The 64,112-nt window shown below is 41.4% G+C and overlaps 1 protein-coding gene and 1 pseudogene across 3 annotated transcripts; one reads left to right on the plus strand and one right to left on the minus strand.

Annotated features, from left to right (window-relative positions):
* The first annotated feature begins 2,432 nt into the window (after positions 1 to 2,432).
* LOC143653624 (transmembrane protein 254-like) lies at positions 2,433 to 22,853 on the plus strand. 3 transcript variants are annotated; one of them, XM_077124771.1, is made up of 4 exons: positions 2,433 to 2,698; positions 4,357 to 4,484; positions 4,660 to 4,719; positions 22,187 to 22,853. In XM_077124771.1, exons 1-4 carry the CDS (start codon positions 2,549 to 2,551, stop codon positions 22,305 to 22,307), a joined length of 459 nt encoding a protein of 152 aa, XP_076980886.1. In that variant the 5' UTR covers positions 2,433 to 2,548; the 3' UTR covers positions 22,308 to 22,853. The 3 variants fall into 3 exon arrangements, 1 of the variants encoding a protein (XP_076980886.1); XR_013161404.1 differs by lacking the exons at positions 2,433 to 2,698; positions 4,357 to 4,484 and adding an exon at positions 2,920 to 3,079; XR_013161405.1 differs by lacking the exons at positions 2,433 to 2,698; positions 4,660 to 4,719; positions 22,187 to 22,853 and adding an exon at positions 2,923 to 3,079 and having other exon boundaries at positions 4,357 to 4,457.
* LOC143653622 (cAMP-responsive element-binding protein-like 2 pseudogene) lies at positions 9,550 to 10,495 on the minus strand (annotated as a pseudogene).
* Positions 22,854 to 64,112: the final 41,259 nt, after the last annotated feature.

Here is a 64,112-nt window from a genome sequence, read left to right on the forward strand (position 1 = left end):
GGTAGAACATGTTTCATGATTCCTGGTCATTCAAGTTTTCTCTTTTGAGGATGTGCAATACATACGTTTTACTCATTCGTCTATTATATATGTTGAAAATTCCTTCTTCCAGGTCTTCCAACTTTATTTCTGGCATCTTTCAAAAGAATGATGTTTTTAATTTAGATGCAATTAAATTTTCAATCTTTCCCCTCTATGGCTTTTAATTTTGCCTCAAAGGTTGTTAAAATTATTTTCCCAGTTTCTTCATTGTTTTCCATGTTTGGGTCATTAAAGTATCCAGACAGCAGAAAAAGAGTATGTCTAAGAGTGAGAGATTTCTCTGCCAATCCAGAGAGGATGGCAATGTCTGGCAGATCATGAAGTTGGCCATCCTCTCACACACGCAGGGAGTGAGTTGGATAGAAGAGAGGGCCCCTCCTGAATCTCCAACTGACTGGGCTTGTTGTTGATGACATAAACTATTCACATCTGAGTTAAGATATTCTGGTACATTCTTCTGGATTCCTCATGGATGTGTGGCAGGCTCACGTTAAGACCCTTTGATTATGGGCCGCAGCACTCCACACCTCAAATAGGTCTCGTGGAGCTGGGCAGTCACAGGACAGTAGGCAACTTGCTAGGCTCAGAGATGATCATAGGAGATACGACACTAGAGCCCAGGTCCCCAGAGTCGGAATCCTGAGTCCTTTGACTTAAGCCATTTTGCCTCTCCAAGCTATGTTATTCCGACATGAAATATTTCTCAACTCTCTCTCACATTTAACAACTGAAGTGAAATACTGAAAAACAATAGCCTAAAGTTAGGGAAATTCTTGAAAAGTTTTGGTAGGACAAATAATCAAAACTATTTTCTTCAAGACTTGAATTGTGGGGCAAACTCAATAAAGGAACTGCATGTGGGTTTTCCAAGTGGAAAGTTCTTGTGGCGCTTCTGGCAGAGAATAAACAACCATGGTTTAATTCAGAAGGGTGAAATATCATTGCACCCAATCAATAGTACTCTTGGCAGGCGACTAGATATGGGAAAAGTCAAAGCTGGGGGTCTGGGCACTTGGAACAAAAGCGCTATTAACATAAATAGGGGATCCTCGGTGAGGATTGACTATGGAAAACTATAGAGGACTCTCTCTTTCGGGTGCGACTTGATACCTGGTAGAGGTGCCAGTAGACAACTGAGACAGTCCACACTGGAGAGATAGGCTGGAGAGATAATGTAAAAAATGTGGAAACTGAACCATGGCTGGCTTCCATGCCAAGTGAAGACATACTGAGAGTATTCCACACCCTATATTAAGGAATAGCATATTCCTTAAGAGTGCCAGCTCTGGAGTTGGACCACTCTCCTACCACTTGGCTTTCAATTTCTCTTACCCACTTATGCATTAAGAGCTTGGGTAGTTGATTTAACTATTGCATACAGTTGTTTCGGAAAGTAAATGTGCTAATCCTTGTATAGTGCTTAGAACAATGCCTTCAACGTACTAAGTGCTTAATAAACCCAGCTATTGGTTTTATTGTTGTTGTTGTTTTTACCCATTTTTAAGGCCCACGTGAAATTTTACTTTCCTCATGAACCCTAGTAAGAAGCCATTTGCACTGGACCTATGCCTCTCCTAAAATAGCACCAGCATTGACCGTGCAGCACTAAACAGAGCCAGGGACATACACTAAACGGTCAATCGGTAATATTAATAACGAAACCACTATGTGCCAGACACTTTCTAAGTACTTTACAGGTTTTAACTCATCTAATCTATCCCAAAAGCCCTGAGACAGGAACTGATATGTCCCCATTTCACAAACAGGAAAACTGAGGCAAAGACAAGTCTATGTTTATTATACAAACAGTGGCCGAGCAAGCATTTAAACCCAGGCACTCTGTTCCAGTCCCGTAAGCATGCATTGCTCTATGGTTCCATACGTCTTAACTTATTCGTTAGGAAGAAAGTTATTCTCCACGTTGTACAGCAAAGAGCTGTGCTATTAGAGTTGGGGAGTACTATCTAATCTAATATTTTCCCAGCCCACTAAGCCAACGTTTCAGTGCCAGATTCCAAGGTCCGTTCACCAGCGCTGGGAGAGGCGGTGACTCGCTCTAGCCACAGGAGTTTCTACCTCCCTCTTTGCAAGGAGCTAGCGGGGAGCGTCAGCCAAGACCCCGCTCCAGCTTTGCCTTCCGCTCAGTCCGGAACGGCGAGGGGCTGCTCAGTCCAGAAGAAGCTACCGCAATGAGGGCAGTTTCGAGTGAAGCGGCTTACTTCCAGAGGGTCAGTCTTTTCTGGCTGACGGTCGGAACCCTCATCCTGGGCTACTACACGGTAAGAGGCACCGCGCCGCGAGAGCAGCAGGCACTCCCTTCAGCGCAGGGTCCCCTACTAGGCGAGGAGGGATCGCGCAGGCGCACTCCCGGCTCCCAAGCGCTCAGTACGGGGAGGGACAATACCAGACCCGGAGGGTGACGCGGACGCACTTGTCCTCCCGGGCCATTAGCAGGTGCTCCACGCCCTGAAGTACCGGTTAGTCAGGCTTTCCCTACTTGAGGGCGATGACCGCTCCCCACCCAGCGACTCAGGTTTCTAGGTCTTTCAAGATGGTGGTGATGAAGTCGGAAGCTGGCCGGGCTACTACCACCTACTTCCGTTTGGCCAGACCCTTGCCCTCGCTGGTCACGGCCTTGGCACTGGGTTACTGCGCGGTGAGGCGTGAGGCGGCGCGACGCGTGTGTTTTGGTCTTCCAAGCCCCTCGTAGGTCGGGTGGCCGGGACGCAGTGGGAGAGGTCTCTGCGCCTGCGCTCCGGGCGGTTGCCGTGGCTACCAGTGTACTGCAGATGTTGGAGGGGCTCAAAAAACGGTTTCTGCTTTAGAGTAGGCGTAGCTTGGCCGCTGCTTAACTAAGCCTGAGCAGAGCTCACAGAGGGAAAAGGCAAAGGGCCACAGCCTTCAACAATCAACTACCCTGTTCAGTCAGCAGCCGTCAGTACTGAGGCAGGACCCTCCACCGGCAAAATGAATATGACTCGCGAAAGGCTCAGTTGATGGTTAGCATTTTTTAACAACAAAGTATTTTTTAATTAAGGTATGTACATTTCTTTTAGACATGATGCTATTGCACACTTAATAGACTACAGTCTAGAGTAAACATTGTAGTGTAAAAGCAATATTCACTTTATTGCAGTGGTCTGGAACTCAACCTGAAATAGGTCTGAGAGATGCCTCTAATTGGTAAGAGAGGCTAGAGAGGCCTGTTATGGTATAGGTGTGGAAGCAAGAAGACAGGGGATCTCTACTGAGAGAAAAAGCAAGGACTGCCAGGCTGACAAAAATTTGCTTAAATGATAATGGGAATGACGCGTTGGGGCAAAATTGGGTTAATTTTGAAGGAAGGCAAGGAATTTGGATATTGCGGAGGAGACCCTGGAGATTTGGGCTTAGATATGTTTTTGTCATGCCCACGGCATTATGTTTGTTGGTGTCGAATCTGACCACCTCCTTTGTGGTTTCCCCATGTGTAAAATGGAGGTGTTGAACTGAAAAATTAAAAAGGTACATTTCTATTGTATAATTCTATGTCTGTGACTAGTTAGAATGTAGATGGAGAAAAACTTTGAGGGACTTCAGATTGGAACATTGTGGACCTAGCAGATGCTGCCCTTGTCATGTCCCATTGATTGGGAGAATTCAGTGATATTTTGTCTTTATATAATTTTGAATGTGAAACAACAGCGAAAGAGAGACAGTAGTGCTCTAGTTTGAGATGTGAATGGAATACTGCATTTCATTATTCTCATAGAAGCCCAAGCTGCAAAGGTGACAACACAGAGACACAGAAAGGGTTAAGATTACAAAAATCTGTGTAATTAAGCAGTTTCTATTAACATTTCACAAACCTGATGTCACTTATTTCCCAATTCTGCACAGTGAATCATTCCTGGTTTTAGAGATAGAAAAACAAAGAAGAGAAAGGGGTTCTAAATTAAACAGGGGTTTGGCTCAAACTAGAGTTTCACCAGTAAAGAAGCTACCTGAGCATAGAAGTTACAACTTGTTTTGGTGGAATTCATCAAGAATAGGCATCATCCACCATGGGCACTGAGTCATAAAACCACATAATTTCCTAAGCATATAGCTCCCACTTGGGTAGCTTTTAGGAAATAGAAGTTGAGAGCCACACCCCAGATGATTTTATTCAGAGTGTTGTTTTGTTTGTTTGTTTGCTTTTGGTCTGCATTTGTTTACCAAATTGAATGTGTGTGGTCTTGTAGAATCAGAGTTATTTCGTAGCCTCTCTCAAATGCAAAATTTTGCTCATCTAAGTGACCTAATAAGTATTTTGTGCCTTTGGTTCTCTTTCAGTGGGTTGTGTTCTGGCCTCAGAGTATCCCCTATCAAAGCCTTGGACCCCTGGGCCCCTTTACTCAGTATTTGGTGGACCCATCACACCGTCCTGCACGCTGTGGTAAGGAGAACTGTAGAAACAGCATGTGGACACAGGAGCTGCAGTCTCTGGAGACCTTGAAGGCCTGTAGTTGCCTTTAGATATCTAAGTGTTATGCTAGTTCGCATTTAGGTGCCTTTCTCTTTGAGGTTTCTGGGTTAGAGTTCATGAGCAGATAAACATCAACTGAAACTAGATTGACGGTTTTTTTTTTGTTTCAGGTTTTGGCTTATCTGGCTGATTCACCTGGGAGAGTCCTTTTGTGCCATGGTATTGTGCAAGTAAGTCTTTGTAACAGGACTCCATCACCTTTCTCTGGATATCTCATATAAGTTGGGAGTAGCCACACTTAAGTAATTCATGCAGTTGCAGGATGAGAGTTGAATCCCCACACCTAATACTGAACCTGGCCCTGAGGAGCACTCAGTAAATATTTGATAAGTGAAGTATTTTCATTTGTGTTAATCAGTTATTTAGGTATTTAATTTAGATGATTTTTGTCATTAAAAAAAAAATCTGTATAGCCGCAACTAAAATAAAGATTAGGAATCTGCCTTTTAATTTGAATAAGGGCTAAGTTATTGACCTAGGTAGATGATTCTCAGTCCTGCCTGGTTTCACGACTGAATCACTTGAAGAGCTTTCTCAAAGTGTCCATGTCCAGTTTCCAGGTCCAGAGATACTCTTCAGTAGGTCTGAGTTCAAACGTCGAAATCCTTTATTTTTCCAGGCTGTACAGATAATTCTGGGGTGTAACACAAGTTAAAAATCACCAAACCAGACCTTACCCAGCACACACCAGTGTAGGTTAACACTTCATGAGAGTCCCAGAAAAAATTCTTTACACTTGTACTTTAACATATACAGAAAGTATAGGGGAATGAAAAGGATGGTTATAGTAACATCAAATTGCTTTGGAATTAATATTTTTTCCAGTTAAGATTAACTATCACCTTTATTGTTGTGCATTACTTCTGAAAGTGGAAAACACAATATTATGATGCCAAACCTGCTAAGTGCTTTAAAAAGATCATGTTACTCTCTCTTCTGATTTACTTAACAAGCTGAACTTTCTAGGATAGGGGCAAAAAGAAACTTTGTTCTTTCTCAACCCTCTCCAAGTGTACCTCACCCTGTAACTTGTTCTCTGCCTCCCACCCCAGCCCTGGATGAAACTGCAGGCTGATCATTGGTTTTCTAGTCACTCTCTGATATTATTGAGTTCCATTCTACTTATTTAAACTGTAAATTATCATCAACTTCAAAATGCCTGCTTTCCTTATATAGTATGACTGTGTGATTGTGAAAACCTTGTGTCTGGTGCTCCTTTTATCTAGAATATGGACAGATGAGTAAAAAATTTGGATAAAAAATAAACAAATAATAGGGGGACAAATGGTAAAATGCATAGGGTAGGTGAAAATACTAGTGGTCAATGAGAAGGAGGGGTAAGGGGGTATGGTATGTATGAGTTTTTTCTTTTTCTGGAGTGATGAAAATGTAAAAAAAAAAAAAATGAGCATGGTGAAGAATATACAACTATGTGATGATATTGTGAGCCATTGATTGTACACCATATGAAATGTTTGTATGTTAAGAATGTTTGTATGAAATTTATATTTTGACTAGTGCATTTCCTAATAGAACTTATATGGACAGTTTAATTGAACACCATGAGTACATGGAACCTTGAATAGGGCATGAGATTTTGTAGGTTTGTCCAGAGGGATATCCCAAGAAATCCCAGAGTGATTTGAACAGTGAATAAAAAAGTATTTGCAAAGTCCCCTTGCAGGAATGGTGAGAAGGGGGAAAATTCAACTTCCCCATTTGGAGAACTGCTGATATTCTTGCAAGCAGTGGGGACAACCAAATCAATAGGCCAGGCCCTCAATCTTGAGGTTATTCCTTTGAAATTTATCCCTGCAAAGGATAGACTAAGCCTACTCAAAATTAGGCCTTAGAGTCAACCCCACAGAACCTCTTTTGTTGCTCAGATGTGACCTATCTCTCTCTCTCAGCCAATACAGTAGGCAATCTCACTGCCCTCCCCCTCCATATGTGGGACATGACTCCCAGGGGTGTAAACCTCCCTGGCAATGTGGGACAGAAATCCTAGAATGAGCTGGAACTCAGCATCAAGGGATTGAGAAAACCTCAACTGAAAGGGGGAAGAGAGAAATGGGAAAAAAAATAAAGTGTCAGTGGCTAAGAGATTTTAAACAGAGTTGAGAGGTTATCCTGGAGGTTATTCTTACACATTATATAGATATCCCTTTTTTAGATTAAGAGGTACTAGGCTGGAGGGAAGTGCCTGAAACTGTACAGCTGTGTTCCAGTAGCCATGTTTCTTGATGATGATTGTGAAAACCTTGTGTCTGATGCTCCTTTTATCTATGGTGGGGTCAGATGAGTAAAACATATGGATTAAAAATAAATAAATATAGGGAAATGAATGTTAAAATTAAAAAATATATATAGTGGATTAGATGGAAATACTAGGGGTCAGTGAGAGGGAGGGGCAAGGGGGTATGGCATGTATGAGTTTTTTCTTTTTTTTAGATATATATTTTATTTTTTATAAAAATATAATTGTACCGGGCTCTTCAGAGAAAGAAAAATGCCTCCAATGCCCCAAACACCATGTGGTTTAACAATAATCTTCGTCCCCGTTAAAATTAAATATGTAATTGGTTATATGCAAATGATTTCTTGTGAAATATGGCATTTATGTTTTAAATTTTCCTTGGCTTTGTATCAACCAAAGGAAAGTCCAGTTTAAACTTGTGCTTTTTGCAGTAAGCCAAATCAGGTCGCTCATAATTCAAAGATGATAATATACAATGCTAAATGGTGCTGCTGATAAATATTGTCAGTTAGCTGGTAAATAGTGATACAGTAAGAGACATTCTTATTTAGATATTGGAAAGATATATTTTTAAAGAACTTAGACTATATCTTAAAACTTGGCCTGGTCAAACTTATTCCATAATATATGTAGTTGCTCTCAGGAGTAGCAGATGTATGCTAAATTAATGACAGAATATGACTGGTCGAAGCCCAAATGAATTTTCTCCTTATCTTTCTTTATTTGGGAAAAAGGAAAGAGAACACATTACTTTGTTTAATTAGAAAGAAAGGAGAACAGCACTGTTCCGGAGGGACTGAGCTCACTAACACTCTCACTTTCTTCCTTTCTCTCAGCTCTTTTGTTATCATTACTGGTAAGTGAGAGATGCCAGGATTTCAGTATGCTGCTTCTTACCTGGAATGGGGAAGGAAATGCTCCAGGTGTTTTAATCATTGACATTTATCACCATGCTTCAGAGTGGCCAAATACCCAAAGCAATCAAATAATTCCTTTTAAGACCAAGGAACTTTCTCGTGGTTTGATGTATTCCCAATGACCAAATAGACAGATTTAAGAATAAACTCAAATAAATTTTAATTCACCTTTACCCCAAATTACACATCTTCTACCTGAGGACATAGACACTGTTCTTATGAAGCTTCCTCAAAAAAAAAAAGAAGAAAAGAAAAAAAGGGAGAGAGAGAAAGAGAGAGAAAGAGAAAGCTCAAATACCCCTTTAATTTAGAATTAGAAACAGAGGAGAAATACTTCAAGCACAATGGAGACTTTCTGTTCACTAGCCACATTCATTTTGGAATGTTTGCTTTGAAAATAACTCTTCTGAGGAATTCAAAAGGTACTGAACAAAGCAACAAAGTCTTGGGATGCTTTGCAAAATAAAAATAGACGATTGATAGAACAGATGGCAAAAACATACCCACTGCAATCTGAACACTGTATTTAAAACACTTAAATTCTAAAGGCCTAGATATCGCAGTCCTTAATCTATCTGTATTTATGATCCTAAAAAGGCATTAAATACTCTTAAACCTTAGTCCTCCAAAAAGAAACACAGCGACCCAACAGGCTGGGCTAGTGGTATATCAGTAGTCACACAACCTGACTGGAGCTCTAAGTTTGCAACCTAAATGCAAGAAGTCTTTAGGAACTCATGTTAAGGGAAGGCACTTTATTCAAATTCATGGCCTGAGTGAAGGGGAAAAGTACCTTATAATCTTAAACTCTGTGGTCCATTTCATGTTTCACCTCATAGACAATCTAGAGTGTGATGCCTCCTCTTAAACTGCCAGTTCATAACAAAACCTTTTGTTTGGAAGCCAGATATTCGCTTCATTAGTGTGAAGGACAATTATAACTTAGCAGCACCAGCGAACACAACTCATGATTTAATTATGGGGAAAAGAGAGTTATAATGTTTCATTGGGACAATCAAGAGTCTTAGATCTATGCAAGTATCATCTTATGAACTTGATTCCTCAGGCTTCACTCCATATGTTAGTCAGGAAGAAAACAAGTGTAGCTGTGATGGGGGCTGGAAAGAGCTGCTCTTTTCTTCTGATTCTCTGGCCAGGTTCACTGGTGCAGGGCCCAACCCCGGCACTGGTGCACCACTCCACAGTGGAGGCATGGCCAGGGCTGAACCAGATGCAAACCCATAGCATCTTTCTTTCTGGCTCAGAACACATTCATGAGGAAACTTGTGTCAGTAAAGAAACTACGTGTTCTGGTTACAGCTACAGCCATTAGATCTATCACTAATGTGTCCCTTATTTTACTCTAGATCTCTTGAGGCAGAAACTCGCTCTCAGCAGCTAGCTTCCTCCTGTTTTCTTCAGAAAAGTTCTCTGAGGTAGTTGAGTACACAAGAAAATGTGTGTGAACATTCACTCCTGCCCTCCCCTCATACCTATACAGACGTATAATAGAAATACTTACATACATACATACATGTTCTGGGTTGTCAAAATGATGTATGCTGCTGAAATGTTACTTCTTGCTTAAAAATAAAATGTGACTAAACTATTCCCCAAGTATAGATGAGGCTGTAGCAAACTTTTATAAACTGTATAAATAAATACAGTTTAAGAAGACAGCAACAGAGGTTTTAAGTAGAGGCTATCTTGAGGCCTTTCTTGCAGCATTTTGCTAACGTGTCCACTGTAACAGGTAATACTACTGTGAACTATAAAAATAGAAATGTATTTATTTGTTAATATGTATTCACAGCTTATACTGGAACGGCTCACAGAGAAATCATGGTTCATGAAGGAAATATACATTATTCAAGTAAATGAGTCAGAAGAGAAGAAATAAGATGAGGTCCATAAAGGCTGAGAACTTACAGTCAATAATCAGCCCATTTGGTTTCTCTTTTTCGGGCAATCAAAAACGTGAAAAGAGGGGACACCAAAATGCACAGACACACAATTACATGAATTACACAGAAAGAACATAAACAACCAATAAAGTAATGTGGAGTTTCGGTGCAAAAATACAGTCTTCAACCCGTTTTTCTCTGCTCCTGTGTTTTCAAGCATCACAACGTGTTAAATGCCACGGGTGATAACACCAACCAGAACAGGTCTGAATGTTTGTAAATTTTCTAAATGTTGAATGTTAAAGCAAGATCATTTGAGATTTAAGATCACACATTTTGGTAGAAGTCGCAGATTTACAGAGATGACTACTGAGCAGTAGGTAGTGAACCAAGAAGTGCAGTGTTGTCCATTCTTCCTCCCTGGAATCAGAACATTGGCTTCAGTCACTGAATCAGCATTTTATGTGATCTTCACCAGGAATTGTTGTTAGCTTCTGTCTTCCCAGCCTTGGTGTGCCTGCTTGAATTCTGCTGAGATTTATTCTGTTCTTCTCCAGTGGGCAGGGCCTTTATTTCAGAAAGGATTTTTCCTTGGTGCATTGCTGTGCACCACTGCTTGTACATTTCCAGTTCCTCTCTGAGAGCACATATGGCTCTTTGCCTACTAGATACCAATTCTTCTAAAGACTGATAACTCAGCTTTTTTCTGGCTGGGCATTCTCTTGCACTCTGTCGGCTCCTCTCAAGTTTTGCCTTCAAGTCAATTTTCGCTGGCGTCAGACCACGTTTACAGGCTTCTTTGCCTCCAACCATCTTACTGTCATCCATCTCGGCAGTCTGCCTGCCCAGCCCGGCGCGCCCTCCCCCGGCCCCTGCCCCGAGGAAGAAGGGGATTTGTTCCTGACTGGCCCCTCCTCTCGCCTAACAGCTTGCTTCACTGATGCCACAATCACAGGGAGGAGGGATCAGTTCAGGAATGGCAGAGCGAACCCTGGAGGCAGCCCAAAACACCTCCCTTCGCGGCGTCGGCGTCAGCCTCCCGCTCCGTGACAGTCTCTGGGTGTGTTTACAAGACGCCCTGGGAACGGGGAGGAGGCTCCTTTTTCTTTTTATATCTTTCTCTGGAGTGATGCAAGTGTTCTAAAAAATGATCATGGTGATGAATATACAACTATGTGATGATATTGTGAGCCACTGATTGCACACCATGTATGGAATGTTTGTACGTTAAGAATGTATGTGCTTGTAGGTTGTTTGTATCAAAAAAATTTAAAAAAAGAAAAAATGTTTGTATGTTAAGTTTTATCGATAAAAATATCTTTTAAAAAACGCCTGCTTTCCAGCAGGGCTCAAGCACCTGTTGTGGGCAAGAGGGTGCAGTTGATATCTTCTCCCCTTCTACCTTTTTTCCCCTATTCACTAATAGCAGCTGCTTGTGGTACCTTGGGATGGTGGGAATAGTTAGGGGAACAAGGCACAGTATTAAATGGCTGCTGTCTTGCAGTCTCACAGCTGGGTCCTGTGGGGGTTTGTTCTCTCTCTCCAGAAGGGCTTTGATGGGATTTTAGGGAAGCTGTCTGTCACTAGGCATCTCCCTTCTCCCTCCCCTTTCCCCTTCCCTTACCTTCCCTTGGTGGCTCCTTTGGGTGCCTCCTTCAGCAAGCTGTTTACAGTTTTGCCCTTATGATCTGTGTTTGGGAATGGGGGGATCTACCCTCCACTTGGGCCTCTGGGAATGGGTCCCTTTTAAACTCCCCTATATCCAGAGCCCTTCCACAAGATCTGTAAGGCTCACTGTCAGCTGTCTCCTTGTCCCTCCTAAATCTGGAACAGCACACAATTCCCAGCCTGGTCTCTTTGCTCTCCTGCCAGACAGGCTGCACCGGTCTTTAAACTTTATAAGCATGAATCAGATATTAATCCTTTCATCTCCCCAATTCCAGGGAGCTCATTACACTCTTCAAGGGATTCTTCAACTACACTCTTCCAGTGATTCTGTCAGAGCCATTCTCTGGGCTTCACCTGTGGTGGGCTGTGCTGCAGCATTCTAGGGCCTCTTACCAATTGGTCTGTTTAGCTGCCTGGTGAAATCTGAGCTTCAAAATGTGCAGTCCAGCCCCTCAGTTTAGAATGTAGGAATACTTGACACATGTTTGTTTTTGGCATGTACAATCTCTAATGGAAACCAGAAGAGTCAAATTTAGCATCCTGCTGTACAGTTCTTTGAAGGGTGGAGGGGGAAACAGGTGTAGAGAGGCTAGATCACTGTTAATCATCTTCTTGAAATCATTTCTTTCTGGTCTCACATGTTAGACTATATCATGGTCACTATAAATCTGAATAATCTTTTTGAATTATGAGATAAATGAATGAATAAATAAATTTAAACAAGTGAATACATGAAGACGTAGTACATTTGCAGCCTTTCTATCCTGCTATCCAGCATAACTAATTGTAACATTTTGGTGAATTCCTTTTAACTAGAAATAAGATTGAACTATGTCCTTAACTATATCCATCATAGTCATAAAATTAGGCACTTATGTATTTTTAAATCTTTTGGTAAATAAATAAAGCCTGCATACTACTCCTCTAATTGGCTATTCCTTAATTTATTTATCTAGCCCTCTAGCAGAACATTCTCTTTTTTACCAGTTTTTACTATCATGAATAAGGTATAGTAAAGAAATTTGTTCTCTAAAACTTTTTTTGTGTTTCTGATTTACCACCTTAGCCAAAATTCCTGAATGTGGAATTACTGAGTGAAAGAGTTGAAACACTTTTAAAGCTCTTGATATTTATTGCAAATTGCTTTTCAGTAGGGTTTCACATTTTCACTAAAAACGTATGAGAGTGTCATTTGGGGAGGAAGAAAACATCTCTTTGCTATTTTGATTGGTTGAAAAGGGTGTCTGGCCATTTTGATTTGTATTCTTTTTTTTTTTTTTAGCAGTTGCTGTATCTAAATTTATTTATTCATTCAAACAAATATCTTTTGAGACCCTACTATCAGACATGCTAAGGATGGAATAGTGAACAGAAAGGACAGTAGAATTCTAGCTGCTTTATCTCTATTTTACACTCCATGATAATGTATACGTTCTACAAACTTGAGCATTTCTCATGCTTTGGAGTGTATTGTCATCAAGCTATTCATTATATTCTTTTGTAATATTCTTAAATTTAATTACATCTGTGGTTTTGTTCCCTATTTCATTCTTTTTATTCATTTTTATTTATTTTTATTTTTTATTTTTATTTTTTTAATAATTAAAGAAAAAAAAGAAGTTAACACAACATTTAGAAATCATTCCATTCTACATATGCAATCAGTGATTCTTAACATCATCACATAGATGCATCATCATCATTTCTTAGTACATTTGCATCGATTTAGGAAAAGAACTAGCAAAACAACAGAAAAAGATATAGAATGTTAATATAGAGAAATAATAATAATAATTAAAAAAACAAAAGACACAAACAAACAAACAAAAAAACTATAGCTCAGAAGCAGCTTCATTCAGTGTTTTAACATAATTACATTACAATTAGGTATTATTGTGCTGTCCATTTTTGAGTTTTTGTATCTAGTCCTATTGCACAGTCTGTATCCCTTCAGCTCCAATTACCCATTATCTTACCCTGTTTCTAACTCCTGCTGATCTCTGTTACCAATGACATATTCCAAGTTTATTCTCGAATGTCGGTTCACATCAGTGGGACCATACAGTATTTGTCCTTTAGTTTTTGGCTAGACTCACTCAGCATAATGTTTTCTAGGTCCATCCATGTTATTACATGCTTCATAAGTTTATTCTGTCTTAAAGCTGCATAATATTCCATCGTATGTATATACCACAGTTTGTTTAGCCACTCGTCTGTTGATGGACATTTTGGCTGTTTCCATCTCTTTGCAATTGTAAATAATGCTGCTATAAACATTGGTGTGCAAATGTCCGTTTGTGTCTTTGCCCTTAAGTCCTTTGAGTAGATACCTAGCAATGGTATTGCTGGGTCGTATGGCAATTCTATATTCAGCTTTTTGAGGAACCGCCAAACTGCCTTCTACAGTGGTTGCACCATTTGACATTCCCACCAACAGTGGATGAGTGTGCCTCTTTCTCCGCATCCTCTCCAGCACTTGTCATTTTCTGTTTTGTTGATAATGGCCATTCTGGTGGGTGTGAGATGATATCTCATTGTGGTTTTGATTTACATTTCTCTAATGGCCAGGGACATTGAGCATCTCTTCATGTGCCTTTTGGCCATTTGTATTTCCTCTTCTGAGAGGTGTCTGTTCAAGTCTTTTTCACATTTTGTAATTGGGTTGGCTGTCTTTTTGTTGTTGAGTTGAACAATCTCTTTATAAATTCTGGATACAAGACCTTTATCTGATATGTCGTTTCCAAATATTGTCTCCCATTGTGTAGGCTGTCTTTCTACTTTAATTTTGTTTAATTTTGAGGAGCTCCCATTTATTTCTTTCTTTCTTCAGTGCTCTTGCTTTAGGTGTAAGGTCCATAAAACCGCCTCCAATTGTAAGTTTCATAAGATATCTCTCTACATTTTCCTCTAACTGTTTTATGGTCTTAGACCTAATGTTTAGATCTTTGATCCATTTTGAGTTAACTTTTGTATAGGGTGTGAGATACAGGTCCTCTTTCATTCTTTTGCATATGGATATCCAGTTCTCTAGGCACTATTTATTGAAGAGACTGTTCTGTCCCAGGTGAGTTGACTTGGCTGCCTTATCAAAGATCAAATGTCCATAGATGAGAGGGTCTATATCTGAGCACTGTATTCGATTCCATTGGTCGATATATCTATCTTTATGCCAATACCATGCTGTTTTGACCACTGTGGCTTCATAATATGCCTTAAAGTCCGGCAGCGTTAGACCTCCAGCTTCGTTTTTTTTCCTCAAGATACTTTTAGCAATTCGGGGCACCGTGCCCTTCCAGATAAATTTGCTTATTGGTTTTTCTATTTCTGAAAAATAAGTTGTTGGAATTTTGATTGGTATTGCATTGAATCTGTAAATCAATTAAGGCAGGTTGACATCTTAACTATATTTAGTCTTCCAATCCATGAACACGGTATGCCCTTCCATCTATTTAGGTCTTCTGTGATTTCTTTTAACAGTTTTTTGTAGTTTTCTTTGTATAGGTTTTTTGTCTCTTTAGTTAAATTTATTCCTAGGTATTTTATTCTTTTAGTTGCAATTATAAATGGGATTCGTTTCTTGATTTCCCCCTCAGCTTGTTCATTGCTAGTGCATAGAAACGCTACAGATTTTTGAATGTTGATCTTGTAACCTGCTACTTTACTGTACTCATTTATTAGCTCTAGTAGTTTTGTTGTGGATTTTTCTGGGTTTTCGACATATAGTATCATATCGTCTGCCAACAGTGATAGTTTTACTTCTTCCTTTCCAATTTTGATGCCTTCTATTTCTTTTTCTTGTCTAATTGCTCTGGCTAGAACCTCCAATGTGATGTTGAATAATAGTGGTGATAATGGACATCCTTGTCTTGTTCCTGATCTTAGGGGGAAAGTTTTCAATTTTTCCCCATTGAGGATGATATTAGCTGTGGGTTTTTCATATATTCCCTCTATCATTTTAAGGAAGTTCCCTTGTATTCCTATCCTTTGAAGTGTTTTCAACAGGAAAGGATGTTGAATCTTGTCAAATGCCTTCTCTGCATCAATTGAGATGTTCATGTGATTTTTCTGCTTTGATTTGTTGATATGGTGTATTACATTAATTGATTTTCTTATGTTGAACCATCCTTGCATACCTGGGATGAATCCTACTTGGTCATGATGTATAATTCTTTTAATGTGTTGTTGGATACAATTTGCTAGAATTTTATTGAGGATTTTTGCATCTATATTCATCAGAGAGATTGGTCTGTAGTTTTCTTTTTTTGTAATATCTTTGCCTGGTTTTGGTATGAGGGTGATGTTGGCTTCATAGAATGAATTAGGTAGCTTTCCCTCCACTTCAATTTTTTTGAAGAGTTTGAGGAGAGTTGGTACTAATTCTTTCTGGAATGTTTGGTAGAATTCACATGTGAAGGCGTCTGGTCCTGGACTTTTCTTTTTAGGAAGCTTTTGAATGACTGATTCAGTTTCTTTACTTGTGATTGGTTTGTTGAGGTCATCTATTTCTTCTTGAGTCAAAGTTGGTTGTTCATGCCTTTCTAGAAACTTGTCCATTTCATCTACATTGTTGTATTTATTAGCATAAAGTTGTTCATAGTATCCTGTTATTACCTCCTTTATTTCTGTGAGGTCAGTGGTTATGTCTCCTCTTCCATTTCTGATCTTATTTATTTGCATCTTCTCTCTTCTTCTTTTTGTCAATCTTGCTAAGGGCCCATCAATCTTATTGATTTTCTCATAGAACCAACTTCTGGTCTTATTGATTTTCTCTATTGTTTTCAATTTCATTTATTTCTGCTCTAATCTTTGTTATTTCTTTCCTTTTGCTTGCTTTGGGGTTAGTTTGCTGTTCTTTCTCCAGTTCTTCCAAGTGGACAGTTAATTCCTGAATTTTTGCCTTTTGTTCTTTTCTGATATAGGCATTTAGGGCAATAAATTTCCCTCTTAGCACTGCCTTTGCTGCGTCCCATAGGTTTTGATATGTTGTGTTTTCGTTTTCATTTGCCTCGAGATATTTACTAATTTCTCTTGCAATTTCTTCCTTGACCCACTCGTTGTTTAAGAGTGTGTTGTTAAGCCTCCACGTATTTGTGAATTTTCTGGCACTCCGCCTATTATTGATTTCCAACTTCATTCCTTTATGATCCGAGAAAGTGTTGTGTATGATTTCAATCTTTTTAAATTTGTTAAGACTTGCTTTGTGACCCAGCATATGGTCTATCTTTGAGAATGATCCATGAGCACTTGAGAAAAGGTGTATCCTGCTGTTGTGGGATATAATGTCCTATAAATGTCTGTTAAGTCTAGCTCATTTATAGTAATATTCAGATTCTCTATTTCTTTATTTATCCACTGTCTAGATGTTCTGTCCATTGATGAGAGTGGTGAATTGAAGTCTCCAACTATTATGGTATATGTGTCTATTTCCCTTTTCAGTGTTTGCAGTGTATTCCTCACGTATTTTGGGGCATTCTGGTTTGGTGCATAAATATTTATGATTGTTATGTCTTCTTGTTTAATTGTTCCTTTTATTAGTAGATAGGGTCCTTCTCTGTCTCTTTTAACTGTTTTACATTTGAAGTCTAATTTGTTGGATATTAGTATAGCTACTCCTGCTCTTTTCTGGTTGTTATTTGCATGAAATAAATATCTTTCCCAACCTTTCACTTTCAACCTATGTTTATCTTTGGGTCTAAGATGTGTTTCCTGTAGAAAACATATAGAAGGATCCTGTTTTTTAATCCATTCTTCCAGTCTGTGCCTTTTGATTGGGGGAATTCAGTCCATTAACATTTAATGTTATTACTGTTTGGATAATATTTTCCTCTACCATTTTGCCTTTTGTAGTATATATATCATATCTGATTTTCCTTCTTTCTACACTCTTCTTCATACCTCTCTCTTCTGTCTTTTTGTATCTTACTCTAGTGCTCCCTTTAGTATTTCTTGCAGAGCTGGTCTCTTGGTCACAAGTTCTCTCAGTGACTTTTTGTCTGAAAATGTTTTAATTTCTCCCTCATTTTTGAAGGACAATTTTGTTGGATATAGAAGTCTTGGTTGGCAGTTTTTCTCTTTTAGTAATTTAAATATATCATCCCACTGTCTTCTAGCTTCCATGATTTCTGCTGAGAAATCGACACATAGTCTTATTGGGTTTCCCTTGTATGTGATGGAATGTTTTTCTCTTGCTGCTTTCAAGATCCTCTGTTTCTCTTTGACCTCTGACATTCTAACTAGTAAGTGTCTTGGAGAACGCCTATTTGGGTCTATTCTCTTTGGGGTGCGCTGCACTTCTTGGATCTGTGATTTTAGGTCTTTTATAAGAGTTGGGAAATTTTCAGTGATAATTTCTTCCATTAGTTTTTCTCCTCCTTTTCCCTTCTCTTCTCCTTCTGGGACACCCACAACACGTATATTTGTGCGCTTCATATTGTCATTCAGTTCCCTGATCCCCTGTTCAAATTTTTCCATTCTTTTCCCTATAGTTTCTGTTTCTTTTTGGAATTCAGATGTTCCATCCTCCAATTCACTAATTCTAGCTTCTGTCTCTTTAAATCTACCATTGTAGGTATCCATTGTTTTTTCCATCTTTTCTACTTTGTCCTTCACTCCCATAAGTTCTGTGATTTGTTTTTTCAGTTTTTCTATTTCTTCTTTTTGTTCAGCCCATGTCTTCTTCATGTCCTCCCTCAATTTATTGATTTGGTTTTTGAAGAGGTTTTCCATTTCTGTTCGTATATTCAGCATTAGTTGTCTCAGCTCTTGTATCTCATTTGAGCTATTGGTTTGTTCCTTTGACTGGGCCATATTCTCAATCTTTTGAGCGTGTACAGTTATCTTCTGCTGCTGGCATCTGGGCATTTAATCAGATTTCCGTGAGTGTGGGACCCAGCAAGTTGAAAGATTTTTCTGTGAAATCTCTGGGCTCTGTTTTTCTTATCCTGCCCAGTAGGTGGCGCTCCTCTGTCTGCGGGTCCCACCAGTCAAAGATGCTGTGGCTCCTTTAACTTTGGAAAACTCTCGCTGTAGGGGAGGGTCGCCAGCCGAAGCGGCTTGGGGGAGTGCCAATCCGAATCTCCCAGCCAGCCCTGGAATCCGCGCGTGGGGAGGGTCGCCAGCCTCCGCGGCTTGGGGGAGCGCCTATTCAAATTTCCCAGCCGGCCCAGGGCGCCAAGCGTGGCAGGGGGGCGCTGGCCGCTGCGCTTGGGGGAGTGCCTGTCCACCGTTGCCAGCCGGACTGGGAAGCTACGTGTTTGGAAAGGACCCCGGTCGCCAGTCTCCGCGGCTTGGGGGATCTCCAATCCAATTCTCCCAGCTGGTCCAGGGGGCCACGCGTGGGGGAGGGCGCCAGCCGCTGCAGCTTGAGGGGCTCGCCTGTCCAATTCTCCCAGCCGGCCTTGGATGGAGGGAGGAAAGGACTCCGGCCGCCTGCCGCCCCGGCCTGGGGAAGCACGCGCCCCTCGGTGATCTCACCGCAGCGGGTTCTCCCAGCCAGTCAGCTGTTCCAGAATGGGGTACGCTGTCTTCTTGGTCTCTGTCGTGGCTCCGGGAGCTGTTCTGTACCGTTTTCTACTTCCCTAGTAGCTGTTCTGGAGGAGGAACTAAGACCCGCGCGTCTTACTAAGCCGCCATCTTCTCCGGAAGTCTCTTGATTTGTATTCTTTGATTACAAAATGAGGTTGAGCTTTTCTTTAAAAAATTCCTTAACTTACTTCTTGTGACTTGATAACATTTTAACTAAAAAATTAGATTTTCCCTTGGGGATAACTCTAATAGTAGTTCTTTCAGGCCAACATTAATATTCATTGCATTTCTTGGATCACATAAATTTACTTTCCAAAATGCAAATACTTTTCTTGTTTGCTCATTTCAAAAGTAAGCATGTTTGTTGTTAAAAGTTAGATATATGCTAAAGCCTCAAGAGCATATAAAATTGAAAGTGAGTCTCCCATAATCCCAAAGATAGTCACTTTTAAGAGGTTAGTTTTTATCATTATAAACAATTTAATGTGCTTCTAAACAAGTATAGAGACATATATATATAAACTCTTCTGTAACTTTTTTCCATTGTCACATATGCCTGTTTTTCCATGTCTATATATATAAATTTACCTCATCCATTTTATTAGTTGAGTACATAATATTCTGTGCATGGATTTGCCTTAATGAAGTTCACAAATCCCTCCTCCAATGGACTTTTAAGTTTCCAGGTTTTTTGTTTGTTTGTTTATTACTATAAGCAATACTGAACCTGAATTTCATACAGCTTAGCTCGGTCGTATGTTTATTCCCTTAAAAAAAATCCTATATCTGGAACTTTGAGATTAAAAAATAAACACACACTTTTGATATATATTGCTGTATTATCCTCAGAACTGTGAAACTAATCCATTTTCCCGTACCCTCACATTTTTCTAATGGATTGTCTGTCCTTTCTTATCCATTTGTAGGCATGCATTGTTTATTCTGAGTTTAAGTACATTGTCAGTTACGTGCAATATCCCCTCTTGTGTCTTTTAATAAATAGAAGTTTATCAAGGTAGTAAAATTTATTATTTTTTTGTTTATATTAAGGTCATAAGTATATTCTTTTACATTGTCTTATAAAAGCATTACAGTTTTGCCTTTCAACTTTAGGTCTTTAATCTACCTAGAACTGATTTTTGTGAAAGAGAGGTTTCTAACTTCACTCTTTTCCATATGGATGCCCACTTACCTCACACAAATTATTGAGAAGTTCTTAACATTAATGTGCTTTAGCTTATATACATATATGCAAAAAAGCAATAAATTTCAAAGCACACTACAATTAGTTATAGAACAGATTTCAGAGTTTGGTTTGGGTTATGGTCTACAGTTTTAAGTTTTGCAGTCCAGTTGCTCCAAGACACTAGAGATTAAAAGAAATATCAATATAATGATTCAGCAGTCATACTCACTTGTTAAATCCTATCTTCTCTGTTATCATTCCACCTTCTTTGATCTTTCTCCCAATCTTTAGGGGTATTTAGGCTATGTTCATTCTAACTTTTTCATGTTGGAAAGGGCAGTTGATAATATGGAATAGGGGGATGGAACTAGTTGATATTCTGGAGAGGTTGGCCCCTGTGGGTTTCAGGACTTGTCTGGCCTGGGAACCCATATGGAGGTTGTGGGATTCTGGAAGGTAATCATTAGTATGACCTTTGTAGAATCTTAAATAAAGCCCTAGGTGTTCTTTAGGGTTAGCAGGAGTGGTTTTGATTGGGGTTTGGCAAACCATGATAAGTAGCAATATCTAGTTGAAGCTTGCATAAGAATAGCCTCCAGAGTAGCCTCTTGACTCTATTTGAACTCTCTCAGCCACTGATACCTTATTTGTTACAATCTTTTCCCCCTTCTGGTGAGGAAGGCATTGTTGATCCCACAGTGCCATGGCCAGGCTCATCCCTGCGAGTCATATCCCAGGTTGCCAGGGAGACTTTCACCCCTGGATGTCATGTCCCACATAGGGGGGAGGGTAAAGATTTTACTTGTAGAGTTGGGGTTAGAGAGAGAGAGAGCCACATCTGAGCAACAAAAAAAAGGTGCTCGGGAAGTAATTCTTAGGCGTAGCTATAGGTAGGCTTAGCTTCTCTGCTACATAAGTAAGCTTCACAAGAGCAAACCTCAAGATCAAGGGCCTGGCCTATTGACTTGGGAGTGCCTAATATTTGAGACCCTACCAGGGGTTTTTCTGGTGGTATAGTTTAATAGCTCGATATTTTTTTCTCCCATCCATCAAGGGACTTTGCAAATACTTTTTAATTATCTGCTCAACATACTCTGGGATGTATCCCGGCGTATATTAAACTATACAGAATTACAAGCCCTCATTCCCCTTCTGGGCTCCATTTTTTTGAGTTGTTTAAATGACCTATCCAGACACGTTGAGTTAGGTTATATGCTACAGAAAATTTAGGTTTTGGGCAAAAGAAATCTCTCTCTTCCTTTGCTGAAGTTCTAAAATAGAAAGTTCTGCCTTACCTCTGTAATCTGATTTACCTTAGTCTCGACCAGCTCAGCTTTGTTTTTATCTCTAATTGAAGCCTGATCTCTTTTTTAGTTTCTTTAACAGTTGTTGTATGTGGCAGTGCTGATTTTCAGATCTGCAAAACTCCTATTCTGAGGGCAGGCCATAATGGCTCAGCAGGGAGTGTTCTCACCTGCCATGCTGGAAACCTGGGTTCGATTCTTGGTGCCTGCCCATGCAAAAAAAAAAAAGAAAGAAAGAAAAAAAACTCCTACTCTGAGTCTTAGGTGTCACACAGGTACCCAGAGTTCCGGTGAAATATCAGGTATGCATATATAGCACAGCCTCTCAAAATGTATAAATAACAATTATAGCTCCGGACTAAATATGACTTCCATAAAAGCTTACAATTTAGGCCCCAATTTTTTTATAAGTATTTTCTAAATGAGACCATTCAATATTTGCTCTTTTGTTTCTGGCTTATTTTTCATAACATAATGTCCCCCCAGGTTCATTCACAACGTTGCATTCCTCACAACTTCATTCTTTTTCCATGTGATTATTCCATTACTGCAGCACCATTTGTTAATTTTTTTTTTGTTTTTGAGGGGTGGGTAGTGCACAGGCCGAAAATCAAACCCAGGTCTCCCGTATGGCAGGGGAGAATTTTACCTCTGAACACTTGCACCCCCAGAACATGCCATTTTAATCCTTTTTTCAGAAAATCAGAAGAATGAAAAACAAATGAGCTAACCAATGAGCTAAGAAGCCGAAAAAAAATTCTCAAACTTAATGAGAGTAGATGGAAGGAGCAAAATTTTTTTTAAGACAATAATTCCTGTTCAACCACAAGATTAAATTTTTGTGTTTAAACTTTGCTTTTGCTTTTTTCTTTTTTAGGTCTAAAGGTGTCACGAATGGTCAAGCTCAGCTACTCTGGTTCTTACAGACTTTCTTCTTTGGAATAGCATCTCTGTCCATCTTGATTGCTTACCGACCAAAGCGCCAAAAACAAACGTAAAGAAAATATCCAAATGGCTTTCTCTACACTTTGACATTCAACCCCATCTTTTGAGGCAGATGCTTTTACTTGATGATCTTCTATCCTTTAATGCTACGTAATACCCTCTGTTTCTCATTATTCTTTCAAATGCTCTGGTTAAGCCTGAGTAGACCAATTGTTTCTAAAGAGAGATAGGAAATGATTTTGGCTTTTTAATTGATCAGACTAATCGACTTAACAGAGGGCCTCCAGCTCCCTTTTTAAGGTCCTTGACTGTATTGGAGTTGTCTCCATCTTTTGGGATAAAAACCCAGCAATTGTTTTGGACTTACTCCTCTTCTGTCCATCAGTGTCCAAGCTCTTTCATCGCTGCAGGACATCCTTCCCTCTCCCACTGTACCCACACTTGTTCAAAGCCCTCTAATTTCAGACTTCTCTGTACATCACTATGTCACAACATTAATCTTTCCAAAGTCAAGCTTAAAACAAGTCACTTCCTTGCCCTCAAACCTTCAGATGTTCCTCCTTGCCTCTAAAATAAAGTCCAGATGCTTTAACCTTGTACTCCAGTGACACTATCTTCTTATTTCAATTTATTCAGTCCCACTAAATCCAAGTAAAGCCCTGCTTTCTAACTCATCTGCACTACCTGCTGGTGACAAGTCAAACTGAATTTGCCTGTTGGTACGTTTGCTTCTCCCTTCTGATTAGAATGCCTTACATCCACCATCTTAGCTCTCCTCTCCCCCAAATTTTCCCACTTTTCTGGACCAAAATAGAGCAATCTTTCCAAAAACATAAATTCCACATAAATATTTATTAGGCACCTGAGCTATAAGATCTTACCCTCTCACACTTCTGTTTCTCAAATTACAGAGGAAGATAAGACTAGCAAGTGCCCAGAACGCGGCAGACCGAGACATTAGCACAAAGGACGCTGAGAACCAAAAGGAGGGGACTGGGGGAGGGGCGGGTGACTTTCTTGATCCTGCCAATCAGAAGTGATCCTTCCCTCCCCGGGGCCCCTGAGACACCATTTGTAGTGTGTCTGAGATCTGATGCCCACTGCCAGATTGCTCCTGTGAGTCAGGCCCATAGCTCAGCTTTGTTTGTTTTCCTCAGCACCTGTCCCACTGGCTCGCACACAGGTGCTCTATCAGTGTTCATTGAACAAACAAGAAAACTTCCCTTTTCTTTTATTCGGTATTATACCAATTTTCATGCGATAACTGCAGAACCCATTCAGTATACCTTTATCTCAAAGGAAAGCCCTAGATTAACCCTGTCTGGTAATACCACATTCTGTGGGACCCCAGTAGGAAACTTGTATTTTTGTTCACACACTTCTCTGTCACATGCTCCAGACTCTGTAGGTGTCTCCCCCCAGCTCTAGCTTCCTGTAACAACAGACACATCCCTATTTTAGAGATGCTGACCCACGGGTTATCTAGCTAGTTACTACCTCTCCACTTCACCTGGTTATATCTTTTCACTACTGACTGCTAGTAGTTACTACTACTGACAAGGGAAGGGGTTACTGGTTCTGTCCCTTTACCCTGGTAGGATGAGCCACTGGGGCTCGTTTTCTGAAGGACCACCTGCTTTTTCTCTGGGGACTGATCTTCATTTCCCTTCTATGGAGACAGCAGGGCAGGTCATTTGTAGGGTGGGGAAGCAATCATCCCAAGCAATCACCACCTTCCCCCACCAAAAGGCCCCAAGTGAAAATACAAACCTAAAAGGTTATCAGCTATGAATTTTTAGTAGAGATATGTTTCTTCAAATCTCAGTGTTATCTCTGCTTCTCTTGTGATTAAGGGGTTGCTTTATGGTAAAGAGTTATTCATGGAAACGCAGCCCAGACTTTTTAAAACTATGGTCCTTTCAAAGGGAAAACCACAGTGATATTAATATTCATGGTGCTGGGAACTGCGTGGCAGGTTACTGAATGAGATGGAGTCACTTGAGTAAAATGCTGTGGATTGTCCGTCCAACCACGTGTTTTCTTGGTGTTCTGTTTTTCATATTTGTCAGCTTTGGTATATTGTCACATTTTTTCTCCTTTTTCTTAAATAGAGTACTATGGAACTGTTTGTACAGTTCACATATGAGTTTGCTTTTCACTGTTGAGGAAATACAGAATGCCTGGCTGTAGGGAGCTCCCCTGACTTCCTTATCTCTTCCACTCAGCAGAGTCACTGGGTGAACATGCGTGCCTCCCTTTCACTGTTAGGTTGTCTCATTTTCCTTCTCATTTTATTCAACATTTCATACGGTTTATGAAGCAAGTGAGAGGAACAAAAGCAGAGAAATATTCTGGCATTATTAAAATGCCTAATGTATAAAATCTTACAATCTTATTTGGGATATTATCATGGCTCAGAATCAAAGGTAATCTTAGTGAACAGTTGATTATTCATTTTATCGACCCAGAAACAGCATCCCAAAGGGGTGAAGTAACTTATCCAGTGTCACAGGGAAAGAGGCAGGACTCGTGTTGCTGGCCCCCCTAGCCCAGGATCTTAGAAGTAAGTCTGTGAAGCAAACAATAAAGAACAGAAAAATGAAAACATCTTGGCTTTGTGTTGCAGCCACTGTGGTGATAGGGTAGAAACAGCTTTATGTTTGATAAGAGAAGGCTGGAGGCATATTGATGAAAACAGCTGGGGAGGGCATACTAAATTTTTTTTACCCAGTCCCCATGAAAGATTTCCAGAATATAAGTTGGAAGAACAAGGAAATAGGAAAAAACAAAACACCTGGACCCCCTAACTAATAACAGGCCCAATATATAAACTAATACTATTTTCAACATTCATCATATTATGACCCCATGAAATTAGAGCCTAACACGTGCTTAATAGCCTTGGCGTTAACACAAGCTTGGGTTTCAGAGGTTACATGCCAAACGTATAAAGAGGTTCTTCAGCAAAACAACTCTACACTGAGGGTGTGAGAACACAGCAGAGGTTAAAGAACCTGTAATGGAGAACAGTGCAGTCGCACTTTATCTTGCTAGGACTCTTCCTAGAGTCTGGTTTAGTAACTAAAGCTCTTAGTTTAGCTGCCTGGATTATAAGTGTCATTGAACTTTCCCTTTCTTAGCAGCACAGAGAAAAATTTCATAGGAGGGCAGCTGAGTAAAATGTACAAGACTCCTTGTCCACACTAAATGGTGAATTATGTTTCCTTTTAATCAAAGCAGAGCAGGAGTTCCATAATTACCCTTTCACATTTCTCTTTTTGAAGAGATTTATACTCTGATTTCATAGTGGTCAGTTGAAAATCCTTTTCAAAATAAGTACTTGCAATTTCAAATATTGTAAGATGGCTCCTGGGCTCTTAAAATAGGAGTGAGTACGGCAACTGCTTCATTTCTGTTCACGTTAAGTCATAAGTTTGGCTTAGGAAAAATACCATTGACACATTACAAAGGCTGTTCAGGGAAAAATACTCAAGAAAGAACTTTAATTTCTTTCTTTTCAGCTTTTTTTGTTGTTGTTTGTTTTGGCGGGGGGTGGGGGGTGGGGTTGGACCAGAATCAAACCTGGGTCTCCAGCATGGCAGGCAAGCATTCTACCACTGAAACACCCATGCACCCTTAAGTCACTTTTTAAAAAAATTCATGTTTTACCAATACATTGCATAGGATGTTCCTGGTAAATAAAAATTACTCCAAGTAAAACTTGCCACTCAAATGGTGGAATCTTGACATTGCTACAAATGAAAGAGGAATGACATCTATCATATAAAGTAAGGAAGTATTTTCTAACCTCCAGGCATGCAGGAGTCACCTTTACAGTTTTTGTCATGTCTACACTAAACTTGAATTTATTTTATTTAAAGCAATTCAATTTCTTAAAAAAACCTTCCTTAGCAAGAATAACTATGAAAACCCCAGCAGTTTGTTAATTATATTTTTGCTAATATGTGTGAGAATAAAATACAATTATTACCTGAAATTACCATGCATACTGGTGATGCATTTGCTACAGCATTAATAACTAAAAAGTATTATCCCAGTTGCTGCGACTAAACTTGGAATTTAAGCTTCCTCTAGCCGTAGGATTTTTATCTGGACCTTAATTTCATCATTAGAATAATTTTACATTGCGACTGAGATAAAAACATAATGGTAAATTGAAATGAAATCACCTTGGTAAAGAAACTTCATAAGCTATAAAACAAGTGTTAAGTTTTACTGGAAGCTTTAAAATTGCTGTCAATGCAGGTCAGTGGCAGTGTTTTAGGGCCATTCCTCTCAAACTTAATCATACCTATGAATCACCTGGGGATCATGTGAAACTGCAGATGCTGCTTCAGTGTGAAGTGGGACAGAGATTCAGTATGTTTAACAGGTTCAAGATCCTAATCTGCAGACCACTTTGAGTAGCAAGGATGTTAGGAAAAAATTCACCCTGATAGAATATTTACAAAATGAGTTGATTTAATTTGCCTTACCTTTCCTGCTACTGGGAAATGAAATCACCCAGTAAAGACAAGGTCCAATAAAGGCAAAGCCCCGTGGGAGGAGAATGGATTTGTGTGAATCTTGCACATGCATTACTTCCCAGTGGCAAATTAAACAGACTAGCAACCCTCTGGAAGAATTGTTAAGAAGTCACATTTCCCTTGTTTGTTGTTGTTTTTGTTGTTTCCACTCAAGAGGAAAAAGCAGTGTGTTCACAGTGAGGTAACTGGAAGCTTATAAACTAGTAAATTCCGTTGTTAAAAGCCAAAAAGAAAAAAAAGAGCAAAAGCAGCAGGATGTAATGGAATAATGGCCTGGGGCTTTTGTGTGACTTCTCTGTTCAAATTATTACACACCACTTACTAATTACATCATTTAGGGTAAATTACATCATCTCTTTAAATCTCAGTGCCTTCCCTCCTCTCGTTTTATTTCCCTTTATCCCCATCTCCCTACTCCACCCACCCCAGGCAGCAATCCCAGTGTCTTTCATGTGCATGTATTCCTACAAAATGTACATTGTTGCTTCAAGAGCATATATTTTTCCATTCAATTTAAACTTTTGTGACATGTGTGTGACTTAAAAGTCCCATTTATGCTGCGATATGACAATTGCTAATGAACTTTTGCACTTTGGGAGGGGCCCTGAGGACAGTGTGAGCTTGGCATCTCAGTTAAATCTGATTTTCATTTAATTCTTGATGATTTTCCAACAAGAATTGGTTTGCCCATATTCCATGATACTCCCTTGGTGGGGAGAGAATTCTCTTTCCAAGTTAGTATGAATGCCAAAGGGAACATGCTTGGTTTGTGAAAGAGGTAAGTAACGAGAAAAAAGAAAACCCAGGCTGGCCAGCTAGCACAGCCAGCTCATCTTGGATGCCTCCAAAATCTAAATGTTGCTCCACATAGCTACAATATCATTAAACTACACAGGATGCGAGATGACATTATATTTATGATCTGCTTGTAATCAGAAAGCCGGAAGGAGCTGAAGAAGTCTTCAGGTAGACACCCTCCCCCTCATTTACACTGGGAGAACCTGGGGGGTTGGGGACCTGCTAGAGATGGTGGCCCCATTCGATGGCAGACCAGGAAATTTCAGCAAGCTGCCTGCCAGCAGTGTTGGATTCATCCCAAGCGATGTTCTCAACTGCATGCCTGACCTCCCAAATATTTTGCAGATATTATCCAAGAATGATGCATCAAGAGGGAGAATCAATTGCTTCCATCATTACTGTTAGCTGCCCTAAACCTCTACATCCTGTTCGTGTCATTGGCGCCTGTCTTTGATACTGTATCCATAGCAATGGACAAATATTGTAAACCCTTTGCAGACCCAGGGCTTTCTCACCATTGGTTAAAGGTGCAGCAGCCGTTGTTTTCACATGCACACAGAATGGGGGATTTTATAGCGTTTGTGAAGCTTTAACATCTGCACAGCCAGATCATTTGCAAGGCTTATAAATCTGGATATCACTGAGTATTTCCTAGGAGACTGGCAATAAATACCAAAAGGGAACATGATGAAATTTCGGTTTTCAATGTGCGAGTAGTGTTGGCCTGGCATCCTGTCAGGCTAGTGGCAAAACACACTGTTGACCAGAGGTGGGGATTCCTTACGAAACCCTGTATATCCTTTGAATCTGCAAGCATCCCAAAGAAGGGCTTGTATGTTAACAATAATAAGAGCGAATATTAATTGAACACTCAGCGTTGGCTAGCGTTGGCTGGCTTTTGCTGGCTCTATGCTAAAAGCCTTGTTTGCATCCTTTCATGTAATCCTCACTCTAACCCCTAAGGGGTAGGTGCTGTTATCCTAGTTTTCCCAGTGAGAGAATTGAGACCTCATCGAATTAAGTAGCTTGTCTGCTCTCAGAACTAGTGAGTTGTAGACCTAGGACTCAACACTAGATCTGCATGACTCCCAAAACCTGTTTGTCACGTGTTCACGGCCCCGGGGTGGGGCGGGGGTGGGGGGGCGGTAAAGTCCGAAGGTAACCATAACACGAAATGGCTCCCTGGTATTAGCTTGCTCAAGGGGAGTGTATTTCCTCCATGGAATACACACTTAAAGTGAAATCCACCATTTAATCCGCCAGAAGTAGATGATTCAATTTCTACTTCAAGCAAGGAATCCATTTGTGACATTAATTTCAACATTCCTTTACTTCATATAAATATGTGCTTTTTTTACTTTTCCTTTGAACTAGTTATAGTCTGTCTACCCGGGTCCCTGACTGACTGAATGGAATAAAACCCTAATCACATGTCCATTATATACGTATTTGAGAGTCACAATTTTATCTATTTTTTTAAATAGTCTTTTAACAGTGCATAGGACAGACAAACAATGGAAGCCTTAGGCATGAGAGTTTAATTCTCTCCCATAACCCTAGTGGAGTAAACCTGAAAGGCAGTAGCATTAACTCTCAACCACTCACTAACCTGCCCCCCTCCCCGTCCTGCGTGGGGTGGCCCTTGGGCAAGGCACATTCCTCTCCTCAGCCTCCCCACCCTCCTACTTGGATAGGTGGGGCTGGGATAAACCTTTCCCACCCTGAACCGCCAGATTATACTGGATGCAGGGTCCCAGCCCTGTACCAAAACACCATAGATAATATATTCTGGTAGGGGGCAGAAACAGGGTGGGTCAAGGAATCTATTGTTTTCAGCTGAGAGGTTGCTGCAGCAGCTGAGTCAGAAGGTAACTTGAGCTTTTAGAGCCGAGAGATAAGGACTTTTTAAAATCTTTCATTGAAGCATAACTTATATACATGATAAAAATGGAACACACCCATGCAAGCAACACCCGGATCAAGTTACAGAGTCTCACCAACACCCCAGAAGCCTCTCACTTCCCTCCCACTCATTCCCCCACCCCCGGACACACAGAAAAGCCCTCTGTACTCAGTTCTTACAGCGTGGATTACCCTTGCCTGTTTTTGTACTTCATTTAAATGGAAGCATCCAGCATTTTTTTAATGAAAATTTATTTCATTAATCGTATATTTGCATGTTGTTGTGTGTAGTTGTAAGTCGTTCATTGTCTATTCTGCTGTCAATGAGCATTGGAGATGGTTTCCAATTTAGGACTATTATGAACAAGGCAGCCATGAACATTCCTGCCCATGCATTTCTGTTACATAGATAACTAGGGTGGAATTCCAAGGTCAGATTTATTTCCATATCTATCTCTCTCTCTCTGTATGAAAACCAGGAGTTCACACTGATACTGCCGATTTTAATCTAATGAAATAGAGTTCATATTATCCTTTCCTTATTTGTAATTTCCTTTCTTTGGCAGTGAGAAACCTGGCTCCCATTAATTGATATGTGTTTACTTGTTTGTTGAATCCTAGAATACTTGTAAAGGTAGTTTCGGAATTGCTAACCCATATTCCCTAACTTAATTGGATGAAAGGGCCTAGAAGCAATGAAACTCAGTAGCAATGAACACACCCAGCACCCACATTTTTGTTAAACTTTTTTTTTATTGTGAAAAATAGCATATATACAAAAAAAAAAAAAGCAATACATTTCCAAGTACATTTTAACAAGTAGTTGGACAACAGATTTTGAAGTTTGGTATGCACGATTTTTCATTTTTTACTTCTAGCTGCTCCAAGACACTGAAGACCAAAAGAAATATCAGCAGTCGTATTCATTTCTTAAATCCAATCTTGTCTATTATGCTCTTCCTTCTCTTTTTTGTGAAAAATAACATACATACAAAAAAGGATAAATTAATTGTACATTGCAACAATTAATTTTAGAACAGATTTCAGAGTTTGTATGGCTGACAATTTCACAATTTTAGGTTTTTATTTCTAGCTGCTCTGAAGTACTGAAGACTAAAAGAAATATCAGTATACTGATTCAGCAATCATACTAATTTGTTAAACCCAGTCTTCTCTGTATAACTCCACCATCACCTTTGACTCTTTTCCTACTCTTTAAGGCTATTTGCACTATGGCCATTCTAACTTTTTCATGTTGGGAAGGGGCTGTCAATAATATGGGATAGGGAGATGGATCTAGCTGATGTTCTGAAGAGGCTGGCTCCTCAAGGTTTCAAACTAACATTTAAACGGAGTAATTGTGAACTGATTTTGACAGAGGTTGAGAAAATGTCCTTGGCAAATCAGCCATTACTACGTTTCCAGAGCTAACCTGCACCATCCTATCTATGCATATCAGAATTTCACTGCTTCCTGTCCTTCCTCCTTCTCCTCCTCTCTTCTGTCTGTCTGTCTCTCATTCCCATTTTGTCCCCCATGTGTTTACATCCCTTCCCACTTCTTAAGTGCCCACCATGTGCCAGGTATGATGGTAGGTATCAAAATACAACAAAGAGGATATGGTCTCTGCCCTCAGTAGTGTCAAAATTTTATAGGAAGAAAAAGGCTGATAGGACGCCAGAGCTTCACAAGGCGACAAATGAGGGTGTTCATAAGAATGGAAGCACTGTTTCCTTGCCAGATCCCTAATTGCTATATCTCATGAACCTACATCATCTCAGAGAAGGGTCAGTTTTTAATAATGATAAAACCTATCACCAGTCTAACAACCACAGTCTGAGGGCAAAACAGAATAAAAATAAAGAAACAGTTAAATTTCTATTCAAGAAGGAGGTCGTTTGGGTCAACCATTTCTGCTGCATTGTTTTTCCACGGTGAACCGATACACAACTAGGAGACAGCTAGGGAATGGAACGTACGGGAACGTGCTTTTGGGCAAGACCAGCAAGTCCGGGGAGCTGGCGGCCATCAAAAGGATGAAGAGGAACTTCTGTTCTTGGGATGAATGTATGAACTTGAGAGAAGTAAAGAAACAAGTTATTCCCTGAGTTGGTCATCAGAAATATTATGTATCAAATATTGCAAGGGTTGGCTTTAATTCATAAACATATTTTTTTCCATAGAGACATGAAGCCAGAAAATTTGCTTTGTGTGGGTCCGGAACTTGTGAAAATTGCTGAATTTGAACTTGCAAAAGAATTAAGGTCACAGCCACCTTATACCGATTACATATCTACCAGATGGTGTCGCAGCACCCAGGTTTTGGTTTCTAAATACCTTTTCAAGAAAAGGAAACAAGTTTCCTCAGGGAAATGAGTCCAGGGCTGGGGCAGAGAAAATACAGGATGAGCCTGGAACATCTCGCAGTGTCAGTTAGTAAGGAAGCGCTCAAAATAGGATGGGCATATTTCAAAAGGACACAAGAGAAAAACAGTAGAAATAAATAGATAAATTGCACTTCGTCATGATTAAAAACCTTTGTGCATCAAAGAACATTATCAAGAAAGTGGAAAGACAACCTAATAAACGGGAGAAAATATTTGCAAACCATAAATCTAATAATGGGTTAATATGTAGAATATATTCAGAAGAACTTAATAACCAAAAGACAAGCAACCGAATTACAAAATAGGCAAAGGACTTGAATAAACATTTGTCCAAAGAACATATACAAATGGCCAATAAGCATATGAGAATATGCTTAACATCATTAACCATTAGGGAGATGCAAATCAAAACCACTAGAATGACTCTGATGAAAAACAGAGAAGATAAGTGTTGGAGAGGATGTGGAAAAATTGGAACCCTTGTACACTGCTGGTGGGAATGCAAAACAATGCTAAGCAACCCAAGTGTCCATCAACAGATGAGTGGGTAAACAAAATGTGGCATATATATATAACAGAATATTATTCAACCATGAAAAGGAGTGAAGTTCTGTTATATATGACAACATGGATGAACGTTGTAAACAATCATATTAGGTGAAATTAAGCAGACATTAAAGAACTAATATTGAATGGTCTCACTTATATAAAATGCATGGAGGTGTGATGATGGCTCAGTGGCATGCCAGAGACCCAGGTGCATATCCCGGTGCCTGCCCATGTTAAAAAACAAACAAACAAAAAAACCCAGAATAAATCAATGGAATAAGTAAATACACAGAGAGTGGATTATAGCCTACCAAGGGTTAGGAGGTGGAATGGAAATAGAGAGTTATTGCTTAACGGGTTTGGGGTGATGAAAAAGTTTTGGTAATGGATAGTGGTATTGGTAGCACAACGTTGTGAATGCAATTAATAATATTGTGATTGCTGAATTGTATACATGATAGTGGTTAAATGAGAAATGTTGTGCAGTATGTGTTAACAGCATAAACTTTTTTTTAAAGGAAGCCTCGAGGTTCCATATTACTAACGTCCATATCTGGGCAGTAAAACTACCACATGCACAGATAGCATGGAGAGAAAATACCAGAGTGCAATCGCAGAGGGCTCAGCCAGCATAAACCATAGGAGCCAATCAGATCCAGCAGCACAAGCTCTGCCCTCCCAAGAATACAAAGGCATTCGGGCAATGGCCCAAAAATTAAATATTAGCCAGCCCAAAGAGAGGAAGGGATGATGGCAAAGGGCCTTGCCAATTTCTAATTGTCTTCAAGTCCTTCTCCTTGAGATATTTTCCTGTCCATGGTCATTCCTTGGGATTTTATGCAGAAGCCTACTTCTGAGAGAGGAGGTGATTTTATTAGTTAGCAGGGTCCAAAGTTTAGCAATATCAATAATATCTTCATTGATTGAAAAAAAAAAGGCACAAGAGTCATTTGAAGAAGCTCCCAATAACCATATCTGGGACAAGTTGAGCAGCAAAACAAGTAATTTTAGTAATGAACTAAACTAGGAACTATTTTTTATGAACTATGAACTACTGAACTCAATAAGGAGCTATAAAACCGTTGAATAAAGTATACATGAATCCATACTGACATAAATAAATAACTGAGCAAATGAATAAATGGAAAAGAAGAGATGGTACTTCTTTACAGTTGATTTCTAATTAATATATGTAGAAGAAATGAAGGAAATAGGGAATTGCCAGTTGGAAAATACCACAGTAATACATATTGTAGACAAGAACCATTGATAAATGCTGAAATGAAAGTATAATGATAAACAGGATGTTTGAATAGTTCCAAAATATTTCCCCACAAAATATTTACCAATTGCAAAGGCAAAAAAAAAATAGTAATTTTACACGTGAGAAACATGGCAGATATCTTTCCCACATCATCTCATCAGTACTGAGACAGTGACATTTGTGCCCCCTAATGCAATGCCTCGAGAGGGGCACCACATCACTTCTAATGATGCACAGCCTCAAACTAATCATGAGTAAACATCAGACAGACTCAAGATGAGAGATGGTCTACACACTAATTGGCCAGCATGCTTCCAGAGTGTTAAGGTTATGAAAGATAAGCTGGCCTGGATTCTTCAAATTTGCTCAAATCTTGGGAGTCCAAGACTGAGGAACCCTTCTAGATGAAAGGAGCCTAAAGAGACATCACTAAATGCAAAGCGGGGCCCGAAGTGAATCCTGAATTCCATTCTGGGCTGGATAATTAGCAAAATCTGAAAAAGGTCAGTGGTTTCACAACTAATATTGTGGCAATATTAATTTCCTGGCCTTGACAATCGACCAGTCATGTAAGACGTTAACATTTGGGAAAGCTGATGGAGAAGAGGCAAGAACTCTCAGTGAGGTTTTGAAAGTATAAAATTATTTCAAAATAAGGGGGTATGAGGGTAGTTCAGTGGTAGAATTCTCACCTGCCACATGGGAGACCCACATGCAATTCCGGGACCTTACACTTCCCAAAAAAACAGATAAATAAACAAAAGAAGCCAACAAAAAATTCAACAGATGGTGCTGCGATAATGGGATACTCACATGGAAAAGGAAAGAAATGTGACCCCACCATACAGCACGCAAAAAAAAATATTTCAAAATGAAAAGATTATAACAAGGAAAAAGAAAGGTACTGGATATTATGTGCCATCCATCTGTGGAAAACCCTGCCAGCACCTCTGCCTGTAGGATACAGGTCTATTTTCCCAGTAGTGGCATCCGAGGTACTGGATCATCTGGCTAAAACCTTCCCCCAGACTCTCTGCCCCCCACTTCCCTCTCTGCCCCCTCGCCGCCCCCCACCCCTCGCATGCAGTGTTTGCTTCTGGGAAAACTACTCATATTCAAAGCTGCCTGCCATGGGCCTTTCCTGTGTGGGAAGCAGAGCCAGGTGTCAGCTCTTACTCGGTCAGCAGGTGTCTCTCCTGATGCCCGAAAACTTGAAGCCCTCTGGAGGGCTTCTGCAGTCCTCTCAGGTTCTGCTCACCCCCTTTCTGCCCTCTAGTTCAAAGCCTGCAAATAAATAAAGCAATGTTTGGAGAGTGACAGGCTCAGGAAAGCTGGAGAAAGCAGGTCAGAGGGAGCCGAGGGAATCCATGTGTGGTTGCGAGGTAGGTTTTTACTACCAGCTTCTCCGCTGGGGAGGACATGGAATCCCAGTGAGGGGAGGCGACTGGGCCAAGCTGCACAGCCAGGATTTGAACTCAATTCCTCTGTCTCCACTACTAAGGGCTTTCTAGCTCTGAAACTTGGCTTTGAAGAGTCAGCCAAGCCGTGTCTGCAGGCAGTTCATGTTTTACCCCAACTCTAGCCCTGAGATCATTTCCCTGAGGATCCTGCAATGAATGTCCTCGAAGAGCTGGAGGAGAAATGGCGACTGACTCCCACACCTCACCCCACCGCCGCGCCCACGGAGGATCCCGGGATCATGGCTTCATGTGTTCTCAGTGCATGCCTGTTCTAGTTTGCTAGCTGCCAGAATGCAACACACCAGAGATGGATTGGCTTTTAATAAAAGGGGATTTATTTTGTTAGTTCTTCAGAGGAAAGGCAGCTAACTTTCCACTGAGGTTCTTTCTTACGTGGAAGGCACAAGATGATCTCTGCTGGTCTTCTCTCCAGGCCCCTGGGTTCCAACAACTTTCCCCGGGGTGACTTCTTTCTGCATCTCCAAAGGCCTGGGCTGAGCTGCTAGTGCTGAGATGAGGAATGCCGAGCTGCTAGCAGTGCTACCTTGCAATCTCCCATTTAAGCACCAGCCAATTAAGTCAGACATCACTCATTGCAGCAGACACGCCTCCTAGCTGACTGCAGATGTAATTGGCAACAGATGAGGTTCACGCACCATTGGCTTATGGCCTCAGCAACAAGACTAGGTATGCTCACCTGGCCAAGTTGACAACTGAATCTAACTAACACATGTCCACCCCTTGTCAACTTGGCAACTTCAAGCATCACCTTAAACAGATGTAAAAAATTCTCTTGCTGTGGACCTGTGAATCTCAAAACAAGTCTGGTGCCAATAAGCAAAGGAGGATATTCACAGGATACAGATTTTCATTTCCATAGGGAGAAATTGGAAGAAACACAGATGTAAAACCTGCAGGGCAAGCGCCATGGGATTTCAAAGTCCGAAAGTCATTCATCCTTGGGCTATAGGAAGTGGCAGTCCCACCCCTTCCAAGGGCCTATGCAGTGGCCGGCCTCTTTCCAAATCAACCTCGGGGAACATCGAGGAGACCACCTCTGGGCTCCACTCTCTCCAGGCATCAGGGCCACCCCTGGGCTCTCTGCCATTTCTGGGGCACACGCTCAACCCCTCCACATGGTGGCAGCCAGGCTCTCCCAGTCCCCCAAGGAGCGTGCTATGCCTTTTCCAAAGCCAGAGGCTGCACAACTCTTCCACTGCAATGAGAGGGGAGACTCATCCTCGCCCTTCAGGTTAAACTCACCCTCTCCATGTATATGGGTGGGTCCACTCTCCTGGCTGAGGTTTCTTGGCTTCAGACCCGAGCTTCCATGGTTCTTACTCTGCAAACTCCAATTACTCCCTTTTGTGTCCTTCTTTGCCAAGATTGGCAGTGGTTCCATTTACATCAACAGTCTCTTCAAGCCCTCCAGGACTTCTCCATCAATCTCTTCACAGTTCCTTCAGAGTCTTCCCCTTAGCCATCCTAAATAAAGTTTCAACAGATCTGGCATTTGCAAACCGCAGCAGCACCCCACTCTCCGGTACCAACTCTGTTCTAGTTTGCTAGCTGCCAGAATGCAACACACCAGAGATGGATTGGCTTTTAATAAAAGGGGATTTATTTTGTTAGTTCTTCAGAGGAAAGGCAGCTAACTTTCCACTGAGGTTCTTTCTTACGTGGAAGGCACAAGATGATCTCTGCTGGTCTTCTCTCCAGGCCCCTGGGTTCCAACAACTTTCCCCGGGGTGACTTCTTTCTGCATCTCCAAAGGCCTGGGCTGAGCTGCTAGTGCTGAGATGAGGAATGCCGAGCTGCTAGCAGTGCTACCTTGCAATCTCCCATTTAAGCACCAGCCAATTAAGTCAGACATCACTCATTGCAGCAGACACGCCTCCTAGCTGACTGCAGATGTAATTGGCAACAGATGAGGTTCACGCACCATTGGCTTATGGCCTCAGCAACAAGACTAGGTATGCTCACCTGGCCAAGTTGACAACTGAATCTAACTAACACAATGCCCATGGATTTAGAATTAACCGAGTCAACAAATTTAGCAACATGAATCTGCTGCCAAAATGTCTCAAAGTGGAGCCAGTGGGATACCAGGTGCGGGAGTCAGCCAGGCCTGAGTTCATATGCATCACCTCTTAAGCCTGATTCCCACCTACTTTATTTATTTATTTTTTATTTAATTATTTATTTTTATTTATTTTATTTTTTAAATACCAAAAAGAAAAACACCGAATAAACGCTAACGTTCCTATTTTGATCATTCCATTCTACACATATAATCAGTAATTCACAATATCATCACATAGTTGCATATTCATCATCATGATCATTTCTTGGAACATTTGCATTTATTCAGAAAAAGAAAACAGAAAAAAAATTATACATACTATACCCCTTACTCTCCCTTTCATTGATTACTAGCATTTCAAACTGCATTTATTTTAACATTTGTTCCCCCTATTATTTATTTTTATTCCATATGTTCTATTCGTCTGTTGACAAGGTAGATAAAAGTAGCATCAGACACAAGGTTTTCACAATCACACAGTCACACTGTGAATGCTTTATCATTATTCAGTCATCATCCAGAAACATGGCTACTGGAACACAGCTCTAGATTTTCAGGCAATTCCCTCCAGCCTCTCCATTACATCTTGAATAACAAGGTGATATCTACTTAATGCTTAAGAATAACCTCCGGTATAACATCTGGACTCTGTTTGAAATCTCTCAGCCATTGACACTTTGTCTCATTTCACTCTTCCCCCTTTTGGTCCAGAAGTTTTTCTCAATCCCTTGATGCTGAGTCTCAGCTCATTCTAGGATTTCTGTCCCACGTTGCCAGGAAGGTCCGCACCCCTGGGAGTCATGTCCCATGTAGACAAGTGTTTCCCACCTACTTTAAATGTGGATTCGTTATGCATCTAAGTGCTAACAAATATAATTGTAGTTACTGAATCATTATTAAATGCTTTCTAACATTCTGATATACCGTGATATGTAGTTATGAAGCCAGAAGCAATTATCTATAACTGCTGCAACTCACTGAACTGCAACCCAGATGACTTGTTTCTTTAATGGTGATGCTATATTTTATAACTGCATGATCTTTACCCTGTAACTGGGCAGTAAGCAGATAACATGTCGCTGGCCCAGCCTGCATCCCCTTTTCTTGTTTTGCAACCCTGAAGTACAAAAGTCCAGTGAATAGCCCCTCAATATTTATTAACAAAGTAACATGAGTCAGCCCAGAACTGACTAAGCAAGTTCTAATCAGAGTTGGTCCACACCTGACATGCATGAGAGCCCAAACCGTAACCTTCAAATGAGCTAAGCACATACTCAATCCTCACATACTCAGAGATTAGACTATCTCTAACCTATCTATACCTGCATGCCTTTGTTTGAGTGCTGTAAAGCATTGAAAGAAACTGGGGAAGTCTATTTTCTAAATAGACTTTTTTCCTTCTACAAACCCAATGTCACTTAACTGACAATGGTATGCATCAGGCGAGGACTCACTTTTGAATGACAGCATTTACTGTGAAAGACATTCATCGGGAAACTGCTGTGACCAAGTTCTGGGGTAACCACAGAGCCCACCTCATACAGCCATGACCCAGATTAACTGAGAAATGACTACCCAGCACCTCGTACAGTGCTTGACAGTGAGTCAGAATCAGCCCATATCAGCGGCTATGACTATCATTCATATTAGCCTACCAAAGCTAAATGCATAATCAGTTGTTTCTCTGAACACATGGGGACTCTCAGTTTCCTCCAAATAAACAGTCAGTTTATTTCTTGATCCTTTGACCACCGGGTATCTAGAACTGTACCCCCCACCCCACCCCCGACCCTTACTGCCCTCAGTGCCCAGAAATGTTCCTCTCCTGGCTTGGATGTCAGAAACCGCCTATGTGCCCTGCAAACTTGTTACCTTCTCCAAGTTACTTAACTTCTTCCAGTTCATTCATCTGTAAAATGGGAATAAAACTAGTTTTAGCTGGCCTCCAGGTTGCTTTTCAAGAATTGAACCCTCCTGTGAACTCACTGCCGTCCCCACTGCATGGGACATGACTCCCAGGGATGTAAATCTCCCTGGCAACATGCGACAGAAATCCCAGATGAGCCAGGACCTGGCATCAGGGGATTGAGAAAGCCTTCTTGACCAAAAGGGAAAAGAGAGGGATGAGACAAAATAAAGTTTTAGTGGCTGAGAGATTTCAAACAGAGTCAAGAGGTTATCCTGGAGGCTATCCTTATGCATTACAGCGATATGAGATATCCCTTTTTAGTTTATGGAGCATTGGAATGGCTGGAGGGAAGTACCTGAAACTGTGTTCTAATAGTCTTGATTGTTGAAGACAATTGTAAAAAGATACAACTTTTACAATGTGACTGTGTGATTGTAAAAACCTTGTGTCTGATGCTCCTTTTTGCCAGGATATGGACAGAGTAAAAAAGTATGGATAAAAAATAAATAATAGGGGGGATAAAGGGTAAAATAAATTGGGTAGATGAAAATACTAGTGGTCAATGAGAAGGAGGGGTAAGGGGTATGGCATGTACAAGTTTTTTGTTTTTGTTTCTTTTTCTGGAGAGATGCAAATGTTCTAAAAAATGATCATAGTGATGAATACACAACTATGTGATGATATGCTGAGCCATGGATAGTACACCATGTATGGAATGTATGTGTGTGAAGATTTATCAATAAAAATGTTTAAAAAAGGGAAAGAATTGTACTCTCCAAAAGCTGACCTTTGCATTGGGAAAACGATATGAGCTCTTTAAGAAGAACTGCAAGGCTGCGGGCCGGTCTCCCCCTCCCCTCCCACATTTTCCCAGGCCCTAGGACCTTCCATTGGGACCTTCGCACTCCACCCTTCCTCTGCCTGGAGGTATACTGCACCCTTGCAGAAGAGAGATTTACCATAAACAAGAAAATAAGCTTCAGGACCCTCCACTGAGATCTCTTCCAAGGTGCTGATTCCACCGCAGGCGAGAACTCTGCCTGCTGAGCTACCTAGTGGCTACACTCCCATTGGTGACATTTTTGAGATCCAGCTAAGGGAGTTTAATTTGGTTTTAATGAGCTCTGTTTGTGTGATGCATAGTGATACTTTGTGTATAGTTAAGCGATTGTTGGCAAATCTTCACGGGGATGAAAGCGACAGAGCTGGAAATCAAACCAAGGTTTGGCTGACGGGGCGTGTGAGCATACCACCATGCGCCCTGCTCTCCACCAGCAGGCCCCTGATTCCTCAGCCTCCTGGTGTGGGAGAGTCACACGGCCCCCCAGCACCCCGTTCCCCGCCTCCCGACCTGGCCCCAGCCCTCGGACTTCCCCACGTGCTTCTACAGCCGGTTCCTGACAACCTGCGCTCCTCGCCTCTGCTCGACACTTCCTTGGCACGTGCTCTTCCTTCAACCAGAAATGGCCTCACCCAGTGTCATCCCTACAGATTCTTACTTATCTCTGCAGTCTAGGACATAGTTAGCAGAGGACAGAGTGGGGGTAAGGAGTAGCGAGTGAAGGCTTAAAGTGTACAGAATTTCTATTTGCAACGATGGAAAAGTTTTGGTAGCGGATGGGGGTGATGGTAGCACAACATTGTAAACGTAACTAACAGCACTGAATTATTTATTTGAACGTGGTTAAAAGGAGACATTTTAGGTTGTATATATATTACTAGAATAAATTTTTTTAAAACTCCATGGCAATTGCAAAGAGATGGAAACAGCCAAAATGTCCATCAACAGAAGAGTGGCTAAACAAACTGTGGTATATACATACGATGGAATATTATGCAGCTTTAAGACAAGATAAACTTATGAAGCATGTAATAACATGGATGGACCTAGAGAATATTATGCTGAGTGAGTCCAGCCAAAAACTAAAGGACAAGTACTGTATGGTCCCACTGATGTGAACGGACATTCGAGAATAAACTTGAAATATGTCATTGGTAACAGAGTCCAGCAGGAGTTAGCAACAGGTTCCTCTAAACCGATGCAAATGTACTAAGAAACGATGATCATGCATCTATGTGACGATGTTAAGAATTGCTGAGTGCATATGTAGAACGCAGGTCCTTGGACTTGAAACAAAACCTGAATGACAGCTATGAGCAATTCCAGCCTGCCTCCTGATTAGCTATGCCAAACAAAACAACTCTCTGCAGTGTAAACTTCTCAGGCATCTGCAAGCAAGGCTCTGTAGAGACTATGACTCCTTAGTAAGATGTGAAGGAGAAGCAAAGCTTGGGGGAGGGGGGGTGTTGAGGGGTTAAGGGTGGCCAGGAGGGGGGAGGGGGAAAAAAGAATAAGACCTTCCCCTCTACCTCGAACTAGTTCCTGAACTAGTCTCTGATTAAAGCAGGGAGTAAAAATAAAGGAGAACTTATCTTGCAAAAAAAAAAAAAAAAAAAAACCAAACTCCATGGCATTGCACAACACAGTTTGCAGTAAGTTAAACCATGAACTCTAGTTAATAGTACAATTGTGAAAAATGTAATATCCTCAATTGTAATAAATGTACCACATCAATGCAAGGTGTTAATAAAGGTATATGGGAATCCTGAACTTTAGACATGATTTTTCTGTACACCCACAACTTATTAAAAAAAAAAATTCTACTATTGACACAAAATACAATCCTGAGAATAATAGAATTCACAAATAAGCAATTGCAGTGAAGACATAGACAATAAAAGAGTTAATGAATATCATCAGTTCAAAGAGTGTTTAAGATATATCATCAGGGGCAGTGCACCGGTGACTCAGTGGCAAAATTCTTACCTGCCATGCTGGACACCGGGGTTTGATTACCCGAGCCTGCCCATGCAAAAAATGAGAAAAGATAAACCACCAGGATGATGGTGGCACAACATTGAATGTAATTAACAGCACTGAATTGTATACTAGAAAGTTGTTGAAATGGGAAATGTGTTGTATATGTCACCATAATTTTAAAACATTAGCATTATTCAAGAGAACTTGAAATGCCCTGAAATCTTACATCTTTACATAAGAAAGAAATTTAATAGTTTGACAATCCCTAAAAAGGCACTTGGACTTACCAATAATGAGCAGTGACCTTGAAACTTCTGTAAACTTTTAGAAAGAACAAAAATGAAATTTCCATTTTCCCTGCTAGAGGAAAGATTAAACTATGGCTTTAGTTCTTTCTATAGAAAATACTGTTATAAAATTGTCACATGAAGAGGAAATCAATGACTTATACAAAAAAAGAAAAAGAAAAAGTATTATAGCTATGTGTCTGGCAGTCAATAAAGATGTTAGTTTTCTGGATCTGAAGATGTTTGATATATTTGTCATTTATTTTAGTAATATCTTTTTTCATTTAAAATAAATACTCTCTTTTGTACCTAACTTTGAATTTGTAATTTTGTATTCTTAAAAAGGACACCAAAATATATCAGCTCAGGCCCCACAAAACCTGAAACCACTCCTGCCCACCGTAATTCACATGCCTTGCCCAGACACCTAATTTCACAATTTGTGTTTTGTAGCTCCTACATGCTTATGTGTTACATTTCCAGAGCAGTGGATATACTGCACAAAAGTAACTCGACTGTTTTTCTTTCTTTTCTTTTTTTTAAAAATTTATTTATTAATTAAAAAAATAAAGAAACAAAATAAAACAACATACATAATCAGTAATTCACAATATCATCACTTAGTTGCATATTCATCATTTCTTAGAACATTTGCATTAATTCAGAAAAAGAAATAAAAAGACAATAGAAAAAGAAGTAAATCGAACACAGGAAAGAAAAAAAAAAAGACTATGCCTGCCATACCCCTTACCCCTTGCTTTCATTGATCACTATCATTTAAACTAAATTTATTTTAGCATTTGTGTCCTCTATTATTTATTTTTATTCCATAGGTTCTACTCCTTTGTTGATAAGATAGATAAAAGGAGCATCAGACACAAGGTTTTCACAATCACATAGTCACATTGTGACAGCTGTATCATTATTCAATCATCCTCAAGAATTCTTTCTTTTCTTAATACACATACATTCTACTGACCCTCTTTACATTTAACCTACTGGTGATAAGAGAAGATTGAAAGGAAACGGAACTCTGGGTTGGTCTTCCCCTTTCCTTTTTAATTTTTTTTAACTTTTTTTTTATTGTATAGTATACATACAAAGCAAAAAAATAAAAAGTCAATAATTTTCAAATTACTCTTCAACAAGTAGTTACAGGACAGATCCAGGAGTTTGTCATGAGCTACCATACGATCCTCTCATATTTTTCCTTCTAGGTGCTCCAGAATGTAGGAGGCTAGAGGACTTAAATTTTTTTTTTATCATCACAATCAACTTTTTTTCTGAATAATAACATACACACAAAAGATCTATAAATTTCAAAGCACAGCATCACAATTAGTTGTAGAACATATTTCAGAGTTTGACACGGGTTACAATTTCACAATTTTAGGTTTTTACTTCTAGCTGTTCTAAAATACTGGAGATTGAAAGAGATATCAATTTAATGATTCAGTATTCATTTTCATTTCTTAAGTCCTATCTTCTATGTATAACTCCACCATCACCTTTGATCTTTCCATCCCTCTCTTTAGGGGTTTTTGGGCTATGACAATTCTAAATTTTTCATCCTGGAAGGGTCTGTCACTAATATGGGGTAGGGAGATGGAACTATCTGATGTTCTGGAGAGGCTGGGCTAGATTTCAGGACTTATCTGGACCAGGGACCCATCTGGAGGTTGTAGGTTTCTGGAAAGTTACTCGAGTGCATGGAACCCTTGTGGAATCTTATATATTGCCCTAGGTGTTCTTTAGGATTGGCTGGAATGGTCCTGGTTGGGGGTTGGCAGGTTATGATAGGGAGCAAAGTCTAACAGAAGCTTGCATAAGAGCAACCTCCAGAGTAGCCTCTCGACTCTACTTGAACTCTCTCTGCCACTGATACTTTATTAATTACACCTTTTTCTCAGCTTTTGGTCAGGATGGAATTGTTGATCCCATGGTGCCAGGTCTGGATTCACACTGGGAGTCATCTTCCACGTCGCCAGGGAGACTTTCGTTCCTGGATGTCATGTCCCACGTAGAGGGGAGGACAATAATTTAACTTGCAGAGTTGGGCTTAGAGAGGGTGAGGCCACATCTGAGCAACAAAGAGGTCCTCCAGAAGTAACTCTTAGGCATGTCTATGAGTTCTCCGCTACCTACCTAAGCTTCACAAGAGTAAGCCTCCTGATTCAGGGCATGGCCTATTGATTTGGGTGTCCCTAAAGTTTGACACAATATCAGGGGATTCCCTGATGGTAAGGTTTAATAGTTCCATATTTTTCTCCCATCCCTCAGGGGACTTTGCCAATACTTTTTGATTATCTGCTTAATATACTCTAGGATAAATACAGGCATTACAATATCTATACAGGATTAAAGGACCTCTTTCTTATTCTGGGCTCCCTGCATTTCAATTGTTTAAATGAGCTATACAGGTAGGTTGAATTAGATTATGCACTACAGAAAATTTCAGTTCCAGACCAAATAAACCTTTCTTCTATGGGTCTCAAAGAGTATGTGTGGTTCTAGAATATAGATACTGTCTTCCTTACCCCTATGTTCTGAATTACTTTAACCCCAACCTATTCAGCTTCATTCTTATCTCTAAATATCAGTTATATATATAAAACAGTCTCTCAAAATCCAGAAATACCAATCACCACCTTGGACTTAATGTCTGCTCTAAGAGCTTACAATCTAGGCCCCTGTTTTCTTATAAGTATTTTCTAAAGGTGACCACACCCTTCTTATTCTTTTGTTTCTGGCTTATTTTGTCTCACCAAATGTCCCATATGTTCATTCACATCGTTGCATGCCTCACGACATTGTTCCCTTTTGTAGCAGCACAACCTTTGTTCATAAGTATATATTATCGTTAGCCATTCTACTTCTCTGTCAGTGTGTCCTTCAGCCACCTGCATTCATCAGGCATCATGTAGAGGGCCCAAAGTCCACAGTCCATCAACATGCTCAATTTTAGATAATTTCATTGTTTCCAAGAGAAAGGAAACCAATAAACACACCCTCGCCAAATAGAAAATCTAAACCTCTTCTTAACTCTTGTCCCTCCCCACGTTATTTACCTCTGCTATTGTGATGGTAGTGCTGAGCTATGTTTAAAAGTTTCCTTTTGAACATAGCTCATAGCATGCAGTAGCAGTTTTCTCCCTGTACCCTGGACTTAAACACTGTTTGTACAAGAGTCATATCTTTAAAGTAATTTATGCAAGAACTGATTTATACTTCTAGTGTTAATCAGTGTGACACATGGGTCTATACACCCCCTTTCAATCTTGTTCATCTTCCATACAGTAATATTACTTACAGACCCACTAGAGAACCACCTTCACTTCACTCCTATCTATTTCCTTACATTGGAGCCCTATTTCTTTTCTTTTTTTTTTTTGCATGGGTAGGCACCGGGAAGCAAACCCGGGTCTTCGGCATGGCAGGTGAGAATTCTACCACTGAGCGACCGTCGCACCGTCCTCTCCTTCCTTTTATGTCATCACTTTCAGTGGAAGTTGTTGGCTAAAACAGAGAAGCACCACGGATAAGAAAGGATATTACAGGGTTCCTTGATTGTCGGTGTTTCTGAGAACCCATTGCCTTCTTTCTACATTCAAAGCAAATTCTAGTTTGAACAGAAAGCATGGCATCTCAGGACTGTCAGTGCTCCTGCTTATGTTACTGCTTATTCCAATTTAGACATGCACGCTCACCGGGCACTCACTTGAATCTCACTAAATTCCCATGCTCCGTGATTCCACTGGAATTCTCGGCTGGTAGGGGCATCGCAAATGCTACATGTGAATGGTGCAGCAAGGAACAGCAGTACACATATGCCTGTATTTCCTCTACTCACATGCATGCTCTCTTATCCCAGCAGTCTTCACTCACAAAACACAAGTTCAAAGATAAAATTAAGGACGTTGAGCAGTGATGGCAAACACCGGGTCCTTTGGGAGAGTGGGGCCCTGTGAAACCGCTCAGGTCACATGCTCAAGAAGCCAGCCCGGCTGTCCTGCCACATTTCTTCCTCCATTGACTGTGTGACAATTAATCATAATTAGTGTGAATGCCTGACCTTTTGTGCAGAGGTGGGCAAATGTGACAGAGCTAGAGATGACACAGCCCTGATGATCCAGACTCCCAAACTGTGTCTTTCCCCCACCCCTCACCTGCCTCTCCAACTAAATCCTTCCCAGATCAAGAATCTGAAGCCCAAGACTGCTAGAGATTTGTCTAAGGTCAGAGACAGAGAGAGACACAGAGAGAGACAGAGAGAGAACCAGGCCTTGGTGTGAAAGGGGCCAAGTAAAAAAAAAAAAGGACTTAGAAAACAATATGCACATGATTTTTTTTTTGTATGTTGTACGGCAGGGTTACATTTCATTATTTTCCATGTGAATATCCCGTTATTGCAGCACTATTTGTTGAATTCTTATTTGTTTGGTTGGTTTTTGTTGTTGTTTTTGCTTGTTTGTTTTTTGGGAAGTGCATGGACCACATATGTATGATTTAATCATATGATTATACTTTGTTTGCATGCATGCAAGTGTATTTGTTTTCTCTTGCTGCCATACCAGATACCACAAATTTGGTGGCTTCACACCACACACCTTTATTATCTCACAGGGCTGTAGGTCCAGGCTCAGCTGGCCTGAGTGCTCTGCTTAGATTCTCCTACAAGTCCAAAGTCACGGTGTCTGCCGGCTGGAGTTTGATTGGGAGGCTCTGGGGAGAATCCACTTCCAGGCTTATTTCAGGTTCTGGAAGAATTCAGTTCTTTGAGATGGTGAGACTGAGGTCCCTGTTTGTACCAGCTTTCCATAGCTGCTATAACAAATCACCACAAGTTTAATGGCTTCCAACAACACAAATGTACTACCTTACAGTTTTGCAGGTCAGGAGCCCAAACAGGTCTCACTGGGCTAAAATCTAGGGGTCAGCAGGGTTATTTTGCTTTCCGGAGGCTCTAGGGGAAAATTCTTTTCCTTGCATTTTGCAGTCTATAGAGGATGGCCATATTCCTTCCATTGTGCCCCCTTCCTCCATCTTAAAGCCTGTGACATTGCATCTCACTAACTTTTCTCTGTAGTCACATCTCCCTGTCTGACCACACTAGGAAACGTTCTCCACTTTGCAGGCAGGACTGACACAGTTAGATTGGGCCCACTGTGATAAACCAGAACAATCTCCCTGTTTTGGGGTTTGTCACCTTGAATACATCTGTAGAGTCCCTTATACCACATGACATAACATACTCACAGGTTCCAGGGAATAGGGCATGGACTTCTTTGGGAAACCATTCTGCTGACCACAATGAGCCAACACTGATATTTATTAGTTGTAGTGGCTAAGTTCACATGTCAACTTTGCTAGGTTTTGGTGTCCAGTTGTTTGGTCAAGCAAGCACTGGCCTGATTGTTACTCTGAGGATATTTCATGGATTTAAATCACCAGAAAGTTGATTCCATCTATGGCTGATGACATTTACAATCAACTGAGGAGTTTGCCTTCAACAATGAGAAACGTCTCATCTAATCAGTTGAAGGCTTTAAAAAGAGAAGTGATGATTCCAGTAGTCAGAAGAGAGAATTTCCATCCCTACTTCAGCCAGCCAGCTTCTCCTGGAGAATCCACTGAAAAACTTCATTGGCGTTCCCAGCTAGCGGCTTGCCCTACAGAAGTTGGACTTGCCCATTGCCACAGCTATGTGAGAAAATTCTTATAAAAATCCCACAACATTTACAGATTTTTCCTGTTGGTTCTGTTTTCCTAGAGAACCCTGGCTAATACATTAGCTGTGTGACCTTTGCCAAGTCACTGAACATCTCTGATCTTTAGACTCTTATGATGTCACACCGGGGAGCTGCTCATCATATATACTTTATAAATTGGCTGCAAGGGCTATTTAATTATTTAATGAACCCTAAGTGTAACGAACAGGTGCTCAGCTGGCCAGCTGAGACCCGTTCCAGGTTCGTTAGCCTCGAAACAAAGAATTTAGGGATAAGAAGGAGAGTAGGAATAAGTATTAAAGTTTATTAAAGAGAAAGGGAAAGAGTACACATTAGAGAGAGGTCAATACAAATGTCCCCAAGGTGGCGACCGCACTGAGTGGAGTGGGCCAGCTAGTTTTATAGGAAATCTTGTAGGTAGCAGGTTTCCATATTAACCTTTCAGCACTAGGTGTCTTCTGGGTGCGGGTTCCCAGGTGGTCTTTCAGCACCAGGCTGGCGTTTTTTTTTCTTTTAGGAAGAGATAGCTAGCAAATTTTTTTGTATTTTGCCACATACCTAAAATTTGTCTTTGGGTAAATGGTTAACAATCTTTATGAACCTATGCATCTTATTATCAACTGAGAGTTTGTTTGGGGCCCAGAATTTTAGAAGGTTTTATGCTTTGGGGAGGTTTCGACAGTTTTGGGGAGGTTTTGGAGCTTTAAGGAAATTTTTGTCCCAGGAAGTTTGCAGCTCTTTGGGGCTAGATAAGAAACAAGGGCCTTGCAGTTGTCTGTTAACTCTTTCAGAGCTGTATAGGAAACCAGGGACTTACAGCCGTCTTATTTTACTCTGCTTCAAAAGCACTAAGGAGAATGATGGCATATAGGAGTCATCTAGTGTTGACTGTTGTGATTATTCCAGTCCCCAAATGGTTATTTTGGGGTTTTGGTGGGGGGATGGAGAGGCTGCAGGCCACACCCCTCATCCAGAGGACTGACCCATTATACTTCAGGCAGAAATTCTCCTCTACCCTCCCCCAGCACTCCTCCCTGTCCTGTGTTGACCTTCCCACTTTCCTACACCTATCTCCACCTGGGAGGATTCAGAACTGCAAGCAAGATAGGGGATGGGGGGGGGGGTGGAGGTTAAAAAAAATCTTGAATCTCAAGTTTCCTTGCCCCCTACACCCACATCCACACCTACACCCCACCAACTCACCCTCTCTGGCTGTAATGTGTTTTGTGGGCTTGTGTGTTTGTGGGCTCTGCATCTGTGCAGGGGGGTGGCCTCATCCATGGAATGAAAGGGCTTCCCCTGGCATGGGTCTTCCTGGTGACTCTGGAAATCCTCACCTGTGCCAAGATGAGAAGACAAGGAAGCTTTGTATGGTTCAGACTCTCCCAGCCCTGGAGGCTTTTCCAGTTGGTGGCCCATCTTACTCTACCTCCACCATCCCCCGAAGATGGCCAGCCCTTATTTCCTGTTTCCTTTGGCCCGTTGCCTTTGAGCAGGGGCTTGGGGAGCAAGCCGAGGCCAGATTCCCCACCATTAGCTGCTCCCAGCACAGCCAGGCTGAAAGGCTGTCCAGCCATACAACCCAGACACCTTGGCAGCCAACCCCTCCAATTTCCAAATAGTATCAGTGTGACCTGGGTCCACCTCTCTGAGCCTCAAGCCCTGTTAAGTGTGGGTCTGGATGCCTACAGGCCAGGGCAAAGGGAGAATAAATGAGAGAGAAGCTTCACACATTGCCGCACTTCATGCATTCACGTGGTTTTAAGCATTCCACCCAGGGTCTCTGGCATGGCAGGTGAGAATTCTGCCACTGAATCATCACTGCACCTCCCTAAAACATCTACAGGAAGAAAGACACCATAAAAAAAGTTAGACAATGGAAGACCGGGGGAAATGTGGCCAACATATAAAACTGGTGAGGGAAAAATAATCACAATATGTAAAGAAAGGGGGAGGGGGTATAAAAATGATTACTAACTTTAATAGGCAAATGAAGCTCAACTTCACTCATAATAAAGAGCATGTAAATAAAAGCCACAAGGCAACACTCTCTGTCATCAAAATATCAAAATTTAAAATTCTCCTGTGTTGGAGAATGTTAAGTGGCTAATAGTGCTACAACTTCAGGTCCCTCCATTCCCAAGATACTTTATGGAAACAGTGCCCCTTGCAGCACAGCTTCAACATAGAATACAATGAAATTGGGTGTCCCCTTGGAGTTGGTGGAGAGTGCCTACCCTCTCTGTGGGTTTAGTGAAAGTTTGGGGAAGATTTTTTGGCATATCTTGCAAAACATAAAAGACTCTTTGCCTCCATGACTACCCTTCCATTAATCTAGCCTTTCAGAAATACATGAATATGTAATATGCACCTAAAGATACATGCAGGATATTTATTGAGGCATGTTACATATTAGGGAAAAAAGGAAGCAATTTACATGTCCAACAGTAGGGGATTGTCTGGATAAATGATGGTGGAGCCATTCATGGAATATTTTACAGTACTTAAAATGAATGAAGTGGATTCATGTGTCCTAAAATAGAACACTCTTCAAGATTTGGTATTATGACTGAAATGACATGAATGTGAAAGCAAATCCCAAACGGCATCTATTATTTGATCCCATCTATATATATGTCTAAATATACGTTATATATATATATAATGTGTGTATATATGCATATATATATATATATAATGTGTGTATATATGTGTATATATATATATATAAAAGATAAGGAACACAGACAAAGAACCAGAGTCTACCTAGCTGAGAGGGAACTGGGGGAATTGCTGGACAAGAGGAGTTAGTGACAGAAGTTTCACGTTTCACTCTGTATACTTTATTACTTTGTGATTCTACCACCACAACAAATTATTGTGTGTATATTTAAATCTGAAGCTCAAAATGTTAGGTAGCCCACTCGTTCCAAGCCACAAGAATCTGCAGGTTTGGCTGTTCCTGCTAGCTTTCCACCTGGCTAAACTACGGAAGAATGTCCTACCATCAAATCTGAGATATTTGGCATTCCTGAAATGAATCTTTCTTCTGAGCCAGCTCAGCTGTGCATCTATGCCCCCATGAATACTTTTTCTTTTTAAAAAATTGGATCCCAGCCTCTCTCCCAAGACCCTCTGACTCAGAACGGGCATTTCTATGCCTAAGTCTAATATCTTGCTCTGGAGAAGTGAGAAGTGAGGACTACCGTTTAAGGTGTACCTGGAGGAGAAAACATTGCACAGCCAAAGCTGGGAACCCAGGAGGCAGAGAAGCAGCCTTGGTCTGTAAGGGTTCCATTTCACCCTTATGGGAATCTTGAAGGATTAAGACATTCTCCCAGGCTTGGTGATGAAAGTGTTCTTTCTGTAGCCAGGAGAGGCACTCAGGGCTCTACAGAGGGTAAGTTAGGACTGCAGCCTTGGTTTTTGTTTTCATTAAAATCTTACTTTTTGCTCCTGTTGGGTAAGTGTGTCCTGGAGGTGGGTGTGAAGTTCAACCATTGTGTGGTCTAAACCGGAGAAAGGTGGGAGGGCTGAGTTTTCATGCATGACCCATCACCTCTTACCCTGGTCTTGCTTAGAATATATAGTGCCAACCCGGGTCCCACCATATATAATATGAGGGCAGAACTGGATTCAAATTTTGCCCCCACTAGCTGTGCAACTATAGGCAAGGTTCTCAACCTCTCTGAGCCTCAACTTCCTGTTCTGCAGAATGAACATGCTGTTGAGTCCCTCATGGAGCTGCAGTGACGATTACCAGAGGTGGGGTATGTCCAAGTCAATCAGTCAAAGCTTAGCTGCAGTTTATTATTATTGTGGCAGTTACTAGCCTGGAAACTCCTTGTGGACAGACACGACCTGTGAATATGGCAATTATTTCTGTTTCCTCCCCCAGAGTCTAACCCCAGCTAGTACTAGCTTAAGCATTTGCTGAACATCCTGGTTCTGATTCTCTGGGGCTTTCATTGCCTTGAAGCATTATAGATGCATCATTGCCTTGAACATTGTAGATGACAGCAATGCGAAATTACCCCTGTCTATGATCCTGCAAACTCCCCGCCCCGCCCCCTCCCCGCCCCACCGTCTCCTTAGAGGTTCAATTGACTTTCCTTCCTCACTGTGGAAGAAGCCGGTTTTGCCCCAATTTGCACATTGATGTCAATATTCCTGACTATAAATGTGGCTGTTCATTTAATTCGCCTCATTACCAAAGAGTTAAAAAGTTCTTAAGCACTTGTTCATTTTATATCTGGATGACAGTTTTGATTTGATCTGTTTTTGAAAATCATCTCTTTGCATTACTATTTTACTAGCACAGTGACTTTCTATAGGAGGCAGGGACCACATCTGGGTCCCCCCTCTCAGTGCCGGATACCGTCCGACGTAGAGTTAATTAGTTGTTCAGCGGTGGACAGAGAAAAGTTTCTGCACCCTCAGCAGCCGGGGGGTTCAAGCCCTGCCCGAGTGTGCCACAGCCGCGGGCGACAGCGAGGAAGGCGCTTCCCGCCGGGCTTCAGTCTGCCCGTCTGTGAATTGGGCTCACAACGAGTAGTTGGGCCGCGGGACTGGCCGCCTCGAGCCCATTCCCTCAGCCCTCTCCGTGCCCCCCCGCCCCGTGCCGGGCCCCCCCTGGGGCTGCGCGGGACGCCGAGGGAGGCCCCTTCCTGGGACCGCGCCCGGGCTGGCACGTCGACCCCCTCGGCTCACGGGGTCTCTGGGCTCGGCGCCGTTCGCGGGATGGGGAGGGGCCTCCGGAGGGGGCGGGTTCGCTCGAGCCAAAAAGCCCGGAGCCGCCCTGGAATTTTGGCTGGGACTGCGAGCGTTTCCTCCCGGGCGGGCCCGGCGCGATCCCGGGGAGAGCTGCCGCGGGCTGACCGAGCGCTGCGCCCGGCTGGCACCATGCGGCCCCTGCTGTGCGCGCTGGCCGGGCTCGCCGTGCTCCGCGCCGCGGGCGCCTTCGCCGGTGAGTGGGGCCCCGGGCGGGTAGCCCGCGGATGGCCCGGCCCGAAGGAGAAAGGGGATGGGGGTGGATGGAGGGAGGGAACGAGCGAGAGAGCAAGAGATGGCAACGGAGCGAGATGGGGAAGGAAAGAGCGGGGGATTGAGGGAGGGAGGGATAGAGACAGAAAACAGAAACGTAGGAAAAGTCCGAGAAAGAAAGAGAGAAAAACGGATTCCCAGAGAGGAAGAAAAGAAGCCAGAGCGAAGAGAAAGTGGAGAGGGAATAGAGGGAAAAGGAGCGGCGGAGACAGAGACTATAGAGATAAGTATGGTGTGAGCAAGGATAGGAAGGAAAAGGAGCTGGAGAGAGGAGCAAGAGGGAAAGAGGAACTAAATTGGCAAGATGGAGAGCAAAGATTTGTAGGAAAAGAAAGATTTGAGAGATCGAAAGAGGGAGTGGGGCAAGTCAGGGCCAAGGCCAGAAGTGCTGAGGAGAGGAGAGTGCCCAGGGCAGGCGAGAGAAAGGTCAGGGGGCAGGAGGTCAAGTCTGCAGGGTGGGGGCAGACCCGAGAGCCTCTGCTGCAATGCCCAGGCCTGGCTTGACAGGCCATTGTGGGGGAAGCTAAGCTCTGGTGGGGGCCCCAGGTCTGGCCCAGCACAAGCATTCAGGGACCAGGCAGGTCCCCCAGGAGGAAGGGCACTGCTTCACCTGCCAGGTGGCCTGAGGGATGTCTGCAGTCTGGATGACAAGGACAGATGAATTTCCTGAGAGCCTGAGCTGTCTTGGGTGAAGGCGGCAGCGTGGGAGGGAGGAGCCCTTTAGGTGCTCTGCTGCCTGGGTCTCTTTCCTTGCACTGCCTCCGTCACCCCCGAACCACCACCCACCCACACACCTCCAGTGTATTTACAGTACTTTACAATTTACAAGCCACATATTTATTCACCCATCATCTCACACAGAGAATGAGCCAGGGAGTGGCTGTTACTCATCAGTTGTCAGGTGAGGAGGCGGCTCAGGTCTCACAGCAAAAAGGCAGGGCCCCCACCAAGCATCAGGGCCCCAGCCCCCTTCCTTCCTCGGCCAGACCCCACCCCCTACCTCCCACTCCCCCTCACATACACCCTTCTGCCACCCAGCCTTCTGCCTTCAACCTGGAGCAAGTAGATGTTGGGTCATCCAGGCCGTAGTGCCCTGCCAGACATCTGATCTGCCTTCCATTGGAATCCTACTTTTTGCTTCGGATGAACGAGGAGGATGCTGAAAGGCTGCAACGAGGATCATAGCATTTATTTTCTTCTTACAAAAATGGATGCAGGGAGTGAACCACTCAAAGACAGTTCCATGCAAGACACACATTTGGGCTCACTAGGGCTCCAAGGCACCTCAAGTATCACATGGACGGCCACCATTGCCCCTTATCCACCCAGCCCCTCGTTTTCCAGAGAAGGCACCTGGGACCTAGAGATGGAAAAGTCCTTAACTTACTCAAACTTCCACCACTGTTAGGGCACAGTGTAAACTGTGTAAGGCAGGTCGGGTTCAAACCCTGTGCCCACCACCTTCTAGTGGTGGAAACTTGGGCGCTATTTATCCTCCTTGATCTCTGATTTTCTAACCAGTAAGAAAAACACTAACCTCACGATAGAATGAAATATAAACACAAAGCTTAAAAGTCATCAGTAATTGACAGTAGCTTCAAATGTATATGATTATGCCTAGGCCCATTCTAAAGATGATGAAACTGAGGCTCCAGCAAGTGGAATTGGCTTGTCACAGAGAGCCCCCAGTGAGCCATGCCAGGGCTGAACCCATTGTGTCCTTGTTGGAGAAACCCCTGCCAAGAAGCCCTAGGACCCTTGTACCATGGGGATTCCTACGCATATTTACTCAGAGGGCATGCACCTCTTCCTCTTGAGACCAGGTCAAAGTGATCTAGCAGCCATGGGGAGAGGCCAAGTCCTGGGTGGAGCTCTCCCTGACTCCCTGGGAGTCCTTTGCTCCCTGGACCTTAGGCTCCTCATCTAGAAAATGCCTCTACATGGCATGTGCACATGACTGGGCAGTTTCCAAGGTATCTTTAAATTCAATACCTCCTTTAGTCAAGTCAGCAGTCACACGAAGTAGGCAGGGCAGGGCAGGGCAGATCCCATTCACAAGTGAGAAATCAGAATTTGAAGAGGCAAAGATCACATGGCCAGTAAGAAGTGGAAGTGGGACTGGGGCTCTGAATCCCAACCTGTTATTCTTTCTACAGCACATGGAGAAAGAAAAACCTGGATGGCTTTTGAGACCTCAGCATCCAGAGGGTTTTGGAGTGTTCTAGTACATGGTAACCCAGTGGCTTAAAAAACAGTGTTCCAGGATAGAAGAAATCTGGGTTCCTGCCTGGCCTCAGGGAGCAGAGCTGCTAGTCTACTTCTGAAATGATACCTGAGAGAAAAATAAACACATATGTAACTGAAGGGGGCTGTTTGTTACAGCAGCTTAGCTTGTATCATAAGTAAAATACTAACTTAACCAGATACCGAATTTACTGGAATGACATTGGTAAATGACAAGAGTGATCAGCAAGGCTCAAATCCAAACCTGGAAAGCGATCAGAGACCAAGGGGAGATAGGAGATGTCCCTTCCTAAACAAAATGTTCTGAGAATCTTAGGGGGTTTCAAGGAACCCTTGCTTGTTTTAGCCAGAGCAGTTTCTCATATTGGAGCTGCTCGTGTCGTTATTTGAAAATAGGGTTCTGCTTGAAAAAAAAAAAGAAAAGCACTGATGGTTTTGAATGAATCGTGAATCTTTATACAAATATGAGTGTGCCCAAGTTTATTATATTATATTGGATATAGACACATAATTAAACCCCAAGTGATAAGTGTTGCTGGTCCAAGCAAAGTATATCTTTGATGATTCAGAAGGTACTGCGTCATCTTTTAAGGTTAACGCTGAGAAGATATTTTTCATCGCCTAGGATGGCAGAAATCATTTGAGAGTGGGAAGGGGGCCATGCTTTCCATGTCAGAGGACAGGGACTCAGTGGCCCTGTCTCTTTAACTGGAGAAGCTGGGCCCAGTGCCTGGGCCTGGGCCCTTGGCCTCCCCAGCCAGGCAGGCTGCTCTCCTCAGCTCACTGGCTGCTCCACCCGTGGCTGCCATCCAGAGTGCACATCGGGCCCTGAGTGGGAGCCAGGCCAGAAAGAACAGCCCACCATCCAAAAGGGCCATTTCCCAGCTGGCAGGGGCAGGGCGGGTGGGGGGTAAGGGAGGAAGGGAGCTCAGAACCCAGACTTTGCTGTTCAAGGGGGGGTGGGGGGTAAGGAAGGAAGGGAGTTCAGAACCCAGACTTTGCTGTTCAAGGTTCATCACAGTCATCTTTCAGACTTTCACACTTGCTCTCTTCTTTGACTTTTCCAGCATCCTCTCAAGTGGACTTTAATACGAGCCCTTTTCTACCCAGGAGGAAACCGAGGCTCTAGGAGCCACGCAGAGGGCCTGCTGTGGGTGTGCATGAAATGGAAGGCGCCCTGTTCTTGCGTTGCTGGAGCTCCTGCTCCAGGGAGCAGCCTCTCCTGGACCCACCCCAGTTCTGTCTTTATAGCTAATTCTTGAGGCCTCTTGGCAGGACCCAAAATCCAGACTGAACAGCAGAACCATGGATGAACTACATCCAAGAGGCAGTACTCTGGCCAATCCCCACTCCCACCCACCTACCCCCCGTTTTACAGAGGAGGCAGCAGAGGCTCAGGGAGGAGGCAGAAGTTTCCAACAGTCACACAGCACTTAATGACCAGATGAGGCTGAGAACTGGGTCTCAGTGTTCCCCACTATCGTGTGCTGATGTAGCCACCATGGCCAGGTCCACAGTGAGGGAAGGAGCCAGCTGGGCAAGGGACCTGGCAGGGCCCTGGAAGCTCTGAGGACACGTCTTCTCTCTCAGATGAGTTTCTTGGGAGGCCCAGATGAGCTCATGGCCAGTTGTGCCGTGGTCCACAGAGCACAGCTCTGTCCAGATGTGAGGGATAAGTGCCTGCAGCCAGCCTCTTCCCTGGAGGGGTTTCCAGGCCAAGCTAGATCTCATCGCTGACACACAGAGAACAGGGTGTTTTCAGCAAATGGAAGGGAACAGACTCATGTTGTCCATGACTTACAGAGTTGGCAGAGCCCCACTTGGCTGCTGGCCTCATTGTTTCCTTTTGGCCTAAGGTGGGGGGAGGGGGAGTGGAAAGAGGAATAGTTTAGGGTCTGGGAGAGGGCAGAGAGACCTGGGGGAGAGACTTGGCCAAGGGCCCCAGGCAGAACTTGCAGAGGGTGTGTGTGGCCACAGACCACTACCCAGGACTGCCCTCCCTAAGTGGGGGAACAGCTCTTCCTGCCCTCAAAGTCCTTCCTCTCCAGGCTGAGCAACCCAGCTCTTTGGACTGATATGGACGAGTTAAGATTTGAAGTCCCAGCCTTGTGTCTGATGCTCCTTTTGTCTACCGTGTCAGCAGATGAGTAGCAGATATGGAATAAAAATAAGTAATAGGGGGAACAAATGTTAAAATAAATTTAGTTTGAAATGCTAGTGATCAATGAAAGGGAGGGGTAAGGGGTATGGTATGTATAATTTTTTTTCTGTTTTCATTTTATCACTTTTTCTGAATAGATGCAAATGTTCCAAGAGATGATCATGATGATGAATATGCGATAATATGATGATATTGTGAATCATTGATTATATATGTAGAACGGAATGATCAAAATAGAATGTTTGCCTTTGGTGTTTTTTGGTATTTAAAAAAAATTAAAAAGAAGATTTGAAGTCCCTTTACCATGCTCCAAATAGGGCACGGCCACCTAGATCGCGGGCTGTTTGACCATCCCCTCCCTCTTCCTGAACATTTTACATCAATGCATGTAACCTGCGACAGCTCCTGCTTTCATTCCTGCAATTCCATCAGACAGCCACATTTTTATAATGGAAAAATTCAAACTATATATATATAAGAGTAGAGGGGATAGTGGGATGAATCCCCATTCCCCATCCCCCACTCCAACAGTGATCAACGCTTGGCCAATCTCGTTTGCTCGATATTCCCACTCGTGCCTCTTCCCACCCCCCGGGACTCGAATATTTTGAAGTAAATCCAAGATATCACAGAATTTCATCCATAAATATTTCAGTATGGGTCTCTAAAAGATTTTCTTCTAAAAAATAACCATTTTTTAAATAGAGAAGAAAAAAATGACCAAGGTGTTACTGGTTAAAGGCCACGGATACTTCTGTCCAATATGCTCAATACCCAATTCCTGAGACACCGGGGTTTCAAAGAGAGTTAGAGTTTATTACTAGGTGCAAAGTAGGAGAGCAGATCACCTATCGGCCCAAAATGTATCTCCCCAAACTGCAGTTATTCTGATAGTTTTATTGAGAAAAAAGATGGACAGGGTTTAGGAGGATAATGAGCACAGTGGCCCCAGATGATGTAATTAGAGGTGATCTGATCATTGAGCAAGCACAGATTGATTACAGGCTTAGTCACAGAATGTATGACAGGAAATGGCAGAATGAGGTGTAGGTGACTTGTAGGTTAAAGTCTAAGCTACCGCACATGCCAGGTGGGCCCACTTAACTTAAACCCAGTCTCCATCATCAAGACAATTTTGTGCTCAAGGTGGGTGAGTTCCAGGTGGACCCAAGACCCTTCATTAACAAACAGTAAAGGCTGTCTTTAGTGATTACAAGACTTTAAAGTTAAAAAACTGGATAGCTGAGTACAAATGAAGGTTAGTCACAAGGTTATAACCTCAGGGGCAGAAGGTAAGGGCTAATACAGTCATCAGACATCAAGGCACCTGGAGTACAATTTGGAGATTTTAGGAATTTCCTTCTGTCTACTCCAATATCCCAGAAAGCAAAAAGGAATATCTATATAAAGATTCAGTAATCAAAATCTTCCCTTAAATCTTTTTTAAAAATTTATGTATTAATTTAAAAAAATTAACAAATGAAATAAAAATTAACATAGATAATCAGTAGTTCACAATATCATCACATAGTTGCATATTCATCATCATGATCATTTCTTGGGACATTTGCATCTATTCAGAAAAAGAAATAAAAAGAAAACAAAAAAAATTCATACATACCATACTCCTTACCTCTCCCTTTCATTGATCACTAGCATTTCAATCTAAATTTATTTTAACATTTGTTTCCCCTATTATTTATTTTTATTCCATATGTTCTACTCGTCTGTTGATATGGTAGATAAAAGGAGCATCAGACACAGGTTTTCACAATCACACAGTCACACTGTGAAAGCTTTATCATTATACAATCCTCTTCAAGAAACATGGCTACTGGAACACAGCTCTACATTTTCAGGCAGTTCCCTCCAGCCTCTCCACTACATCTTGACTAACAAGGTGGTATCTTTTTAATGCGTAAGAATAACCTCCAGGATAACCTCTGGACTCTGTTTGAAATCTCTCACCATTGACACTTTATATTGTCTCATTTCACTCTTCCCCCTTTTGGTCGAGAAGGTTTTCTCAATCCCTTGATGCTGAGTCTCAGCTCATTCTAGGGTTTTTCTCAATCCCTTGATGCCGAGTCTCAGCTCATTCCAGGATTTCTGTCCCACGTTGCCAGGAAGGTCCATGACCCCTGGGAGTCATGTCCCACATAGACAGGGGAGGGTGGTGAGTTTGCTTGTTGTGTTGGTTGGAGAGAGAGGCCACACCCGAGCAACAAAAGAGGCTCTTTTGGGGGTGACTCTTAGGCCTAATTTTAAGTAGACTTGACCTATCCTTTGTGAGGTTAAGTTTCATAAGAACAAACCCGAAGATTGGGGGCTTAGCCTATAGCTTTGGTTGTCCGCACTGCTTGTGAGAACATCAAGAATTCAACTTGGGGAAGTTGAATTTTCCCCCTTTCTCACCATTCCCCAATGGAGACTTTGCAATTAAGCTGTCTACATAAATTATAATAGGAAATGCACTAGTCAAAATATAAATTTTGTACCAAATAAACATTTTTTTGCTTTAGTCTCACACATAAGTTAAAATTTTTAAATATTAATTACCATCTATTTTCAGCACTCTGCAGTAGTGACATTCCTTTGTTCTTCCTCATGCAAAACATTTTTTAAATTTGTACATTTAGTCACTATCATTATACACTCTAGGCATTCCTAGATTATACCATCTCAGTCTTTATCATCTATCTTTCTTTCTGATTTCACTTGGGCCCTCAGTCCTCCTCCCTCTATCATTCTCATATGCAGCTTCATTCAGTGTTTTAACATAATTGTATTACAATTAGGTAGTATTGTGCTGTCCATTTCTGAGTTTTTACATTCAGTCCTGTTGCACAATCTGTATCCCTTCAGCTCCAATTACCCAATATCTTACCCTATTTTTATCTCCTGATGGTCTCTGTTACCAATGAAATTCTCCAAGTTTATTCACTAATGTCAGTTCATATCAGTGAGACCATTCAGTATTTGTCCTTTTGTTTCTGGCTAATCTCACTCAGCATAATGTCCTTAAGGTCCATCCATGTTGTTATATGCTGCATGACTTTATTCTGTCTTACAGCTGCATAATATTCCATCATATGTATATACCACAGTTTAGCCACTCATCTGTTGATGGACATTTTGACTGTTCCCATCTCTTCACAATTGTAAACAATGCTGCTATAAAGATTGGTGTGCAGATGTCCATTTGTGTCCTTGCCCTCATGTCCTCTGAGTAGATACCTAGCAATGGTATGGCCGAGTCATTTATCAATTCTATATTTAGCTTTTTGAGGAACGGCCAAACTTGCTTCCACAGCAGTTGTACCATTTGACATTCCCACCAACAGTGGATAAGTGTGGCTGTTTCTCCACATCCTCTCCAGCACTTGTCATTTTCTGTTTTATTGATAATGGCTATTCTGGTGGGTGTGAGATGATATCTCATTGTGGTTTTGATTTGCATTTCTCTAATAGCCAGGGAAGTTGAGCATCTCTTCATGTGTCTTTTGGCCATTTGTAATTTCCTCTTCTGAGAAGTGTCTGTTGAAGTCTTTTGCCCATTTTGTAATTGGGTTGGCTGTCATTTTGTTGTTGAGTTGAACAATCTCTTTATAAATTCTGAATTCTAGACCTTTATCTGATATATCATTTACAAACATTGTCTCCCATCGTGTAGGCTGTCTTTTTACTTTCTTGACGAAGTTCTTTGATGTGCAAAAGTGTTTAATTTTGAGGAGTTCCCATTTCTTCCTTTCTTTCTTCAATGTTCTTGCTTTGGGTGTAAGGTCTAGGAAACTACCTCTTAGTATAACATTTATAAGATATTTATTTCCCTACATTTTCTTCTAACAGTTTTATGGCCTTAGATCTAATGTTTAGGTCTTTGATCCATTTTGAATTAATTTTTGTATAAGGTGTGAGATATGGGTCCTCTTTCATTCCTTTGCATGTGGATATCCAGTTCTCTAGGCACCATTTATTGAAGAGACTGTTCTGTCCCAGGTGAGTTGGCTTGACTGCCTTATCAAAGATCAATTGTCCATAGATGAGAGGGTCTATATCTGAAAACTCTATTCGATTCCATTGGTCAGTATATCTATCTTTATGCCAGTACCATGCTGTTTTTTTTTTTTAAATTTTTTATTAATTAAAAAAATCACTAGAAACACAAACATTCCCAACACATACACTCAGCAATTCACAATATCATCACATACTTCCATATTCATCATCATGATCATTTCCCAGAACATTAGCATCAATTCAGAAAAAGAAATAAAAAGACAACAGAAAAATATAACAAACAGAAAAAAAAAATTTTACATGCCATACCCCTTACTGATCCCTTTCATTGATCACTAGCATTTCAAACTAAATTTATTTTAACATTTGTTCCCCCTATTATTTATTTTTATTCCATATATTCCTCTCATCTGTTGACAAGGTAGATAAAAGGAGCATCAGACACAAGGTTTTCACAATCACACAGTCACATTGTGAAAGCTATATCATTATACACTCATCATCAAGAAACATGGCTACTGGAACACAGCTCTACATTTTCAGGCAGTTCCCTCCAGCCTCTCCGTTACATCTTGGATAACAAGGTGATATCTACTTAATGCATAAGAATAACCTCCAGGATAACCTCTCGACTCTGTTTGGAATCTCTCAGCCATTGACACTTTGTCTCATTTCACTCTTCCCCCTTTTGGTTGAGAAGGTTTTCTCAATCCCTTGATGCTGGGTCTCAGCTCATTCTAGAGTTTTTCTCAATCCCTTGATGCTGAATCTCAGCTCATTCTAGGATTTCTGTCCCACGCTGCCAGGAAGATCCACACCCCTGGTAGTCATGTCCCACGTAGACAGGGGGAGGGTGGTGAGTCTGCTTGCTGTTTTGGCTGGAGAGAGAGGCCACATCTGAGCAACGAAAGAGGTTCTCTTGCGGGTGACTCTTAGGCTTAATTTTAAGTAGGCTTGGCCTATCCCCTGTAGGGTTAAGTTTCATATGAACAAATCCCAAGATTGGGGGCTCAGCCTGTAACTTTGGTTGTCCACACTGCTTGTGAGTATATCAAGAATTCAACTTGGGGAAGTTGAGTTTTCCTCCATTCTCACCATTCCCCCCCTAAGGGAACTTTGCAAATACTTTTCCACTCACTGATCAAATCTCTCTGGGATTCATCAGGTCATCACCTGGACAAACCAACAAAATCTCATGTCCTATACAAAGTTCCATGTACTTAAGGTGTTCAATCAACTATCTACGTAAGTTATATTAGGAGATGCACTAGTCAAAGTATAGATTTGTACCAAATAAACATTTTTTGCTTTAGTCTCACACATTAGTTGAAATTTTAAACTACTAAGTACCATCTATTTTCAGTACACTGCAGTAATAACATTCTTTTGTTCTTCCTCATGCAAAGACATTTTTTAAATTTGTATGTTTAGTCACTATCATTATACACTCTAGGCATTCCTAGATTATACCATCTCAATCTTTATCGTCTATCTTTCTTTGTGATTTCATTTATGCCCCAGCCCTCCTCCCTCTATCATTCTCATATGCAGCTTCAGTGTTTTAACATAATTGCATTACAGTTAGGTAATATTGTGCTGTCCATTTCTGAGTTTTTATATTGAGTCCTGTTGCACAATCTGTATCCCTTCAGCTCCAATTTCCCCATATCTAACCCTATTTCTATCTCCTGATGGTCTCTGTTACCAAGGAAATAGTCCAAGTTTATTCACTAATGTCAGTTCATATCAGTGAGACCATACAGTATTTGTCCTTTTGTTTCTGGCTAATCACACTCAGCATAATGTCCTTAAGGTCCATTCTTGTTGTTACATATTTCATAACTTTATTCTTACAGCTGCATAATATTCCATCTTATGTAAATGTCACAGTTTGTTTAGTCAACTGTCTGTTGATGGACATTTTGGCTGTTTCCATCTCTTGGTAATTGTTAATAATGCTGCTATAAACATTGGTGTGTAAATGTCCATTTGTGTCCTTGGCCTCGTGTCCTTTGAGTAGAGACAGCATATAGATGGGTCCTGTTTTTTAATACTTTCTGCCAGACTATGTCTTTTTTTTTTTTTTTTTTTTATTAACAGAAAGAAAAAAAAAAAAGAAATTAACACAACATTTAGAAATCATACCATTCTACATATGCACTCAGTAATTCTTAACATCATCACATAGATGCATGATCATTGTTTCTTAGTACATTTGCATCGGTTTAGAGGAACTAGCAACACAACAGAAAAAGATATAAAATGTTAATATAAAGAAAAGAAATAAAAGTAGTAATAATAGTAAAAAACAACAACAAACAAACCAACAAGCAAACAAAAACAAAAAAAACCCTATAGCTCAGATGCAGCTTCATTCAGTATTTTAACATGATTACTTTACAATTAGGTATTATTGTGCTGTCCATTTTTGAGTTTTTGTATCTAGTCCTGTTGCACAGTCTGTATCCCTTCAGCTTCAATTACCCATTGTCTTACCCTGTTTCTAACTCCTGCTGAACTCTGTTACCAATGACATATTTCAAGTTTATTCTCGAATGTCCGTTCACATCAGTGGGACCATACAGTATTTGTCCTTTAGTTTTTGGCTGGATTCACTCAGCATAATATTCTCTAGGTCCATCCATGTTATTACA

This window comes from Tamandua tetradactyla, chromosome 13, assembly GCF_023851605.1.
Source record: "Tamandua tetradactyla isolate mTamTet1 chromosome 13, mTamTet1.pri, whole genome shotgun sequence".
In the NCBI taxonomy this organism is placed as follows: Eukaryota; Metazoa; Chordata; class Mammalia; order Pilosa; family Myrmecophagidae; genus Tamandua; species Tamandua tetradactyla.

Excerpts from the sequence above, each read along its gene's own strand:
- LOC143653624 (XM_077124771.1), top strand. The coding sequence starts at position 2,549 with ATGACCGCTCCCCACCCAGCGACTCAGGTTTCTAGGTCTTTCAAGATG. Across the intron at positions 4,485-4,659 it reads GAGAACTGTAGAAACAGCAT|GTTTTGGCTTATCTGGCTGA; the intron begins GTGGACACAGGA and ends TTTTTGTTTCAG. Across the intron at positions 4,720-22,186 it reads TGTGCCATGGTATTGTGCAA|GTCTAAAGGTGTCACGAATG; the intron begins GTAAGTCTTTGT and ends TTTCTTTTTTAG.